Source organism: Grampus griseus (genome assembly GCF_964374135.1).
Source record: "Grampus griseus genome assembly, chromosome: 19".
Lineage (NCBI taxonomy): Eukaryota > Metazoa > Chordata > Mammalia > Artiodactyla > Delphinidae > Grampus > Grampus griseus.
This window is the reverse complement of record NC_139013.1, coordinates 10,648,766-10,720,854: the sequence shown is the minus strand read 5'-3', so window position 1 is coordinate 10,720,854 and position 72,089 is coordinate 10,648,766. Positions and strand designations below refer to the sequence as shown.

Sequence of the window (72,089 nt, the reverse complement as noted above, 5' to 3'; positions counted from 1 at the left end):
GCAATGTCTGGCACCTAATACAAAAATTATCAGGCATGCAAAATAGTAGGAAAATATAACCCTTCCTAGGAGAAAAATCAAGAAAAAGAAACAGAGCAAGGAGTGACACAGATAATAGAATTAGTAGACAAGGATATTTAGAGAGCTATTATAAATATACTCTGTATTTTCAAGTAGCTATTTTCTAGTCATCTCTTACTTTTCTGTAGCTTTATCCTTTGTCAGAATCCACATATAAGAGGTCATGGGGAAAATTTCCCCCAAATTCTTACATGTTCAAACTTTTGCACTTTAATGACAAACCATCCAGGCCTGAATCTTCCAATTTGTGGGAAGGCTCTTGATGACTGATGCAGTTTCTTTAGTGCTTGTGAGAGTTTTCATATTTTCAATTTTTTTCTTGAGTGTTTGTTTTGTAGACTAAAATTTTTTAATAATTTATTTCATTCGATTTTTCAGTTTTTGGCATAATGTTTATCAAAATTAGCATCATATTTTCAAGGTTTCAGGATTTGTAATGAGGCCCCCTTTTTTCTTACATAGATTCACGTTGAGAGAGTTGCACCAATTTTATTAATTCTTTGAAATAACCAAATTTATAGTTTTGACTTGCTCTTTTATATGTTCAGTTTTTATTTCATTAATTTCTGTTCTTTCCTTTATTATTTTCTTTCTTCCACTTTCTTTAAGTCTGTTGTGCTCTTCCTAACTTACCAAATGGATGGTTAGCTTATTAATTGTCAGCATTTCTTCTGGAAATAAAAGATCCATTGGGAGAGTAAATTTAAAATCCAAACAGATAAGAGCCATTAAAGGAGTGGTGAATTAGCCCTGAAGATCTACCACCGCTTTTCCCCTAGAGAAACTCACTGATTCTGAGCACAGTGATAAAAAAGAGGTAGTTGAGTATTACCAAACTGAAAACCAGCACTGACCCAGCTTAATATCTGCTATTCTATCAGACCCAGAGAGGAAAATGTTAAGTTCTCTCTGGCGGAAGATACCACTATCTAGAATCTCTTCAGTTCTTTTGTACACAATGTCCAGCACACGATCACTATTACTAGTAACTTGGAGAGGCATTACCATATGACAAATAACAAGAGGAAAAAACAGAAACAATAGAAGTAGACCCACAGATGATACCAAACAATGAAGGCATACAAGAATTCCAAAATAACTACTGATGGAAGAGTTTAAAAAACAGATGAGGGACTTCCCTGATGGTCCAATGGTAAAGAATCCACCTTCCAATGCAGAGGATGTGGATTCGATACCTGGTTGCGGAACTAAGACCCCACATGCCGCGGGGCAACTAATCCTGCACACCACAACTACTGAGCTCATGTGCCTCAAAGAGAGAGCCCAGGTGCCACAAACTACAGAGCCCATGCGCCCTGGAGCCCATGTGACACAACTAGAGAAGAGAAAACTTGCACACCACAACTAGAGAGAAGCCCGCATGCCACAACGAAGAGCCTGCACGCAACTAAGACCCGATGCAGCCAACATAAGAAAAATAAAATAAATTAAATTTAAAAAAAAACAGGGACTTCTCTGGTGGTCCAGTGGTTAAGAATCTGCCTTCCAATGCAGAGGACATGGGTTTGATCCCTGGTCAGGGATCTAAGATCCCACATGCCGAGGGGCAACTAAGCCCACATGCTGCAACTACTGAGCCTGCTCACTCTGGAGCCCACACACCACAACTAGGGTGAAGCCTGCTCGCCTCAATGAAGAGCCCGCATGCTGCAATGAAAGATCCCACATGCTGAAACTAAGACCTGACACAGGCAAAAATAAATAAATGAGAATAAATAATTAAAACATAAAAAATAGTAATAAAAAGACAGTAAATAAAAGAATTGCAACAGGTAACTGGAAGTTATAAAAGACAATCAAAGTGAATTTCTAGAGAGAGAAGTTCTCAAAAGATCTAACGTAGGTATAACTGGAGAGAACGGTCAAGTATTGTCCAAAAACTGAACAAAGGCACTTCTGAGTAGAATCTATCAAATTACTGAAAGCCAACATTCTCACTGCTATAACAGAAAATACTCAAAAAGATAATGATCTTGACTCATTCTACCACTGTAAAAATTACAAAGTCTCATCTGTAATAAAGAGAAAACCAGGACTCTATGTTACCTGTTCTCCATGTAGGTGGATTGGCAATTAAAATAGAATATTTATTGACATTATGAAAATACACACAATTTGACATTTGTTTTCTTTGCCAGTAGTTATGCAGAAAATTCCCAGAATTCAATCCTTTGGTCATTTAGAAAAAGCAACTGCAGGATGGATCAGAAGGAGGTAGGAAGGTAAATGAAGGACAGAGAAGATTTAGGTGCTGTCATGCTGCGAAGCAACTAAGCCCATGCGCCACAACTACTGAGCCTGCACTCTAGAGCCTGTGAGCCACAACTACTGAGCCCGCGTGCCACAACTACTGAAGCCCGTGCACCTAGAGCTCATGCTCCACAAGAGAAGCCACCACAATGAGAAGCCTGCGTACTGCAACGAAGAGTAGCCCCTGCTCGCCACAACTAGAAAAAGCCCACATGCAGCAACGAAGACCCAATGCAGCCATAAATAAATAAATAAAATTTTAAAAAAGATTTAGGTGCTGAATGAAGGTGCTTATTTCAATCTAACAAAGCCCAAAATAGTCCTTTGAGAATATGGAAATTTCGCTAGTTTCTTAGCACAGAGCATAAAATATACAGTAGAAAAAGTGGATATTCCAGATAGCAGATTCTACATTACTTCAGGCAGATGTCCTTACCCAGTGATATCAAGTTAGTATAATTCTCCAACATCACATCTCTGTACAAGTTCCTCTGATCTGAGTTTAGGCATTCCCACTCTTCCTGAGAGAAGTCTATGGCAACATCACTGAATGTCAGTGGCACCTGAAATGATAAATTCATGTATTATTTGTAAAAGTAGAAAAAAAATTTCAAGATGGAATATTGAGTTGCAGTAGGGGATGATATATAAAAACAAGTAGGCTGAAGTTAAAGATCATGACATGGGTAGATCAGAATAAATAATAAATAAATTAGCATATCTGAAGTAGATTCCCTACCCAATCTTGAAGAATCCTGTTGGAGCACAAAACATTTAATTTTAATTTTCAAAATTTTCTTTAACCTCTTCCCCACAGTTCAGTATTATCCACCAGATGTGGTTCTCATCTTCCCTTTCTACAATCCCTTACTGAACTTCTGGTTCTTGAGTTAGAACACACTAATGTAGAATGATCCAGAACAACACTGAGTGACTCAAGCCAAGCAATCTCTCTTCCCCTACAAAATGGGCCTCAGAACCCTATTCACTTCTCAGTGATTCCTTAGCCAGAACCCCTCCTCTCTGTAGGCAGGCACCAATCCCATTTCAACCCAAACCTAAAAGCTTTTCAAAGCTGAGATCTCATCTAACACTGAGACTGAGACCATTCGAAACCAAATTCTCCCTTATCTACCTGGAAAACTATGGAGAAAGTTCTCCCTCTTCTGGTCAAAGAGGACCACCATTTCTATACAATGAAACTACAAACCTAACAAGGGAAGCTAAAATACTTCCTTCAAGGTACTTCACCCCTTTACTGCTCCAACACTGCTCTCGAGAGAAGACTGAACATATAGAAGAGGAATAACTCATTTGATGAAAAACTGAAAAATCAGTTTGAAAAAAGGGAGCAAATAGGGAGGACACCATCCTTCTCTGTAAAGGCAGCAACTGTGAAACAGGCTGAGATACAGCTTTCCTAGGAAGGAGGTTTTGGGATAAAGAATGAAAATATTATCTGAATTAAAATTGTAATATTTCAGGAAGGAGAGACATCCACTTACCCGGCCCATGGTTTTAGAACTGCCAATCATCCTCAGAAGCTGAGTCCAGAGAAGCCAGAGCTGAGGGAGGAAAAAGAAGCCTTGAAACCCAATGTAGCTCAGAACTCCCAAAATTAAGGTAAGAGAGCCTCTCTTTTTTCTTCGTTATTCCTGTTTCTCGCCATCCTTGCCCACTCTCTGCCCTCCCAAACACATAAACACATGTCAGGGGATATGAGACAGAGTCCAGACAAACTCAAACCCTTTCCTGTGTCTGGGAAACAAGCCTCACAAGCGTGGATACAGAGCAGAGGCTCTCTTGAACCAAAGCCAGATCCAGACACGCCCCTCTGGCCTATTTCTCATTCTGATCATGCCAGATGTACCCAGCTTGGGTTGTCCAGTCACACTAAGCGGATCCTCCCCAATTCAGCCCTACCTTCCAGGGTTCAGACCAGGCCATACAACACAAACTTCAACAACCTTCATGTCCTCAAGGTGGACCTGGACTCTGCCAGACAAAAGGCAGAAAACAGGGACTTCCCTGGTGGCGCAGTGGTTAAGAATCCACCTGCCAGTGCAGGGGACATGGATTTGAGCCCTGGTTTGGGAAGATCCCACATGCCGTGGAGTAACTAAGCCCGTGAGCCACAACTACTGAGCCTGTGTTCTAGAGCCCTCGAGCCACAACTACTGAGCCCACGTGCCACGACTACTGAAGCCCATGTGCCTAAAGCCCGTGCTCTACAACAAGAGAAGCCACCGCAATGAAGAGTAGCCCCCACTCGGTGCAACTAGAGAAAGCCTGCGCGCAGCAAAGAAGACCCAATGCAGCCAAAAATAAAAAGAAATAAATTTTTTAAAAAGGCAGAAAAGAGTAGGGACCAACTTGGAAAACTTGACCACCATAAAACTGTCTGCCCACGTGAAGCCAGAACTTGACTCCAAGGTCCTCTGGGCTGACCAACCTGGATTTCCCTATCAGGATCCACTTTGCTTGCTGGCATGAATCACTGCCACCCAGTACTCACAGAGAGATGTGAATTCATACTCACTAAAGCCATACAGTAATACATAGATATTTGTAACCTTCTATGTGATAGCTGCGCTATACACATTAACATTTAATCCTGAAATGTGCTTATTAACTCAATTCAACAGATGAGGAAATAAAAGCTCAAAGAAGTAAAGGTATTTTCCCATATCACAAACTATAAGTAGAAGTGGTGTTTTCAATCACATTTCTATAATTATAAAGTCAACTTTTTTTTGAACTGTTGTCTCTGACACCCAGATTTTTTGTTTCATTATATGAAACCTGAACATAAATAATTAAGACAGCACCTGTCAAAAGATTTACTAAAGAGATGTTTTAAAGCAACAAAGATAGTACAATTTTACAGGTATTCAACTGTCAGATTTTAAAAGTTGATGATACACCACATATTAGTAAGGCTGTAGGGAAAAGAGCATTCTCATGCTGTCCTATAAACCTGTGAAAACCTAGTGCAATTGAGACATGTACGAAAAATTGTGCATAAGAAGAATTTAACGATGAAAGGCCGTTTCTGAGACTTCACCTAAAGGAAATAACTGTAAGATGTGCCTAGAGATGTATAAAGGAATATGATGATAGACACTAGTTAAAATGAAAAAAAAAAACGCTGGAGAAAAATCTAAATGTACTTAGATGGGTAGTTAATTCAATAAAGTGTATTCATTCATATAATGGAAAATGAAATAGATACTGAAAATGATTGCGCAGATCACTGGTTCTCAATAGGGGGTGATCCTGCCCCCCAGGGCACATTTGGCAATGTCTGGAGACATATTTGTTTGTCAAAATGTGTGGAGGGGTGCTACTGTAACTAGTGGGTGGAGATCAGGGACGGTGCTGACCATCCTACAAGGCATAGGAAAGCCCCCCACCACAGCTAAGAATTATCTGGTCAAAAATATCAACAGTGCTAAGGTTGAGAAACCCTGACATAGACTTATTAAAGGAAGATAACGTAATCCAGAGTCTCTATAATATATTATCAACAATGCCAGTATATGATAAAACTTACGAAAAATGCAAAGAAACAGGAATGTTACTGATAATCAAGAGAAAAATCTCAATAGAAATAAACCCAAAGATGATCCAGACAATGGAGCTAGTAGAAAAGGACTTGAAGATATTATGATTAACATGCTAAAGAAAATAGAGGAAAAGATGGACAAAATGGAATGCAAAACGGAGTATATCAATAGAGATTTAGTAGAATCATAAAAAAGAGACCCACATGAACATTTTATAGTTATAAAAATATAATATCAAAAATTTTAAATGTATTGGATGGATTTAACAGCAGAAAATGGTATTAATTAACATAAAGTCAAATTAACAATAATCTTATGCAGAGAGGAAAAGAAAGAACAGAGCTGAATGTAAGAGAAGTACAAGAAACAGACAAAATGTGGAATTGAACACCTAAAAGAAATAGAACGGAAAATTGATTTGAAGAAATAATGGACAAAATCATTCCAAATCTCATGAAATACCTTGATACATAAATCAAAAAGCTCAGCAAACCTAACCGGATAAAATAAGGAAATTCTTACCCAGGCATATCATAGCCAAATTGTTGAAAAACAAAATTGAAAAACATATCTTGAAAGTATGTAGTTTAAAAAAGACATCAGTTATAAATAAACAACAACAAAAACAGTTCTTATCTCAACAGAAACTTTAGCGGCCTGAAAAATGGAATCGTATCTTCAAAGTGCTGAAAGAAAAACCCCTGACAACTCTGAATCTTATGCCTGGAGAATATATCTTTCAGAAATGAAGGTAAAATAAAGATTTTTTTGAACAGAAGCTGAGAGAATTTCTGATCAACAGACCCACAATACAAGAAATAGTAAAGGACAGCAGTCAGGCTAAAGGAAAATAATCCTAGATGGAAGCATGAATGTGCCAAAAAGCAATGAACAGCTGTGGACAAGTAAATATATGACTGATATGACTAAACAAATGGACTGTTTAAAGGAACCAAAACTAGAATGCTTTGTGAAGATTGTATTACTGGAAGAAGGAATGACAATATCAGCATAAATGGATTTAAACTATTGAAATGTTCTTATGTTATTTGATATGTGGTTAAAAAACCCTACTTTTTTTTTTTTTTTTCTCAGCTGTGCCATGCAGCATGCAGGATCTTAGCTCCCTAATCAGGGATCGAACCCATGCCCCCTGCATTTCGAGTGGAGAGTCTTAACCACTGGACCGCCAGGGAAGTCCCCTAAAAACCATATTTTAAAGAAGACTGTATTAAAGATGCACCCTATATGGGGAAATATGTATACATATAGCTGATTCACTTTGTTATACAGCAGAAACTAACACAACATTGTAAAGCGATTACATTCCAATAAAGATGTTAAAAAAAAAGATGCATCCTATAATAGCTCAGGTAACTACTAAAAGAATTATACAGAGATGCACAACTAAAATTGCTAATAGAGGAGATTAAATGGAATAATGAAAACTACCTGATTAATTCAAAAGAAGGCAGGAAAGGAGGAATAAAGAAATGAAGAATAAATGGGATAAACAGAAAACATATAGCAAGATGGCATATTTAAACCAAACTATATCAGTAACTGTAATAAAATGTGAATGGACTAAACATTGCAATTAAAAACTAAGATTTTCAGATTAAATTAAAAACAGGATCAATTACACTGCTTATAAGAAACATACTTTAAAGACACAGATATGTTAAAAGTAAGAGTGGAAAAGTATATTAGACAGTAATTAGAAGCACACTGGTATATTAACAACAGATAAATAGACTTAAATGCAAGAAGTATTATAAGTAATAAAGAGATATTTCCTACAATTCAACAAGAATATAACAGTTATCCTACATTCCTTATACTCCTAATAAGATAGCTTCAAAAGCAAAAGTCAACAGAATTAAAGGACAAGTTTATAATTAACTTTAGAGATTTTTTATACCCTCCATTGGTAACTGATAACAGGAAGAGAAAAAAAAATCAACAAGGCCATAGCAGGTTGAACAGGAATAACCAAAATGACCCAATTGAACATTATACTCCCAAAATACAGACTACACATTCTTTGCATATTTTTCAGAATATTCTGGGCCATAAAATAAGTATCTATAAACTTCAAAGGATTAATATCAAAGAATGTATATTTTGGAACTCAAAAACAGGTATTTCTCAAATGTTTCCAAATATAAAAATTCACTTGAAATAAGTACAGGTCAAAGAATAAATCATAATGGAAACTAGAACATATTTGGAGCTAAATGATAATAAAAGTATGGCATAACAGAGCTTGTGAGATGCAGTCAAACCAATGTTTACAATGATATTTTTAGTTTTAAATATATATTTTTTGTTTTTGTTTTGTTTTTACAAATGCTGCAGATAAATGCCATTCATTATCTAATCACCACTGGTAAATACTAGGTGTACTAAAGACATTGACATAGTAAATCAATTAGTAGTGAAATTATTATGAAAATCCTTTGTCAAATTACTACAATGCCAAATAAACCCATAATTTATTTTCTCCCAGTAGATAGCATGAGCATTTATAATGATTGCCCACTTATTATTTTCCTTTCTTATTACTCTTTGATCCCCTTCACCCAAACATAAATTTATGTTTTATAAAAGTAGTATGGTTAAAAATCAATGATCTACCTTTGGAAGCTAGAAAAGGGAAAGCAAATTAAGCCTACAGAAAGTAAAACATACTAAAATGAGTGGCATAAAAAACCCAGATCTATAACAGAGAAAAACCAATAAAGCCAAAAGTTATTTCATTGAAGAGATAAGATTAATAAACCTCTAGCTATACTGTTCAAGGAAAAAATTGCCAATATCAGGACTATAAAAGGAGATATCACTACATATATTATAGACATTATTAAATTGATAACAGAATTTTATGAACAACTCTACGACAATAAACTTGAAAATGTAGAAGAAATTTTAAAATTTCTTGAAAACAATTCAATGAAACTGATATAAAAAATGGAAAATCTGAATATTGTTATATTTATTAAAGAAATTAAATCTATATTAATTAAGGACCTTCCCATAAAATGTCAGGCCCAGAGGCTTCAGTGGCAAATTCTCCAAACAGTTAAGGAATTAAAAATGCCAGTCAAACTCAATATCTTCTAGAAAACAAATAAAAATGGACCATGTCTTGAGGCCCTCATAATTGTGATATCAAAACCTGACAATGACATTACAAGAAAAGAAAACTACAATATATCTCTATCATGAACACAGATGCAAGTATGTTAAATAAAATATTAGCAAGGAGAGGCCAGTGATATATATGTCCAAGAGATTTATTCTCAAAATGCAAAGTCACTTTATTTTTAAGAAGCAATCAATATAATCTTCAAACTTTAAATAATAAAGGAGAAAAACCATTCAATCATTTCATTACATGCAGAAAAACCATTTGATAATATTCAACATCAGTTCATGATAAAAATTCTCAGCCAACTAGGAATAGAACTTCTTTAATTTGATAAAGGGGATCTACAGAATAAAACTGAGAGGTAAAATATGGACTAATGTCTTGAGTTCAGGAATAAGGCAAGGATCTCCACTTTTACCACTTCCATTTAACTTTGTATTTGAAGACCTATCCAATACCATAAGAGAAAAAAGTGAAATGAAAGGTATGAAGATTGGAAGGAAGGAGGTAAATCCATATTTATTTGCAGATAACATGATTTTGTACATAGAAAAAAATTTTCAATCCTACAGACTATTAGAATACATGAATTTATTAGAAAGTTTGTTGAATAAAAGGTCACAGTATAAAACAAACAATTATAGTAAAGCAAAGCTATTGAAAAATGAGATTTTAAAAATCCCAACAGTTCATAAAAAACATGAAAAATATAAAACACTTTGGAATGAATCTAACAAAAGAGGTGCAAGACTTTTAGACTGAAAACAACAAAACATTAAGGAAAGAAGTTAAAGAAGAATTAAATAAATGGAAACATATTTCATGTTCATGAATTGGAGGAATCTATTTTAAGATGACCACTTCTCTCTAAATTGATCTACTGATTCAATGCATCTCTAAACAATATCAGCAGCTTTTTTTTAGAACATTAAGAAAATCATTCTAAAATTATATGGAAATGCTAAGAATCCAGAACAGTCAGGGCAATTTTGAAGAACAAAGTTGTCGAATGTACATTACCAGATATCAAGACATAATATAAAGCTACTGTAATTAAAACAGCAGGACTGACACAGGATTGACAAACAGACCAACAGAATAGACAGTCCAGAAAGAGCCCTGTACATATATAGTCACATTTTTTTAACAATAAAAGTCTGACTTAGAGCAGAAAAGATAGTCTTTTCAACAAATGATGCCTGAGCAATTGGCAATCTGTGTGGAAAGAATGGTTTTGACCCTGATCCCACCACATATACAGATGTAAATTCAAGATGGATCATAGGCCTAAATGTGAAAGCTAAAGCAATAAATTTTCTGTAAGAAGAAACAGGAAAATATCTTCATGATCTTGGGGTAGGCAAAATTTTCTCTTTTTTTTGGTTTAATTTTTATTTCCACTTACTTTAGACTTAGAGAAAAGTTGCAAGAGTAGTACAGTTTCCTATATACCGCTCAAACTAATTTGAACATCTTACATAGGACAATGGTCAAAACCAGGACATTAACATTGGTACAGTACTACAAATGGCATATCTTATTCAAATATCACCAGTTTTTCCCACTAATGTCATTTTTCTTTTCCAGGATTCTATACATGATCCCACACTGCATTGAGCTGTTATTTCTCCTCAGTCTCTTCCAATCTCCACAGTCTTTCTTATGGTAATAGCTTTCAACTACTACCATAACAAATTACCACAAATTTAGCTTAAAACAACACACATTTATTATCTCACAGTTTCTGTGAACTTGGAGTCTGGACAGTTTCGATAGATGGTCTCCTCATGCTGGTCTTATAAGCTGCAAACAAGGTATCAGCTGGGCTGTGTTCTCATTCAGAGGCTCAAGTGGGGAAGAATCCACTTTCAATTTCATTCAGATTGTTGGCAGAATTCATACGCTTGCGGCTGGATGACTGAGGGCCTCAACTTTTTGCTGGCTGTCAGCTGGAGAATGACCTCAGGTCCTAGAGGCTGCCTGCAGTTTCTTGCAAGGGCTTGTCCAACACTGCCTTACTTCATCAAGCCCACGAGCAGAGTCTCTAGCTCCAGTATGCTATGATGGAGTCTTTTTTTGTTTTGTTTTTGGTTTTTTTTGGCCGTGCCTCGCAGCACGTGGGATCTTAGTTCCATGACCAGGGATCAAACCCACGTCCCCTGCAGTGTAAGTGCAGAGTCTTAACCACTGGACCACCAGGAAAGTCCCTATGATGGAGTCTTATGTGACATAATGTAACCATAGTAGCGACACCCCTTTACTTTTGCCGTATAAAGTAACCTAATCACAGGACTGACATCCCCTCATCAATTTTCTATTGGTTAGAAACAAGTCACAGGTCCTGCTTGCACTCCAATGGAGGGGGATTATACAATGGCATAGACACCAGCAGGCAGGAATCATGGCGGTCACCCTAAAGTCTGTCTATCACACCTAATTCATGACCTCTTCACTTCGGAGGAGTACAAATCATTTAAGTTATCAAACGTCCCTCCACTTGGTTTGTCTGATGTTTCACAATTGGAATGAGGCTCTGTATTTTTGGCAGTACCACAGTGATGCTCTGTCCTTCTCATTGTATGACATGAAAGGGCTCATGATGTCAATACTTTATCACTGATGATGTTAACCTTGATCACTTGGTGAAACTGCTTTCTGATGGGTTTCCCCACTAGAAAAGTACTACCTTTCCCTCTGTTGTTAATAAATATCGTGGGTGATGGGGAATCCTCTGACACTATGCAAACCCTTTTTCTCTTCAAACTTTCACCCTCTAGTTTTAGCATCTACCAGTGGATCTCGTCTGAAACAACGATTACTGTGGTGTTTGCCTAATGGCCATTTTCCATGTCCCTCTTTCCTTCTACACTTAACAACTGGAATTCTACCATAAGGAAGATCTGTCCCTTCTTCCCCAGGAAAAGATGTTTTAAACAGAACAAAAATGCGATAACCATAAAAGAAAAAGATTGTTAAATGAGCTCAGTTAAAATTAAGAATATCTCTTCATTATAAGATATCATTAAGAAAGTGAATAAGAAGTTACAGGCTAATAGGAGATATTCCCTTTCTCTGTCTGTCTGTCTCTCTCTCTCTCTACACACACACACACATACACACACACACACACACACATACACACAGGTTTATATACACACACAAAGGACTTGTATTCAAAATATATCTAAAATTCCTACAACTCAATAGGAAAAGGAACAAAAGCCAGGCTAAAAAATGGACAAAAGATTTGAATAAACAGTTCATCAGAGTATGTCAAAATGGGCAGTATCATATGAAAAGATGCTCACATTATTTATCAAAAAAATACAAATTAAAATCACAATGAGATACTCCTACACATGCAACAGAATGGTTAAATTTAAAATGATTGACGATATCAAGTATTGGCCAGTTTGAGAAGTAACTAGACCTTGCATACATTGCAGTCGGAGTGTAAATTAAGTTAACCACTTCCACCCCCAGGTATATTCCCAGGAAAAACAAGAACATGTGTCCACAAAAAGACTTGTCCAAGAATTTTCATAGAAGGTTTATTCATAATAGTCAAATACTGGAAACAACTCATCATCATAAGAATGAATAAACAAATTGTGGTAAGGTCATACAATGGAATACTACACAACACTTGGGTTGGGGTAACCTACTGATTCACAAAACAACACGTATGAATCTCAAAAGTTCAGTTTTGGACAAAAAGCAGCAGAGACAAGAGATTTCATTTATATGAAGTTCAAGAACAGGCAAATCTCATCTTGAGTGATAGAAGTCAGTATAATGTTTACTTCTTGTGGGGGAGGGTTCGTTCTAACTGGGACAGGACATAAGCACATCTTCCAGGAGGGGATAGAAATGCTCTATTTCTTGATTTGGGTGGTGTTTTCAAATGTAAAGATTCATTAAGCTATATGCACAGCTAAGATATGTATACTTTATTATATATATTTCCATGAAAAAATGATAGAGACCTTTATTTGATGATAATGGGTAAAACCATTATATTTCAAAATGTTACCCTGTTATGACAAGTAAAATAACATGTATGAATATATGCATGTGCATTGAGGGATGGATAAAAAAATTTGGAGTAAAATGTTTACCGTAGTCTCTTCATTTTGAGCTTTTCTGTACTTTCTGAATTACTGTATGAGAATGTATTACTTCTATAATAAAAATTATAATAGAGCTAATCACTCTCTTTGAGATTGGAGGGTGAAATAAAAGATGAATATGGTGATATTTGGGGTATGATGATGAGGGCTTTTTTTCCTCCAAGGGCTTAAAGTCTCTGAGTTGATTGTCTCATACTGGAATATCAAGGTTCTGTGTCATCAGTCATGAACTTTGATATTCCATAGTTTTCCCTTTTCTGGATTCCCCTGACTCACCTGGACAAATCCTCTTGTCACTACACTCTCCACCTACTAGGCCTGGACTCCTTGTTCCAATTCAGGAATTACACCTGGCTTGGAAACAGAAAAACCTGCACATAAAAGAAATAGAACTTAGGCATGCTGCAGCTCTCAACAAATCCAGACACAGTCCTGTGGTGTAGGGGCAGGGAAGTCCCACATAAGAAAGGCCAAAGGAAAGCCATTCAAGGAACCAGGATGATGGTGCCTCAAGGAAAATAGAGTAGAACAGTCACTTAAATCTCAAATCCCTCAGAAATTCAAACACTTCAACCTCCCTAGAGGGTCACATTAAGGGAAGAAAAAAGCCCCAGAGATCACATTTTGAATTTAAAGATTTGATCATAAAGACTCTGCTTCTATGATTTTTCAGTATCACATCCTTATACAAGTTCTTCTGAGACAGTACAGTTATCACTAGAGACTGTTGCCACATTCCCAAACGTCACTACCCCTGAAGTTACAAAGCCCTAAGTTCCCATATGGCCTGAGAAATTGGAAGAAGTGAAGTTGATCAAGATATAGAATTGGTACAGCATGGAGAGCAGGCGTGTTCAGCATTCTAAACTCAGCAACAGCTGATGTGTCCATGTAATGAAATATTAAAGTCATTAAATGCTAAGTTTGAGAAACTGTTAAGGGAATGAAAATATTCAAAATATCATGTCAGTATAAAAATTAGGTTACAAAGACCAAAAGCTCAATTAAAAAGTGGGCAAAGAATCTGAACTGACGTTTCTCCAAAGAAGACATACAAATGGCCAGTAAGTATGTGAAAAGACCCTCAATATCATAAGTCAACAGGGAAATGCAAATCAAAACCACAAGACCCACTTCATACCCACTAGGATGGCTATAATAAAAAGGAAAGATAATAACAGGCATTGGTGAAAATGTGGAGAAATTGGAACCCTCACATGTGGCTGTTGGGAATGTAAAATGGTACAGACATTTTGGTAAACAATCTGACAGTTCCTCAAACGAGTTACCATATGACCTGGCAATTCCACTCCTAAATGTATACCTAAGAGAAACAAAAATATATGTCTACCCAAAAACCTGTACACAAATGCTCCTGTCAGCATTATTCATAATAGCTAAGAAGCAGAAACAACTCAAATGTCCATCAACTGATGAATGGATAAATAAAACATGGTATATCCATACAATGGAATGTTATTCAGCCTTAAAAAAGAAGAGGGCTTCCCTGGTGGCGCAGTGGTTGAGAGTTCGCCTGCTGATGCAGGGGACACAGATTCGTGCTCCGGTCCAGGAAGATCCCACATACCGCGGAGCGGCTGGGCCCATGAGCCATGGCCGCTGAGCTGGCGCATCCCGCAACAGGAGAGGCCACAACAGTGAGAGGCCAGCGTACCACAAAAAAAAAAAGAAGAAACTTCCGACACATGCTACAACATGGATGAATCTATGTGAATCACAGTGAAAACATTATGGTAATTCAAAGAAGCTGGTCACAGAAGACCACATATTGTGTGATTCTAGTTCTACAAAATGTCCAGAGGGGCAAATTAATAGAGACAGAAGGTAGGTAAGTGGTTCACCATGGCTGGGGCAGTTGCAGGAAATGGGGAGTGACTGCTGATGGGAATAGGGTTTCTCTTTAGGGTGATGAAAATGTTCTAAAGTTGACTGTGGTGATGGTTTCACAAGCCTGTGAATATATTAAATGTATAAAATTGTACACTTCAAGTAGCTGAATGGTGTGGTATGTGAATTGCATCTCAATAACATTGTTAAAAAATCAGGTTACAAATGCACAAAATCATACAAATAGAAAATACGATTATATTTATAAAAATATATGTACTTATCAATACATATAGAAAAAGTGACAGAAATCAATAAATAGAAAAATATATATAAATGTATGTACCTATTTATTAACATTGCTTATTTGTGTGTCATAGCCTTGGTTTTCTTCCTTTTCCTAAATGTATATTTCAGAAAATTTTAAACAATAGCCATTCCTTAATTTCACACACATACACACACAGATATGTTTTTTATCTTTTAAAGGAGCAACCTCTTCTCCAGAGAGGTGGAAAAAAATCTAACCTCTTCCTCCCCCCTTTAATATCCCTGAACCTGAAGATAAAGCCTAGTACACTCTATAACAAAGGTTCTCAAAATTTTATCTCTGGGAACTTATCAGAAATGCAGATTCTCAGCTCCATCCCAGACCCACTGAATTAGAAATTCTGAGGCTGGGGCCCAGCAAACTGTATTTGAACAAGCCCTGCAGGTGATTCTGATGCAGCTTACATTTGAGAACGAATGCTGTTCTAAAAACAGTTCCTGTGTTTTTACTGAAAAGTTTTACTTCATTTCCATCAGTTCCCAGTACTTGAACCAACCCTAATTTGTTTGTCTATAGAAATGTATGTCTGTGTAAACTGGAGGCTATGATGTTTTGTATACATTAATGGTAGTCTCAATGCTGCTTCCAATTATATATTCCTGATTGATAGATTTATTTTGCTTCTGAACCTGTCCTCCTAGCTAAGATGTCCTGCATACAGTTGTCGCATTTACTGTCACTATGCATTTAACATCACTAGAATAAAAACGCTAAGGTGTAAAATCCATTTTTCTTCACAGAGTTCTCATAATTTGATCATATTCTGGCAGTGCTGCTATAAACAAAATGATGTCTCTTCCTATCAACTCCTGAGGCAGGTCACCTGAATTTCTCCAGTGGCATTTCAGATCCTCTATCTTACTTATTCCTATCCTGATTTCTTTTTTTTTTAAATTTTATTTATTTTTTATACAGCAGGTTCTTATTAGTTATCTGTTTTATACATATTAGTGTATATATGTCAATCCCAATCTCTCAATTCATCCCACCCCCCTTTCCCCCCTTGATGTCCATACATTTGTTCTCTACATCTGTGTCTCCATTTCTGCCTTGCAAACCGGTTCATCTGTACCATTTTTCTTGATTCCACATATATGCATTAACATATGATACTTGTTTTTCCTCTTTCTGACTTACTTCACTCTGTATGACAGTCTCTAGGTCCACTGATTTCATTTTTTTACTGGATAACAAGTCATTTGAGGATAGCAACTATATCTTCTTGTCATTGTGTTCCAATGAATACAAGCATAAATATCTGGTATTTGACTCAAATTTCAAAACCAGAAATTTATCCTTTGGTATGACTATAATAGAACATAAAGATCTATGCATAATGATGTTCATTATAGACTAATTTAATTTTTAGTCAAAAATAGAAATATAATAGCTAACAGTAGGCCACAGGTTAAATAAATTATGGAGAGAAGGGCTTGGGGACCCTGACGGGGTGATTCCTCTGCATGGCCATATGATTTACAGATATGTCAGTACCAGGCAGGACATTTCAGCTGAAGGAAAAGAAGGATTACATGCCTTTAAAGTTAAAGTGTGTTTTATGAATAATGAGGAAACACCAACTCACCTGAACTTAAACTTCTAGTTGTGTAACAAAAATTCTTTCCTCTCTCAGTATCCTTTTTTTCCGAGACAGGCTGCACTGGGAACAGAGAAGGCAATCATGAGACATCAGGATTTTCTTGGAGAGCACATTCACTTACAAAATACCCTCCCTCCATGACCATACCCCTTTACCCAGTCCACCACAAACAACCAAATGGGAGTAGGAAGGAGACTGGGACAGCGTTGACCTTTCCCAGTGTGAGAGAGGCCCCGTCACTGATGTCTAGGGTGGAATCTGTCTAATTCACAGCAGGTTCCTGGGGCCAGAGTTTTGGAAATGCTGTGGTTGTGAAACATAGCTGGCCCCTCGGAACTTTCTAAGGGGACCCTCCCAGGAGGGTATCCTACTCCTGGGACCTTATCAGGTCTTCCCAGAAGCCTGTCTTGGGGCCGCATCCAGCTTCAGAAAATCTCATCTCATGATCAATTGCTGGGATCCTCCATTCTTCCATTCTAAAGCTCAGAATCTGGCTTCCCTCCTTTATCTGCGCCTGACCCCAAGTGGCTGTGAGAGGAGAGGGCTGAGGAATCAGCGAAGTCTAGAGCCAAGAGTTCCAGTGACAACCCACATGGCCACACAACTCTCGCTCATCCATAAGCCACGCAGTTAAATAAGCACAATCGCCCAGTTAAATAATGACACACAAACGCACACATTGTCACGGAGACACGTCTACACCTACACACACACACACACACACACACACACACACACACACACACACAAATATCTCAACAGGCATACAAATCTTCTCTGCTGCTCACGCAGACACGAGCCTGAGACTCGAGGCCCGAGAAGATGCGTCCGCGCCCGGAGCGTCCTTGCCTTGAGCGCCTGTCACCCCCACCGCGGGTCCCAGTCCAGCTGCAGTGAGAGACTATGGAAGCTTCCACCCATTCTTATCTTTGGATACGATCTACTCACCACGTAGGGACCACAGCTGCTCGGCCACCGGAAGAGGACGCAGGGACCGAGGCTGATGCGAGCCCGGCGGCTTCTGGGAAATGCAGTCCACCCGGAACTGTCCTGGCGCCGGGAGTGCGCGGTGTTCCGAGTGCGCAGGCGCAGGCGTGTGGCGGCACGCGGCGGAGGTTGACCCGACCTCGGGAGGACTGTGCCTTCAGGTAGACCTGCGTACGTGGAAAAGGCGAGTGGAATATGAGCCCAGACTGTAGCAGTCCGAGCAGGCGCTTGGGGACTTAAGAGCCTCAAACCTGCGTGCAGCAGGAGGAGGAGGAGTCGGTGGTGGGCTCTTGGGTACGGTGGTTACCTACGTGTGAGTTGTGAGGACAGGACTTTAGTCTTTCACCTTACGCCCAGGTAGCATCATCACCTGGAGTAGCGCCAGGAGCACAGCTGGCATTAAGTATGCATTTGTTTTAAAGAAAGAACGCCTGGGTGTGTGTAGGTGTGTTCGCGTTTTCATGCTGTACGATGTTGTGGGACCCATTGTGTGTCTGTAACCATGTATGGGATTGTTTCTGTTTGGTTTGTTTCGTAGAGTGTGGATGTGAAAATGGTTTGTGTTTCAGATTTTGAGATATTATAAAACTTGTTAAGCACACTTCCTCCCCGCTCCTCCATCCCCACCCCGAAATTCCTCCTGCCCAGTAACTTGCCTTTCTTTCCATAAAAGGCCGAGTCTGGCTGACTTTTGCCGAAGACACATACTAGCAGGGCTGACTCATCCATTAGACACAGAAGGCAAAATGCCTAGGGCCCACAATACTTTTAGGGGCCTACAAAAATGTCTTTTAAAATCAGAAGTAAACATTAATTTTTGGTCAAAGAAAATGTTTAATTCAAAGAAACTCCATTTATTATTATTACTATACCTAAACAATCGTAAAATACTATTATTTTTATTTTCTGTTTTTTTGGAAGAAGGGGCCAACAAAGGTCATAATGCAGCCCTGCACCTTAGCCAAATCAAATCAGATTTCAATCCAGCCTTCTTCCTCTCTCAACTCCCCAGTGGGACTTGTGAAAACAGCACTGTACCCGCTGACCTTAGGTGAAACTGCGGTGAACTCTGACCTTCCCTCATGTGAGCCCTCCATGGCCCCAGTGGAGAGTGGAACATTTCTTTTCTCAACTCTCTGGGCAGCTTGAAAGGAAGTTTGAACGTATTTTAATCTCCTAATAAAACTTTATTTCCCAGACTCTTCTAAAATAAACATTAAAAAGTTTGAGTACTTTTGTGACTATGTGTGGAATTATATAATATGATGCACTATTTGAGGCCTGTGAGATTATGACTTTAGTTATGAGATTGTATGTTTTTATCTGTGAGTATGACTTAAAATTTACTTGACTTTTTTGCTTTTCTTACGTGTGCATTCTGTGGATATTGTGAATGTGGATCATGTGAACAGGCTTACTGAGTGAGAAACTACATGGCTCCGAGATGGATATGTGGGATTTTGATTATATGAATATAGAACCCTGTGATATTATGACTGTATATGTTTGTGAGTGACTAGGCCGCCTTACTCTTCTCAACAATGAAAGAGAAATGTTGCACCTTTTTGCGGCAATAACTTTAAGAATTGGGTAAAAGGATTTGCTATTTATTTGGCAAATCATTTGGATATTTTATGTTCAGTCAGACAGATTTTTTAAGAAGAATCCAAATCAATATATCTTTTCAAATAAGACAGAATTCAGAGTCCTATGCTGTATATGCAAACGGTTGCCACTTTTGTGTCCATGTTAGACTACCAGGGGTAAGCTTTCATTCTTCTGTGCTGTGAAGGAATTTTTAGTGGATAAGTTTGGAAAGCCCTGGACTAAAAACCGAATTATTTACACTTGGAGAGTCAGAGAAGAAGGACCAGGGAGTCATGACCTGAATTCTATGTCAAGCAACATTGTTACTTCGTTTTCTGAAGAGAAAACTGTGACTCAGAGAAGACACACTTAAGACCATTCAATTTGTCCACCAGAGAGCTACTTGCCAAACTTCAAATTATAGGTAATTAATACATTGTTTTATCAATATATATATTCCAATGAAATACAAAATTATAGTACTATTTCCTATGTAAGACCTTATTGCTGTTAAAATATGGCAACTATGAATGGGAGAGTCATTGTCAGTGATAATAGTTATATCTTTGGTGTTCCCATTCTTCACATTGATTATTTATTTATTTTAAAAATAAATTTATTTATTTTATTTTATTTTTAGCTGTGTTGGGTCTTTGTTGCTGCGCGCAAGCTTTTCTCTGGTTGCGGCAAGTGGGGGCTACTCTTCATTGCAGTGTGCAGGCTTCTCATTGTGGTGGCTTCTCTTGTTGTGGAGCACAGGGTCTAGGTGCACAGGCTTCAGTAGTTGTGGCACACAGGCTCAGTAGTTGTGACTCGCAGGCTCTAGAGTGCAGGCTCAGTAGTTGTGGCGCACAGGCTTAGTTGCTCCGTGGCATGTGGGATCTTCCCGGACCAGGGCTCGAACCCGTGTCTCCTGCATTGGCAGGCTGATTCTTAACCACTGTGCCACCAGGGGAGCCCCTCATTGATTTTTTAAAATTATATTTCCTTCCACTTTTAATAAAATACTAAATACTTCAGTATGCATCTCCTAAAAATAAGGGTATATGTACTTCTAAATAAATTCCTAATGGAATTCCAGGACAGAGGTTATATACATTTTTTAGAATCCTTCCACAAGAGAACTTTGCAAGAACAGTTAAGTAATATAAGCAGAGAAATGGAGACCCTAGGAAAGATTCCAGAGGAAATGCTAGACACTCATGTTCATAGCCACATTATTCACAGTAGCCAAAAACTGGAAGCAACCCAAGTGTTCATTGATGGATGAACAGGAAAACAAAATGGGACATATACATATGATGGATTATATTATTTAGCCTTAAAAAGATGAGATTCTGACACATGCTATAACTTGGATGAATCTATAGGACATTATACTAAGTGAAACAAGCCCATCACAAAAAGATGAATACTGTATGATTCCACTTATATGAGGTACCTAGAGTAGTCACATATATAGAGACACAAAGTAGAGTGGTAGTTTCCAGGTCTGTGAGAAGGAGGAATGAGAAGTTATTATTTAATGGACATATTCTCAGTTTTGCAACATAAAACGGGTTCTGGAGATGGATGGTGGTGATTGTTGCATAACAGTGTGAACGTACATAACACTACTGAACTGTACACTTAAAAATGGTAAAATTAGGGCTTTCCTGGTGGCATGGTGGTTGAGAATCCGCCTGCCAATTCAGGGGACATGGGTTCAAGCCCCGGTCCGGGAAGATCCCCCATGCCGCGGAGCAACTAAGCCTGTGCGCCACAACTACTGAGCTTGCGCTCTAGAGCCTGCGTGCCTGGAGCCCATGCTCCACAACAAGAGGAGCCACCGCAGTAAGAAGCCCGTGCACCACAACAAAGAGTAGCCCCCACTCACTGCAACTAGAGAAAAGCCTGCGTGCAGGAATGAAGACCCAACACAGCCAAAAATAAATAAATAAATTTATTTTAAAAAATAAATAGAAAATAAAAATGGTAAATTTTGTGCAATGTGTATTTTACCACAACTTAGAAAAATAATAATAAAACCAGAAATGCCTGAAATGAAAAACACTGTGACAGAAATGAAGAATGCTTTTGATGGGATCACCAGTAGACTGGACATGGCCAGGGAAAGAATCAATGAGCTTCAAGATAAGTCAGTAGTAACTTTCTAAACTGGAATGTAAAGAAAAAGAATGAAAAACAGGTAAGTGGAACAGAATATTTTAAAAAAACGAGGATAAATATAAAAGGTGTAACATATGTAAATGAGAACACAGGGAGAAGAGACAGAGAAAGGAGAAAAAATATTGAATTAATAGTGGTTAGGAATTTTCCACAATTAATGATAGACACAAAACCACAGATCCAGAAAGCTTAGGATAAATACCAAAAACGACACATAAGCATACCATGTTCAAGCTTCAGAAAACCAAAGACAAGGATAAAATCTTGGAAAAGAAGCTAGAGGGTGGGGATAGCAACTGACCTATGGAGATACAAAGATAAAAATTAAATCTGACTTCAGAAAACATGCAAGAAGAAAATGAAGTATTTAAAGTGTTGAAGGAGGAAATTCCCTGGTGGTCCAGTGGTTAAGACTCTGCACTCCCAATGCAGGGGGCCTGGGTTCAATCTCTGGTGAGGGAACTAAGATCTCACAGGCCACATGGTGTGGCCAAAATAAATAAAATAAGGTGTTGAAGGAAAAAAACTACCAACCTAGAATCCTATATCCAGTGAAATTATCCTTCAAAAGTTAAAGAGAAATAAAGACTTCCTCAGACAAGCAAAAACTGAGGGACTTTGTTGCCAGTAAATCTGCCTTCAAGAAATGTTAAAAGAAGTTGTTTATAGAGAAATAGAATGATATAGGTCAGAAATTCAGATCTACATGAAGAAAAGAAGATCACTAGTAAAGGAATAAATGAAGACAAAATAAAATCTTTTATTTTTTCTTATTATTGATCTAATTTATATATAAAAATTATATTTATTCAAAGTAATAATAACAATAATGTAATTATGGCATACCAATAAGTGAAATGAATGACAGCATTGTTATAAGGGATGAGAAGGAGGAATTGGGAATACTCTATTATAAAGTAGCTATACTGCCTGCCATTAAGTATAATATTCAGGCTTCTGGATACAAATGTTCAGCAATATTCATAATAGCCAAAGTGGAGACAACCCAAATATGCATCAACTGATGTGGTATATCCACACAATGGAATATTATTCAATACCAAAAGAGAAATGAAGTATTGATACATGCTGTAACATGGACAAACCTTGAAAAAATTATGCTAATTGAAAGAAGCCAATCACAGAAAAATCACATATTATGTGATTCCATTTATATGAAACCTCTAGAATGTGTAAATCTATAGAGATAGTACATAGGTTACTGGTTGCTTGGGCCAGGAATAGTGGTTGGGGGGTGGGGTGGGAAGATAGCTAATGAGTTTGGGACTTTGAGGGGGATGAAAATGTTCTAAAGTTAGATTGTGGTGATGGATGCACAGTTCTGTAAATATATTAAAAACTATTGTACACTTTAAATGGGTGAATTGTATGGTATGTTAATAGTATTACAATCAAGCTGTTTTAAAATGAAATTTATTAAATAGAAAAACAGAGGGAATCAATGAAAACAAAACCTGGTTCTTTCATAAGATCAATACAGTTGACAAACTTATCATCAGACTAAAAAGGAAAAATAGGAGAAGACACAAATTACCAGTATCAAGAATGATAGGGACTTCCTTGGTGGTGCAGTGGTTAAGACTCCGCCTGCCAGTGCAGAGGACACAGGTTCGAGCCCTGGTCTGGGAAGATCCCACATGCCGAGGAGCAACTAAGCCTGTGCGCCACAACTACTGAGCCTGTGCTCTAGAGCCCACGTGTCACAACTACTGAGCTGGTGCCCCACAACTACTGAAGCCTGCATGCCTAGAGCCTGTGCTCCACAATAAGAGAAGCCACTGCAATGAGAAGCCCACGCACCACGATGAAGATTAGCCCTGCTTGCCTCAAATAGAGAAAGCCTGCACACAGCAACAAAGACCTGACACAGCCAAAAATATATAAAATAAATGAATATATTTTTAAAATGGAGTTATTACAATAGAGAGTTCACCAAATAATATGCAAATGGCTAATAGACACATAAAAGGTGGTCATTAAGCACCAGAAAAATACAAATTAAAATTGCAATGAGATACCCTTACACACCCACCAGAATGGCTAAAGTTATAAAGACTGACAACACCAAATGTTGTCTGGAGCACTTATAAATCTCATATGTTTTTGGTGGAGTGTCAAATGTTGCAATTATTTTGGAAAAGGGTCTGGCATGTTCTTATGAAACTAACCCTGTTAACATTTACCATGCAGACATACCCTTACCAAGCAATTCAAGTCAAATATTTGTTTAAGTGAAAAGTAAACATATGTTCTCCCAAAGATCTGTACAAGATCGCTCAATCACTGCTTTATTTCTAATAGCCCAAACCTGGAAACAGCACAGCTATCCATCCTAAGAGAATGGATAAACAAACTGGTTTATTCATTCAATGGGCTGCTATTCATCAGTAAATAGGAATGAACTCCGAGTATATATACAACAACATGGATGAATCTAAGATATATTGAGTGAAAGATACATTAATCAAAAGAGTATATGCACTTTGATTCAATTTCTATGATGTTCTAAAACAGGCAGAAGTAATCTGTGGTGGAAAATGAGAGCAGTAGTTGCTTCCTGTGGAGTTGGAGTGAGGATTGATTAGAAGGGCATGAGGGAACTTTGTGGGCTGGTAGTAATGTTCTATATCCTGATAGAGATTTGGCTTATACCAATGAATGCATTAGTCAGAAATTAGTAAATGTTTACTTTAGATTTGTGCATTTCATTGTATGTAAGTTTTACCTCAAAAGAAAATTATTATAAGTAAATATTGAATTCTGGTTAATAATATGAATGTGGACATACACGACATACTCAGAATAGTCAAATACATTGATACAGAAGTAGAACAGCAGTTACCAGAGGTTAGGAGAGGGAAAATGGAAAGTTATTGTTTAATGGGTACAGTTTCAGTATGGGATGATGAAAAAGTTGGAGATGGGTAGTCGTTGTGGTTACACAACAGTGTGAATATACTTAACACTACTGAATGGTACACTTAAAAAATAGTAAATTTTATGTTACGTAAATTTTATCACAATTAAAAAGGAAAAATATAACTGATGTGGTTACATTAATATCAGACAATCTTAGACTTTAGAACAAGGAAAATCACTAGGGATAAAGTGAGATATTACACAATTATAGAGGACCTATTCACTTAGAAGACATATCAGTCCTAAATGTGTATGCACCTAGCAACAGAGCTCCAAGATACATGAAGCAAAAATTGAAAGGAGAAATAAACACACAATCAGAAATTGAAAGTAAAAAACACTGTTTATACTAGCACTAAAATTATGAAATATTCCTAAATAATTTATGTAGCTACTCTGCGCTTAAGGAGGTGGACAATAACTCCCCATTTCCTCAGTGTGGGCTATGTGTAGTAACTTTTTTCCAAAAAGCACAATATGGAAAGGGGGAAAAAGAGAAATTTTATGATAGAGAAACCTGACAAACCCTACCTCATCTAGATGGTCAAGGTGAACATCAACAGTGATACATCCTGTTGATTGTACATCCTTGATATGATGTGATAAAGAGGCACTTTACCTCTGTGAAAGGCTGAGAGAAAAAAGCTGCAAACCAAGGATACTCTGACAATGTTATCTTTCAGAAATGAAGGAGAAATACAGCACACTTTCGAACAACTGCTGGATCAAAGAAGAAATTAAAAAGGAAATCAAAAAATATCTTGAAATGAATGAAAATGGAAACACAATATGCCAAAACCTAAAGGGATGCTGCAAACGCAATTCAATGAGGGAAGTTATTAGTAATAAACACCTATATTAAGAAAATAAAAAGATCTCAAGTAAATAACTGAACTTTACACCAGGATAAACTAGAAAAAGAAGAACAAATTAAGCCCAAAGTTAGCAAAAGGAAGGAAAAAACAAAGAGCAGAAATAAATGAAATAGAGACTAGAAAAAAACAATAGAAAAGATCAATGGAGCTAAGAGCTGTTTTTAAAAGATAAATAAAATTGATTAACTTTTGCTAGATGAAGAAAAAAGAAGTACTCAAATAAAATCAGAAATGAAAGAGGAGACCTTACAACTGATACCACAGAAATATATAGAATCATAAATGACTAGTATGAATAATTACATGCGAACAAATTGGATAATCCAGAAGAAAAGGATAGATTTCTAGAAACATACAACCTACAAAGACCAAGTCAGAAAGGAATAGAAAATCTAATTAGACTGCTAACAAGTAAGGAGGTTGAATCAGTAGTCAAAAACCTCCCAACACAGAAAAGCCCAGGACCAGATGGTTTCACTAGTGAATGCTACCAAACATTGATGAAGAATGAACACCAGTATTTCTCAAACTCTTCCAAAACTTAAAAAGGAAGGATCACTCCCAAACTCATTTTACAAGCCTAGAAATGCCCTGATACCAAAGCCAGATAAGGACACTACAAGAAAAGAAAACCACAGGCCAATATCCTTGATGAACATAGATGCAAAAATTCTCAACAAAATATCAGCAAACTGAATTCAATGTCATATTAAAAGGATCATACACTATGACCAAGTGGGATTTATCCCTGGGATACAAGGATGGTTGAACATACACAATGTGGGGACTTCCCTGGTGGTCCAGTGGGTAGTGCTCCCAATGCAGGGGGCCTGAGTTCAATCTCTGGTCAGGGAACTAGATCCCGCATGCATGCTGCAAGTAAGAAGTCTGCATACCACAACGAAGATCCCGTGTGCCACAACTAAGACCCGGCACAACCAAAATAAATAAATATATTTTTAAAATATGCAATGTGGGGCTTCCTTGGTGGTGCAGTGGTTAAGAATCCGCCTGCCAATGCAGGGGACACGGGTTTGAGCCCTGGTCTGGGAAGATCCCACATGCCGTGGAGCAACTAAGCCCGTGCACCACAACTACTGAGCCTGCGCTCTAGAGCCTGCGTGCCACAACTACTGAAGCCCGCATGCCTAGAGCCTGTGCTCCACAACAAGAGAAGCCATTGCAATGAGAAGCCTGTGCACTGCAACGGAGAGTAGCCCCCGCTCGCCGCAACTAGAGAAAGCCTGTGCCCAGCAACAAAGACCCAACACAGCCCAAAATAAATAAAATAAATAAATTTATTAAAAAATTAAGAATTTAAAAAAATGCAATGTGTACCACATTACATCACATTAACAGTATGAAAGATAAAAATCATAGGACCATCTAAAGAGATGCAGAAAAAGCATTTGACAATACAACATCCTTTCATGATAAAAACTCTCAACAAATTGGTATAGATGGAACATATCTCAACATAATAGAAGCCATATACATCATTCCCAGAGCTAACATCATACTCAATGGTGAAAGGTTGAAAGCTTTTCCTCTAACAACAGGAACAAAACAAGGGTGCCCTCTCTCACCACTCCTATTCAATATAGTACTGGAAGTCTCAGCAGAACAATCAGAAAATATAAAGAAGTTAAAAGGCATCCAAATCAGAGAGGAAGAAATAAAATTGCCTTTGTTTGCAGATGATATGCTTTTATATATATAGAAAATCCTAAAGACTACACCCCAAAACTGTTAGAACTGATCAACGAATTCTGTAAAGTTGAACAATACAAAATTAATGTGCAAAAATCAGTTGCTTTTTTATACAGTAACAACAAAGTGTCTAAAAAAGAAAAAAATAATTACATTCACAATATCATCAAAACAATAAAATACTTAGGAATAAATTTAAATAAGGAGATGAAAGACTTGTATACTGAAAATGATAAGACTTTGATGGAAGAAATTGAAGACACAGATAAACAGAAAAATATCCTGTGTACTTGGGCCAGAAGAATTAATATCGTTAGAATGTCCCTACTACCCAAAGCCATCTATAGATTCAGTGCAATCCCTATCAAAATTCCAATGGTATATTTCACAGAAATAGAAAAAAGAATTCTAAAACTTTCTGTGGAACCACAAAAGACCCCTAATAGCCAAAGCTATCAGAGGAAAAAAAGAGCAAAGTGAGAATCATCACACTTCCTAATTTCAAACTATACTACAAAGATATAGTAAGTAAAACAGTGTGGTCCTGACATAAAATTAGACACATAGACCAATGGAACAGAATCAAGAGCCCAGAAATAAGACCCTGCATATATAGTCAACTAATACTTGACAAGGGAGTCAAGAACACTCAGTAGGAAAAGTATAGCCTCTTCAAAAAATGGATAACCACATGCAGAAAAATGAAATTTGACCTCTGCCTTAAACCACTCACAAAAGTTATCTTGAAATGGATTAAAGACTTAAATGTAAGACCTGATGCCATAAAACTTCTAAAAGAAAACACAGGGAAAAATTATTTGACATTGGACCAAGCAATTATTTTTTGGATATGACACAAAAAGCACAAGCAACAAAAGCAAAAATCAACAAGTGGGACTACATCAAACTGAAAAGCTTTTGTACAGGAAAAGAAATAATTTTAAAAATGAAAAGGCAACTTATGGAATGGGAGAAAATATTTTCAAAGCATATATCAGATAAGGGGTTAACATCCAGAATATGTAAAGAACTCATACAACTCAATAGCCAAAAAACCCAAACAGTCCATTTTTTTTTTAAAGGGCATAAGAATTAAATAGACATTTTTCCAGAGAAGAAATACAAATGGCTAACAGGTACATAAAAGATGCTCAACATCACTAATCAGCATGGAAATACAAATCAAAATCTCAATAAGATATGACCTCACACCTGTTAGAATGACTGTCATCAAGAAGGCAAGAGATAACAAGTGTTGGTGAAGATGTGGAGATAAGGGAACACTTGTACACCGTTGGTGGGAATGTAAATTGGTGTATCCATTATGGAAAACAATATAGAGTTTCCTCGAAAAATTAAAAATAGAATTACCATATGATACAACAGTTCTACTTCTGGGTATATATTCAAAGTAAATGAAAATAGGAATTTGAAGAGGTATATGCACTCCCATGTTTATTTCAGCATTATTCACAGTATGGAAACAACCTGAGTGTTTGTCAACAGATGACTGGATAAGGAAGTTGTAGCATATATACAATGGAATTTATTCAGCCATGAGAAAGAAAGAAACGCTGATATTTGCAACAACGTAGGTGGACTTTGAGGGGATTATGCTAAGTGAGATTAATTCAGACAGAGATACTGTATGATATCATTTATATGTGGAATCTTAAGGCGAACTCATAAATACAGAGAGTAGAATGATGGATATTAAACGTTAGGGGTTGGGGAAATGGGATACGTTGTGTAACGGTACAAATTTGGAACTAGGGGATAACTCCTGGAGAGCTAGTGGACAGCATAGTGATTATAGTCAATACTATTGTATTATAAACTTCAAAGTTGCTAAGGGACTAGATCCTAATTGTTCTGGCCACAAAAAAGACATGAAAATTAGGTGAGGCGATAGACGTGTTAGCTAACACTAAGATGGTAATCATATTGCAATAAATAAATGTATCAAATCAACATGTTGTATACCTTAAACTTATACAATGTTTTATATCAATTATATTTCCGTTAAAAAGGAATACGAATTACATGGTGTGATTTCTTAATTGGAACTCAAAGAATAACTTTTTCGAAATATTATGTAGGGTGGTATTAAATACTGTAATATTTTCTCCAATTACCTAACTATGCAAGAAACCAAAGCAAAGGAAAAGCGGAGAATTTTGCTGCTTCTCATGTCCCATTGGTTGCACCTCCTTTTCATGGGTTCTTGGTCAAAGGTGACTCCAGGTCCAGGTAGTAGATTGTTCATTATAGCTCAGCCCGTCCCTTTTACGATCTCTATTTTTACATCACGCATAGCACGCCTTTATAATTATTTTCCATTTACTTTTCCATTTATATTTCCAATTTCTGTCAGGGAACAATGAGAAAAAGAAAACGCAAGCCAAGTTCTACAAGCGCCCCAAGACTCCACCTGCTGATTCAAAATAAAATTGCAGACAGGCGGGAAGCTCAGCCCTACAGAGGATTCTGGGACGTGTAGTCTCGACGCTTCCTGTGATTGGGGCACTTCCGCTCCAGGAAAGCGCGGATGTGTTAATCGCGCCGCTGGGGAAATAGAAGAGTACAATCCAGTGCTGTGCGTGTTTGGAGGCATTTCGGATACCGGAGGGCGAGAATACGAAGCCGCCACTTTCGTGGATTCTGGGAAACTGGATTCAGGCCGTCGATGTTGGAGTCGGCACTTTCGCCCCGGGGGGCGGGGCAGCGGCTCTTGTTCCTTTCGGGGATGCTGGGAAATTAGTCCAGGAGCTCCGCGTAGTCGGAGGTATTTCCGCTTCAGGAGGTTGTGATTGCGGCCTTCGGTTCTCTCTGGGAGGTGAGTGATCTTTAGGAGCCTGCGATTTCTTTTAACTTTTCTGAGCTGGTCCTGGGATCAGCCGGGCTCGGTCCTCGGTCACAGGGCAGAAGAGCCTTGACCTGCGGCAGAGGGCGGGGTGGAGGGGCGGGGGCGGCCGCTTGCCTTCCCCTAGCCCGATTCTCTGCGTTTGCGGCGGTTCGCAAGTCCTCGGATTGTAGGCGGACAGAAATCGGCAGTTTGTCTCCCGGGCTCCTTGCCGTCCAACCCGCCTCCCCCCAGTACCTTCCTTCCACACGCTCTGTTACTTCCTAGCGACATAAGGTTGGATGAGAATTTAATCTTTCTGTGCCTCGGTTTCCTTTTCTGTAAAAAGGGATATTACGAGTACCTGCCTTATACCAGATAAATGTTTGGGACAGATCAGGCGTGTGGCAAGGTGTCGGCTGTTAATGATATGATAATCAGAAAAGCATCGCTTTCGGTGGAAGCTCCTCGAAGTGCCACTGGCAATTCTTTCTGATCCCTGCCGGAAAGGAGGCTGTGCCTGGACGACTTCTGACCCGTTTTTAAAGAAAAAGTGGGTCACCCACAGATACCCGCTGTAGTTTTCCCAGGACCACAAAATCGTTGTGTCTCCCAGCCTCCTTTCCTTCTCCTGCCCTGGTATATGAAAAGGGGGGCTGTAGAAAAGAGAGGAGTGAGCCCAGGGCTTCTGGTAGCAGAGCCCCACCGTGGCAGGACTTATAGCATCTTCCTTTTCTTTTCCAGTGGTAGAAGGTATTTTATTCATTAGTAAATATTTGTGCTACAAAAGCGTTCAGTTACTGTTAAATAATTATGAAAATATGTAGATCGTGTACAGGGCATGAGTGGTAATCAAAATAGTTAAACATTGAGTCCTAAGTCTCATCCTAAGGGCTTTATAAAAATTAGTGCATTTAACCTTCACAAGGCCCTATGAAGTGAATACTTTTATTACCTCTATTTTACAGATGAGGAAATGGAGATAGAGAGAGCATAAGTTACTTAAGAGCAGTGGGATTTGAGTCTAGGGCTTGCGTTCCTTATATCTTTGGATATCCTTGGTCCCCTAGTTTAAAATCCCAAAATTGGAATTAGGAAACAAAATAGAAAAACAGTCTATCGAAATATTCAACCATAGGAAACTGGCTGCAGAGGAGGCATTTGGCATCAAGTTGTGGAGGTAGGTTGGATTTTATTGTAGAGGATTTGAAAGCAGGGTTAGTGAGTTTGGGTGTCTTTATAAGAATTTGAGGGCTTCCCTGGTGGTGCAATGGTTACGAATCCGCCTACCAATGCAGAGGACACAGGTTTGAGCCCTGGTCCGGGAGGATCCCACATGCTGTGGAGCAACTAAGCCCATGCGCCACGACTACTGAGCCTGCACTCTGGAGCCCGCGAGCCACAACTACTGAGCCCACGTGCCTAGAGCCCATGCTGTGCAACAGGAGAAGCCACCACAATGAGAAGCCCGCACACCGCAATGAAGAGTAACCCCAGCTCGCCGCAACTAGAGAAAGCCCACGCGCAGCAACAAAGACCCAACGCAGCCGAAAATAAAATAAATAATAAAAGTAAATACACTAAAAAAAAATTGAAAGCATTCTCATTTAATCTTATTTTAAATATTCATAGTTTATATTCCAATTATAGAAGAAGTGCACATTCATTGTAGAGAATTCAGAAAATGTAGAGATATGATGTAATGAAAAACATTAAGAATTACCAATATAGATGTATATGTTATAACGTTTAGGATATGTATGACATATATAGGACATAGACGTATAGGATATAGATGATTATTAACATTTCAGTGCATTTCTGTTTGTCAGTTTTTCAGTGTGTATTTATGTTATACAAAATTGTTACCAGATTATTCATATACTTAACTTTTTTTTTTTGTAAATTTATTTTATTTATTTATTTTTGGCTGTGTTGGGTCTTCCTTGCTGTGCACAGGCTTTCTCTAATTGTGGTTCGCGGACTTCCCATTGTGGTGGTTTCTCTTACTGTGGAGCATGGGCTCTAGGTGCACGGGCTTCAGTAGTTGTGGCACACGGTCTCAGTAGTTGTGGCTTGTGGGCTCTAGAGCGCAGACTCAGTAGTTGTGGCTCATGAGCTTAGTTTCTCCACAACATGTGTGATCTTCGCGGACCAGGGCTTGAACCCGTGTCCCCTGCATTGGCAGGCAGATTCTTAACCACTGTGCCACCAGGGAAGCCCCATATCCTTAACTCTTAATTCTGGAAATTTCCAGACAACCCAAAGTATAATGTCAATATAATGAATTCCTGTGTAACAGTCACCCTGCTTCAGTCCTTACTAATCTTGCTGCATCTCCCTCTCCCCATGCACACATTTTTCCCATTGAGTATTTTAAAGCAAACCCAGATGCTGAGTTAGTAGGACTTAAAAATTAATTATTATAAGTTGTTTATATACGAAAACCAAGGGAAGGGAGATTGTATTAGTTTGCTAAGGCTGCTGGAATAAAGTATTACAGCCTGAGTGGCTTAAACAATAGAAATTAATTTTCTTACAGTTCTGGAGCTGGGAGTCCAAGATCAAGGTATCAGCAGGTTTCGTTTCTTCTGAGACCTCTCTCCTTGGCTTGTAGATGGCCTCCTTCTTGCTGTGTCCTCCCGGTCTTTCCTTTGTGTGTGTGTGCGTGCCCCTGCTGTCCCTGTTTGTGTCCAAATTTCCTCTTAGAAGGACACCAGTCAGATTGATTTAGGGCCCACCGGAATGACCTCATTTTAACTTAGTCACCTCTTTAAATGCCCATCTCCAAATACAATTACATTCTGAGGTCCTGGAGATTAGGAGTTTAACGTATGAGTTTGGGGCTGGGGGGGGGGTCACAATTCAGCCCATAACAGGTATTAACAGCAACTCTAAGATTTTCACACATGGCAACTAGAAGAATGTTATATTTATATGAGAAAGTTAGAGTTGCAGTTATGGAAGGAAAATGATGAATTTCCTTTGCTCCTTTGGAGTTGCACTTGCCACAGAGCATGTAACTCTCAGTTTCATCTCTCTCTCTTGTTAGGCTACAGGGTCCTCTGATTCATGGATCTGGTCATATTCTTCTCGGAGTGCCCAGCGCGGGGTCGGCAGAGAGGAGTTGTTCAGTAAGTGTGATTCATGCAGCTGCCCAAAAGGGCTACAGCCTGTGATTAGAGAACAGAAATAAAATGACAGTCTATAACCACATGCTTGTGTGATACCTCACTTACTTCTGGGGAGATGTAGAATCCACCAACTTTTTCGGAGCATTCAAAAGTTAATGTATGATCATGCCTAGTATCGTCATGCACTAAAAGAAATTTCCTAGAAAAAAAATGAATTCTTTTAAAAAATTGAACTATAGTCGATTTACAGTGTCATGTTAGTTTCAGGTGTACAGCACAGTGATTCAGTTATACATGTGTGTATATATACATTTAAAAAGAATCCATCCTTTTATTTTTTCTTTTTTTAATTGAAGTATAGTTGATATACAATGTTGTGTTAGTTTCTGGTGTACAGCAAGGTTAATCAGTTATACATATATGTATATATTCTTTTTCATATTCTTTTCCATTATAGGTTATTACTAGAAACTGAGTATAGTCCCCTGAGCTGTACAGTAGGTCCTTGTTGGTGATATATTTTATACATAGTAGCATGAATATATTTATCCCAAACTCCTAATTTCCCCCCCCTTCCCCTTTGGTAACCATAAGTTTGTTTTCCAATCGATGTTTATGTTCAATTTTTTTGTTTAATATGCAGGGAATCAGCAAGCCACCTCCACAGATTCTGATTTAATTAGTTTTAGATAAGGTCTGAGCTTTTTTAAAAAAATAAATTTATTTATTTATTAATTAATTAATTTATTTTTGGCTGTGTTGGGTCTTCGTTGCTGCGCGTGGGCTTTCTCTAGTTGTGGCAAGCGGGGGCTACTCTTCATTGCAGTGCGTGGGCTTCTCATTGCGGTGGCTTCTCGTGTTGTGCAGCACGAGCTTTAGGCATGCAGGCTCAGTAGTTGTGGCTCACGGGCTCTAGAGTGCAGGCTTAGTAGTTGTGGCACACGGGCTTAGTTGCTCCTCAGCATGTGGGATCTTCCTGGACCGGGGTACAGGGCTCGAACCCGTGTACCCTGTATTGGCAGGCAGATTCTTAACCTCTGCTCCACCAGGGAAGTCCCAAGAGGGCTGTTTTTGACTGATGCTACTCAAATTTTGATCCAGGGACCAACAGTATCATCACCTGGCATCTTAGTAGAAATGTAGATTCTTCGTCCCCATCCTTGATCTCCTGATTTAGAATTTCTGGGGGTGAGACAGAGGACCCTCTATCTTGGCAGGGTCCCCGCCCGGTTGATTCATGGAACATTAAAATTTGAGACACACTGGTAGTGAGAACTGACTCAGGACTTTTTAACAAAAATATTTTCTGTTTCCCTCCGGCTAAATTACTCGTCCTTCAGATATCAGATACCTGCATGGTTCTGTCTGCCTTAGTTCCGGTCTCTGCTCAAAGGTGAGAGAAGCCTTCCATGACAAAAACTTATTCTGTACCAGCCCCTCCTTCCATCTCTTCCTACACCTTTACCCTGCCTTATTCTTCTTAAAAGCATCTCTCACTATCAGTGTGTTACTGCCCTGGTACCCCATTATGCTATCAGCTCCATGAGATCAAGGTCTTTGCCTGCTTTGTTCACTGCTGTATCTCTCACATCTAGGCTCCTTGGCTGGCACAGAGCAGGCTCTCAGTAATTATGTTTTGAATGAATGATTCGGGAGATAAATCACGAGGCCCTGATCTACATGGTGCGTCTTTCAGTTCTTCGTTCCAGCAGTCATTCTGTGAATCTTTGTTGAGTTCCTGGCAAGCGCCTGCAGCAGTGTCCTAACTGTTGGGGACACAGCAAGAAACAAAACTCCCTGCGGGACAGATGTGATGAATATAAATGAGCAAAATACCTAGTAGGATGTTAAAGAGGGATACGTGCTAAAGAGAAAAGAATTAAGCAGGGATGGGGGGGGTCAGAAGTGTTGGGATGTCATTAGGAGATTGAAATTCTCTGTAGGGAGGAACTGTCTGAGGAGGTGACATTCAAATAAAGAAGGACGTGATTCTTGGTGTGGCCCTGGTAACAGTCTCTCTGGCCCCAGCCCCTTCCCCCTCAGATCTCCCATTTGCTGGGAGAGTGATCTGTTTCCAACACCAAAGGAATCTTCTGACTCTCCCTTCCTTTGCTGCTTTCCTGCTGACTTGCCGATAAACTGGGACGCCCGTCACTATGGTTTGAATCCTGCCTTCCTGCCAGCTTTTTCTGCCTCTTGTTTGTGTTCACTTACAGTCGTAACATTTGTTCTCTTGAGGTTTTTCAGAGATTCTGCTTCTCTCTGGCTAATAGAACTCAGTCATCCTCCAGGACTCAGATCAAGCCACATTGACGTAGAACCTGCTCCAAACAAGTGTGGACCCCAAGGCCCATAACTTGTGCTTCTAAAGTACCCAGTTCACTACTCTGGTACTTAGCAATGTGCAGGGTGATTGCTGGTTTCCTAATCACTAGACTGTGAACTTGAGTAGTCGTATCTTTTAGTCTGATTTCCATAAATGTTCATTGAATTAATACACTCATTTTTTAATGAAGAGTTAACAAGTTATCCTGTCTAGTGCTAATCATGCAGGCAATTAAATAGTTGTCATTCTCAGTGTTTTGATGGACACACTCTGTGGATTTTGTAACAGGAGTCTCTTTAGACATTGACTTTGAAGGGTGAGAAGCACCTTCCTAAGATAATATTAAAAATCCAGAGGCCCTTTTCCTTCCAAAGATGACCTTGATCTTGCAAATATTGTGGAAGACCTAGAAGAAAAACTTGGAAATAAAACCCCCGCTCTCCCAATCCTCCCAAGTGGGAGCAGCCTCAGAATTTTGCCTCTCAAAGAGACCTTTGACCAACTAGTCTAGTCTTTTTATGTGCCTCTGCTGGAATGAACCTGTATGGGGGGGCTCATGTGTCAGGACACTGACATTGACACTGACTGCTAAGTGATCACTGTTACAGGCACTGCTTTAGGTGCTTGGGATGTAAAGCTGAGTTACTATTAATCCCAAAACAGACAGTGATTTACTGATTATCCCCTTTCCACAGAGGTGGTGGAAAGATCTCCCTGTAAAGCACTTCTTACTGAGCAGAAGTCACTGGACAAATATAGAGTCAGAACAAGGTGAATTACAAATCCTGAAAGGATATCTCTTCTAAGATTGGAAAGTTTTACACTGCCCCTTTCCATACAGGGTTCTTCTATCTGGAGTAGGACTAGCTAATAATAATAAACTAATAAGTAATTAATGAACCAATAATTAACTAATACTGATCTCTTAAGCTGGATATCTTACTCTCAGTTTGCACACTCCCCAGAATCAGAATCATACTCTGACAGCTACGAGAACTTGTATTAGGGCCACTGCGTGTGGTTGGGCAGGTCGTTCACTGCACCAGGGCTCTCGATTGAAGGCGTAAGTGGCGTCTGGAATCCTGCCCACGTCTGCTCATCAAGCCGTGTGCGGTTGCAGCCACCCCAAGGAAGAGCTTCCTTGACTATTTCATGTAAAGCAGCCCTAGTGAATGTTTAAGCTGCCAGATACTGTTCCACATGTTTTATGGAGAGTCACTTAGACTGACTAACCTTCCTATGTATTATTATAATTATATTACTGTATTATACATAATTATATTATATGAATATATTATCTATATATCTATATAATATATAATTATAATATATTGTATTATAATTATAATAATTATTGTTACTATTATAACCATCCCTAATTTATAGATCAGACCTTGGGTCTAAGTAGTAACAAGTTGGAGGTGCCAGGATTCAAATACTGGGGGTCTGATTCCAGAGCCTCCACCCTTCCCAACCCTGTTCTCCTCTCCTTCAAGCAGATCATCTGGCTTCAGAGTTCTCTCCCTGTTTCTATGTCAGTCTTTTATCCCTAGCTCTCAAGCTCTCATTTCTCTTTGCATGAGACCTCAGACTCCCATCTGTTTATTTTTTTCTTTAGAAGCAGCAGAGAGACAAGATCTAGAAGACTGGCTTCTTTGTGAGAGCTGGATTCAGGTTCCGCCCCTGCCCCTTGACCTCACCAAGCCTCGGCTTCCTCATCTGTTACGTGGGAACAACAGTCATCATCATCATCATTTATTGAGAACTTGGTAAAATGCCAGGTACAATGCCAAGGGCATTTAGCTCATTCATCCACCACAGTAACCCTAGGACTGACATTCTTTTTTTTTTTCTCTCCTTGTTATAGGTGAGGAGAGGCACGGAGGTGGAGGTGATCAGACTGGAGTCACACGGCTAGTACACCCCTAGCTTCTTCACAGGTATGTGGGAGGTACCTTAGTGGAACAATGCGTGCCAAGTGCTTCTCAAGGTCCCTAACACGTACTTAGTGCTTATGTAATGTTAAACATTGCCGTTTTTGTTGTTTTCATCACTACTATGATTAGCTTGTTCATTTAAGTGGCATGTTGACTAACTTACTGTTAAATCACAGGATTCTATTCATTTTTCTTCATCTCCATGATAATAGTGTTTTTAAGGCCCTGCTGTTAACAAAGTCAAATTGTCAAGGTCTGGGGCTACCCTGGTGGCACAGTGGTTGAGAGTCCACCTGCCAATGCAGGAGACACGGGTTCGTGCCCCGGTCCAGGAAGATCCCATCCGCGGCTGGGCCCGTGAGCCATGGCCGCTGAGCCTGCGCGTACGGAGCCTGTGCTCCGCAACGGGAGAGGCCACAACAGTGAGAGACCCGCGTACCGCAAAAAAAAAAAAAAATTGTCAAGGTCTTACATCTTTGAAAAAGCTGTCATCCACAATATCAGTTTCATAGAGAAAGTAGAATAGTGGTTACTCGGGACCGAGAGGAAGGGGAATGGAGAGTTAGTGTTTAATAGGTACAGAGTTTCAGTTTGGGATGGTGAAAAAGATGTGGAGATGGTTAGTGGTGATGATTCACAACAATATGAACGCACCTAACGAACTCTACACCTAAAAAATGGTTGAAATGGAAAATTTTATGTGATGTGTATTTTACACAGAAAAAAAAAATCAATGTAATCTTAAATATTACTGCAAAGGCATCAAATTAAATATGAAAAACCAAGAGAGAATAACAGATATTGCAGAGGTTAAATGTGATTTTCATACAACAAAGCAACAGCCTTTTAAGGCTCCATTAAAGCTATTGGTGAGGACAGGTTTTATGTTACTGAATATTACCTGCTTTCTGCTGCTACTGAGAAATAAGGTGCCCTGAAAGTGTTCTTTGAACTTTCTGCCTACTTATTTAATTCTTACAACAATCCTATGAGATAGCCGTTGATAATCCCTCTATTTTTACAGATGGAAGAGTTGAAGCACAGAGATACTAATAATTTGTCTAAGATTTCACAGCTAATATGTCACAGTTTCATGAACCCAGACATTTGGCCCCAGAAATTACTCTCTTAACCTGGGTGCTTTACTCTCAATTTCCGCCCTCCCCAGAATCAGAATCATACCCTGAGAGCTACAGGAACTTGTATGAGGGCCTGTGTGTGGTTGGGTGGCTCGTTCACTGCCCAGGGGCTCTTGGCTGAAGGGGTGAGTAGCATCTGGAGTCCAGCCCAGGCTTTGCTCATCAGGCCACCCTGAGGAAGCGGCACTGTTGCTGCTTCACAGTAAGCAGCCATATGGGTCAGTGACACCCTTGGCCAGACTCTGACGGCTTTTTTCTCCTTCCCCCATTGTGCCTGCCCAAGACTCAGCGCTTCCCCAGAAGGAGGAGGACAAAATGACCAAGCTCAAGGTGAGTTGGGCTTGCCCTTCTAGGTGTTAACTTGTCACCTCATTTCTCAGTGATAAGACGCATCCTATTTCCCTTTCTTGGGAAGGATTAAAGAGAACAGTAGGCATTTGGAAAACTCTTCCCAAGAAGAGGGCCGAATGATCCCTACTTTTTATTTTTGTTTGATTTATTTTTGTTGTTTTATCACCTTTTATAATTTCACAAATAAGAGTAGAACAGAAAAAGTCAGTTGCAACTAAAAAAATCTCTCACGTTATTACTGTTTCCCTTACAAAACAACTGCCTTCATTTTCCCATGTTCTTTTCCTCATATGCGTTCATAACTGTATATTTGTAATTCCTGTAGCATAAACTTCTCAAATTATACCTTTTCTAATTGATATTATATATCCCACATCTTTAATGGCAACATCATATTCCCTTGAATTTGTGTGCATTGTGTGTGTGTGGTGGGGTGTGTGTGTCTCATAACTTTTCCCCATTCATGGACATTTAGGTAGTTCAGAATGTTTACCATTTTAAAGAACACTGAAGGGGCTTCCCTGTTGGCACAGTGGTAAAGAATCCACCTGCCAGTGCAGGGGACACGGGTTCGATCCCTGGTCTGGGAAGATCCCACATGCCGCGGAGCAACTAAGCCCATGCACCGCAACTACTGAGCCTGTGCTCTAGAACCCGTGAGCCTCAACTGCTGAGCCTGCATACGACAACTACTGAACCCCGTGTGCCTAGAGTCTGTGCTCCGCAATAAGAAGCCATCGCAGTGAGAAGTCCGTGCACCGCAACAAAGAGTAGTCCCTGCTCGCCGCAACTAGAGAAAGCCTGCACGCAGCAAAGAAGACCCGACACAGCCAAAAATAAATAAATAAAAATAAAATTTAAAAACAAAACAAAACACTGTAATAACAGTTTTCCTAACACCAATTTCCTCAAAAGGGAATTTGGAAGAATTTGCTATTCTTTGGTCTTAATGTTCTAGGTACTCTAAATTGACAAAGTACATTTGCTATGCAGTACCTCGGGTATTTTGTATGTAGAATATTCCAGAATGGCAGAGTGCACCAGGATCTAACTAACGCTTCACACAGAGAAAATATTATTAGATATTTTCATGTAAGAAAGCTAGATTGTTTCTTACCCATGTCTGAATCATATCATGTGCATGTTTTATTTATTGATTTATACTTTTTATTCACATATTAATGAATTTTTTCAAAGTACTAATGTACTTAATTTTAAAAGTACAAAAAGACCTGTACAGAGACTTTTCATTTCTTAACTCCATTTAGTCTCAGACCAGCCTTATGAGGCCGAACTTGGTCTCCTCTGAATTTTAATGACAAAGAAACAGGATTGTAGAATTTCAGAAAACTGCTCAAGTTCACATAGGAAACCAAAGATCCAACTGATCCAAAAAAGACTCCTAGGATTTTTACTTGGATAAAGAGAGTGAGACAAGGGAAAAGAATTCTCCACCTGGGACTTAGCCTATTCTGTGGGGTGCCTAGTTGTCCTGGTGGGTGGAAGACTCCATAGATGATACTGTCCCTACCATAGATCATTCTTGGTGGCCCCTTCTTCTCCATGACCTCTGTTGCTCATATAAGGCACTGGATGTGCAGGGCTCTGGCACTGAACACAGTCTTTGTACGAAAAATTAAAACAATGCTGTATACGAGTGATTCTTAATTACCCTCAGGTAACATCTGGAAACATTTTTAGTGTCACAACTTGGGAGTGCTACTGATATCTAGTGTGTAGAAGCCAGGGATGCTGCTAAACATCCTACAGTGAACTCAGCAGCCCCCTGCCCCACCCCCAACAAAGAGTCATCTGTCCTCAAATGTCAGGAGTGCCAAGGATGAGAAAGCATGCTGTACCCAAAGCTGTACAAGAACAATAGAAGAATGTGGGTAAAAATATTTATAATACACACCCTAAAAAAAAAAGCTTAAAATCTCTAATAGGAATTTTACAGAATCCTAAGATAAAACCCCAATTGGAGTATGAGCAAAGAACATTAACAGGCAAGGTTCTGAAGAAAAAAATGAAGATAGCTAGTAAATATGTGAAAATATGATGAGCTTATTAATTATCAACTAAGTACAGATAATCCAAATAAGTTGTTTTTTACTGATAAAATTGCCTAGGATTTAAAAATATGGTTATATTCAATGTATATGGTTTAGAGAATCAGGGATACTTATATACTCTTGGAGGAGGATAAAATAGGGGAAAAGTTGAAAAGAAAATCTGCTGTTGTACATAATTATTTTGAAGCTGCCTATTCTTTGACATTGCAGTTTTCACTCTTTGGAAATCCTAAGAAAATAATTGGATGGGAAGCAAAAATCTATGTAAAAATTTATTCTTCTCCGCATTTATTGTGAAAAGAAGAAAATCCAAAACATAAATGAGTTATGGGGAATGTTTATGTTACGGCAAAATTGACTCTGGTCTCTCAGAATCTGGAACCACTTTGTACACATCGTCCCCACTTTCCTCAGTGCCGCCCTTTCACCAGGGGACCTGCATTGCAAGGTTCAGATGGAGTGTGTTTGATGTCTTAGGAGGCGGTGACCTTCAAGGACGTGGCTGTGGTCTTCACGGAGGAGGAGCTGGGGCTGCTGGACTCTGCCCAGAAGAAGCTGTACCAGGAAGTGATGCTGGAGAACTTCCAGAACCTGGTCTCAGTGGGTGAGGAAGGGCACTCTGGGACTGAACATCGCATCAGCCCCTGTGGTATTTATTTACGTGTCCTTGAATGGGCAGGGCTTTGGAGCTCTTGAACTGGTTTCCGGTTTTCTAATCAGCATGAGACTCAGAGATGGCGTTTTCTAGTCTTTCTCCCCAGGCCAAAGTGTGTTTGTAAATGAACTGTTAATTGACCATGTGACTGCTGTATGTTTTCTGGCTTTTCAAATTGTGGTCGTCTCCAATTAGTAGGTCATGACACTCTTTAGGGAATCTAAATAAAATAGGGTAGAAGATACCAGAGCCCTTGGCAATAACTGCATGTTGCAGTAAAAACTGTGGCCCATTGCCAAGAATAGTGTGAGAAATGGTGAAAAGGGTGCGATGAAAATAATGGTTTCCCATAATTTATGCTTATGGCTACCTATCCTCGGTTTTTGCATAAAATGTATTTCCTCCCATGGGTCATAATTAAAAGTTTGGAAAACACTGATTTTGATGTCCTGAAGACAGTGCAGTGGGAGCCACAATTTCTCTTAATTTGGGCATCTAACATATTGATTTTAAATGTTTTTCCTTGCCTTTTTTGCAGGGCATCAATCATTCACACCAGATGTAATATCCCAGTTAAAGAGAGAAGAAAAGCTTTGGATGATAAAGATAGCAACCCAGAGCCGTCACTCCTTGGGTGAGAGCCGTGTGACCCTGAGTCTGTCCTGCTTCTTGTTGCCTCCACAGCTGTGACTCTGGTCCAAGTCAGCACCTAGACTGTGGATCACTGCCTCAGTCTTTGTAATGCTCTCTCTTCTGCTTTGCTCATTCACAGTTAAGTCTCCACTCAGAGTGACTCTTTTAAATTCAAATCTTGTCATTTCTCTGCTCAGAACCTCTTGTAGCTTCTTACTGATTCAGAATAAAATCCCATCATTGAAAGTGGCTTATGATATCCCATATGCCCACCAGTTTTTGCCGTGATTTTTTTTTTTTTTTTTTTTTTTGGCCACACCATGTGGCTTGTGAGATCTTAGTTCCTTGATCAGGGCTCGAGCCTGGGCCCTTGGCAGTGAGAGTGTGGTGTCATAACCACTGGACCGCCAGGGAATTCCTTGATTTTGTGATCATCACGATTTCTCATCAGCAACATCCACATAGGTTAGCCCTGCATCTAGTGAAGCCTTTCAGCTTCCCAACAACATGGCTGTTTCCACTTTCTTTCCTGTTATGGGTAACTTACTTGAAAAACCTCTTTTACTTTTGTAACATGGCTCTAACTCTCACAGAGATGTCAAACTGGGATTTATTTATCCATTCAACATGTACTTATTGAACACTGACTGTATCAGACAGGGTTCTGGGAGTGGTGATAAACCAGTGAATAATACAAAATGCTTGTCCTCATGGGTATTGCATTGAAGTGGGAGATGGCATAAAATGAAAAAGATCAAGGATGTATGTAGTATGTCAGATAGGAATATGTGCTGTGTAAAAACAAAACAGGGTAAGGCAAATGGAGATTGCCAGGTGCGTAGAATGGATAGGGAGAATTTACTATATGATATTGTATGGTAAAAGATGCCTCACAGGGGCTTCCCTGGTGGCACAGTGGTTGAGAGTCTGCCTGCCGATGCAGGGGACACAGGTTCGTGCCCCGGTCCGGGAGGATCCCACGTGCCGCGGAGCGGCTGGGCCCGTGAGCCATGGCCGCTGAGCCTGCGCGTCCGGAGCCTGTGCTCCACAACAGGAGAGGCCACAACAGTGAGAGGCCCGCGTATCGCAAAAAAAAAAAAAAAAAAAAAAAGAGGCCTCACAGATAAGGTGTTATTTGAAAAGACACCTGAAAAGAAATTAGTAGCAAGCTATATGGCTGATCGGTGGAACAGAGTTCCAAGGAGAACGTAACTCTTCTGGTCCAATGTTGATTTCGAGACTCTGTATTATGCCCTATTTATTTCCTCCTCGCAAGTTTTTGCTGTATTGTAAAAGATAAACTTCTAATTTTTCACTTTTTTTTTTTACCCCTGGTGGTTGTAGGAACTTTACTGTTATGAGGTTTTAGACTAATGTATGTTATTACAGTAACATACTAATTCCAAAACTTGGCTTTGATTTTTTTTCCAGCTAACCCTTTCAGTGTTGTGAAGAACTGGCTCTGTGGCCAGGGAAAGTAAAGTTTACAGCCCATTTGTAAGGATATTTCCCAGGAGGAGGCAAAGAACCACTCTCTGCTTATATTCTGAACTTTAGGGCCTTAGGTGATAAGGTATTTCTCCCAGACATGTATCTTTCCAACTTATTTATTGCCTCAAAGTCTCCTTCCATTGGAGTAAACTTCCATTAAAATAAAGCAGAGGTTTTTCAACATTGCCTGGGGACATCCTCTGATAATCTGTCTAAGGGTCTTACTAGACATTTTGAGCATTTTGGTCAGATGTGCATGCAGTAGGCAGAATTATGTGGAAGCTGTTATTAGCCACCTGCTACAGCAAAGAAGATAAGGGTGTGAGTAAGGTACAGCTTTGTCTTTGTAAACATTCCCTAGGAGGTATTTTTCTTGCTCTGTAGCCATCATATTTCTAATTTATATCTCACCTATGAAACTTACTATGATTCTAAATGGATTCCACTAATGTGTAATGAATGACAGCCTGGTGGGCCACCTCTTGGTGTCTGGAGGCATGTAAATCAGAGAACATGATACATGATGTTAAAGAAAAACAGAAGCTTTTCGAGGTTCAGTAAAGCCTTATGGTGTGGGCCTAAGTTTATAACCTTGACATCTCTGAGCAAAGCATTCACATACCCCATCTCTAAATTCTATTTATCCATTTAGGAGACAAGAATCTAAATGGCATGGAGACTCTTCGGGAAGTTGGATTAAGGTATCTGCCACATGAAGAGCTTTTCTGCTCACAAATATGGCAACAGGTTACAAAGGAATTAACCAGGTGTCAAGATTCCATGGGAAATATTCAAGGAACTGGCTCTCAGATGGAAAAACAAGGTGGCACACTCAGTAAAGATGAGGAGTTTGGTAAAGACTTCAATCAGACTTCACATCTTCAAGTTCACCACAGAGACCACGCTGCAGAAAAACCCTACAAAGGGGTGGAGTGTGAGAAAGGTTTCATACGGGACTCTCACCTTCAAATGAACCAGACAGCCCACGTAGGAGAGAAGCCCTACAAGTGTGAAAAATGTGAAAACGCCTTCCGTCGGCTTTCAAGTCTTCAAGCCCATCAGAGAGTCCACAGTAGAACAAGATTGAACAAATATGATATGTCGTGTAAGAGTTTCAGTCAGAGGTCATATCTTCGTCATCATCAGAGGGTCCCCACTGGAGAGGATCCACACAGATTTGAGGAGTGTGGGAGGAACGTCGGGAAAAGCTCACATTGTCAAGCTCCTCCCATAGCCCACACATTGGAGAAACCCTATAAATGTGAGGAGTGTGGACTGGGCTTCAGTCAGCGCTCCTATCTTCACATCCATCAGAGAGCCCACACAGGAAAGAAACCTTATAAATGTGAAGAGTGTGGGAAGGGCTTCAGTTGGCGTTCACGCCTACAGGCTCATCAGCGAATCCACACTGGGGAGAAACCCTACAAATGTGAGGCATGTGGCAAGGGCTTTAGTTACAGCTCACACCTGAACATCCACTGTAGGATCCACACAGGCGAGAAACCCTTTAAGTGTGAGGAGTGTGGGAAAGGCTTCAGTGTGGGTTCCCACCTCCAAGCCCATCAGATAAGCCACACGGGAGAGAAACCATACAAATGTGAGGAATGTGGCAAGGGCTTCTGTCGGGCCTCAAACCTTCTGGACCATCAGAGAGGCCATAGTGGTGAGAAACCATATCAGTGCGATGCATGTGGAAAGGGCTTTAGTCGTAGCTCAGATTTTAACATTCATTTTAGAGTCCATACAGGAGAAAAACCCTATAAATGCGAGGAGTGTGGGAAAGGTTTCAGTCAGGCCTCAAATCTTCTGGCCCATCAAAGAGGCCACACTGGAGAAAAACCATACAAATGTGGTACATGTGGGAAGGGCTTCAGCCGGAGTTCAGATCTTAACGTTCATTGTCGAATCCACACGGGAGAGAAACCCTATAAATGTGAGAAGTGCGGGAAGGCCTTCAGTCAGTTCTCAAGCCTTCAAGTGCATCAAAGAGTCCATACCGGAGAGAAACCATACCAGTGTGCAGAGTGTGGGAAAGGCTTCAGTGTGGGCTCACAGCTTCAGGCCCATCAGAGGTGTCACACTGGAGAGAAACCCTACCAGTGTGAGGAGTGTGGGAAGGGCTTCTGTCGGGCCTCAAATTTTCTGGCTCACCGTGGAGTCCACACAGGAGAGAAGCCATACCGATGTGATGTGTGCAGTAAGCGCTTCAGACAGAGATCATACCTTCAAGCCCACCAGAGGGTCCACACTGGAGAGAAACCATATAAGTGTGAGGAATGTGGTAAGGTCTTCAGTTGGAGCTCATACCTTCAAGCCCATCAGAGAGTCCACACAGGGGAAAAACCATACAAATGTGAGGAGTGTGGGAAAGGCTTCAGTTGGAGCTCAAGTCTTATAATTCATCAGCGAGTCCATGCTGGGGATGAGGGTGACAAGGACTGTCCCTCATCAGAGAATACGTACAGCAAAGAAGCTCTATAAAATTACATGGTTTAATACCTCAAATGGGTGCTGAAATAGTCCTGCCATAGAAGACAAAACACCTGTTTGATAAGAGTATTTCTGCCAGAGCTCGACACGTCTGTGTGGTTGGGCAACCACACGGCAGAGAAGCCTCATAAGCGTGGAGACATAAGAACTTCATTCAGAGCCTTGACATTTAGCAGGTATGACAGAGAAGAGAGGCTTAAGAGGGATGAGTCTGAGCTGAAGGTAACCAAAAGTACTAAGATGGAAATGCCCAAATCTCTTCCACCAGAATAGAAGCTCTCGGAGGGCTGGGACTTTGTTGACGGCCAAGTCCACTCTGCCTCTTCAGCGCCGAACACACTGCAGGTGTCCAGTAATGTTAAATGAGTAAAAGGGAGAACAGTCACTTTTGAAATTTTCTTTCAGTTCCTCTCTAAAAATTTCTATAAAATTGTAGAAGGAGGAATTCTCCAAGGCTTGGAGGATTAAATAAGACACTTGGGCTCATTTCCCCAACCCTGCAGGTCCTGTGAACTAGTGCTTATCAAGCTCAAGGTTGTAACCCATTAGTGGGTCCAGAAGTCAGTTCACCAGGTTGTGGCCAGCACTTTTCTATGCTAACAGTTCTTTTTGGAGATGTGATTCACATGCAGCCACATGCATAAATAAGTTTACATCTTCATGAATTTTGACAAATGTATCTACTTGTGTAATCATCACCGAGATCAATATATACCATATTTCTATTAAACCAGAGTGTTGCCTTGTGTACTATTCTTGTCATTCCCACCTCCAGGGGCAAAAAGTATTATGATTTTTATACCGTGTATTAATTAGGCCTGTCTGTTCTTGAGCTTCCTGTGTGTTTGGTATGTACTCTTTATGTCTGGATTCTTTTCATCAAATATATGATCATCCTAGGTTCACAGAAGGCAATTGACAGAACTCAGTATCCATGATAAAAATTCTTCAGTGAGATAAAAGGCATCTATGAAGATCCTATATGCTCATGTTCTTCTTTTATTATTAAGGAATAATTTATATACAGTAAAATCGACTGGTGGATCATTCTGTGTTTTGGCAAATGCTTACTATCATATTACATCATCACAATCAAGACATTTAACAGTTCCACCAGCCCCGGCTTTCTACTCTTTTTTTTTCATAACTTTATTTTATTTATTTATTTTTCACTGTATTGGGTCTTCATTGCGTTGCGCAGGCTTCTCATTGCAGTGGTGTCTCTTGTTGCAGAGCATAGGTTCTAGTCGCGCGGGCTTCAGTAGCTGTGGCTTGCGGGCTCACTAGTTGTGGCTCGTGGGCTCTAAGAGTTCACATACCACAACTAAGGAGCTGGCGAGCTACAACTAAGGAGCACTCAAGCAGCAACTAAGGAGCCCACATGCCACAACTATGAAGCCGGCGAGCTGCCAGTAAGGAGCCTGCGAGCTGCAACTAAGACCCGACACAACCAAATAAATAAATAAATAATTTTTAAAAACTCTGTTGGGGAAAGATAGAAGGTTTGGCAGAGAGCTTTATTGTAGCCTATAGAATAGCCTTTTGGGGGGGGGGTCATGGGTCCTCACTTCTCAATGGGTCTCATTCTATTACCTGCCTTAGAACTGAGTGCCAATCTGGCACACACTGTGCCAGAATCTTTTCAGTTCTCCTCTTAGATTAGGTGAGTGGAGAGGTGTCATTAATTGGGAAAGGGAGTTCTGTCTGGGTATTTTAGAGAGACTAGAAAGAGGAGGGGATGGGTCCCTTAATTGCATTTTGACAGACTGTCTTGGGACCTACAGGTTGAAAGTTCAGGGTAAATAAGGCAGTGTGTAAAAGAGCCATTTGGAAGCCACTATCCATTTTGTAATTTTAATAGGGCATCCTTCAGTAGATCATTGTTTATCTGTAGATGATAAGACAAATGAAAGTTGCAAGTGTTGCTTTCTTGTAAGGTCTGTGCCTGAACTGAATGAGCACTAAAGTGTGTATCCTGATCAGAGTCCATGATATCTGGGGGCCCAGAGGAAACCAAGTTCTAATGAGGGCTATAGTGGTGAGGTTAGCACCCTGGAAAGGATAAGCCAAGAGTAGACCTGTTTACGTATCAGTCATTGTGAGGACAAAATGGTTTGTGTCAGCACATTGGCACAATGGCCCAATAAAATCAATTTGATGGTGAGAGAAGGGTCATTCACCCTTTGGTATAGACCTTCATGGGCTGTGCCACCAATAATCATGTTGGGAGGGTAGGGTTTGGGTTAGGGCCAGTGACATGGAGATGCCATGAATTGTGGCCCCAAATATAAGCATCTGGGGCCCAAGATGAGGGTAATACTTGAGCTTATTTGAGAAATGGGAGCAAATTGGACAGACGACATTTAAATGAGCCACCTCTGGGAGTCAGGGTAGGAGCTGAGATGGGAAATTTTCATTGTAATACATGAGGTCTGAGAGGTAATATATTGCCAATGTGGAAGGCCCTGTCGTAGGGGATAAGCCTGAATGTGAAATCTATTTCGAGCCCATCAACTGAATCAAACAGTCTAGGAGTCAGTAAAAATATGAAAAAAATGACATAATTTTTTGATGGTGTCCTCCAGTGTCAAAGTGACTACAATTAGCTCTGTGAATTTTCTCATCCTTTATTCAGGATGTCCCAGTCGTGGGATGGAAAGTGGTATCTCTCCATTGGGCTCCATCACGAACGATGTGGTGCTGCTAACTGAAATAAATGGACTCCCTTTCCACTGGGACTTGGTTTATCCCAAGAGGCCCCACGGATGGCCAATGGGGCCAGGAGGGGGCAATCCCTCCTGGCTTTGTGGACTTGGGCAAAGGACAGAGGGTGGGAAAAGCCACATTCGCCTGTAGTTTGGATATGCCTGAGGGTTCAAGCCGTATCCTGTAGATACCATTTCCTTTTAATAAGGAGGCTTCACTGCCTGTTCCAAGCCTGTGGGGTGTTGTTTCCATAACCTATGGTAAAATAGGCAGTTGCACTTAAGGGTCATGGGCTCAGGGCCTATGATGGCTTTTTTCTCAAGTAGGGCCCAATCAGCACTAAGATTTGTCTTTTAAGAGAAATCTATCTCAGCTGCTGAGGGTAGTTTGTATCCGAAACACATGGGGAGTTGCTGGCTATCATGTGTGGACTAAAGACTCCAAGGGGCACAAGACAGTTGCTAGGACTTCCACCATCCCACCAAGGGGTCACCAGGCAGATGTGGCATCGCTTGTTGGATGGTCTTTTTACATGGGCCTGCTGTTGGGGTGGCCCCCATTCAAATTGAAATGATTTTTTCCGTGACTTTTGTCAATAGATTTTTTTTTTTTTTTTTGCAGTACGCGGGCCTCTCACTGTTGTGGCCTCTCCCGTTGCGGAGCACAGGCTCCGGACGCGCAGGCTCAGCGGCCACGGCTCACGGGCCCAGCCGCTCCGCGGCATGTGGGATCTTCCCAGACCGGGGCATGAACCGGTGTCCCCTGCATTGGCAGGCGGACTCTCAACCACTGCGCCACCAGGGAAGCCCTGTCAATAGATTTTAAAAAGACTATTGTAAATGAATTGTTGCAACCAAATGTTGCAGGCCATGGCCTGACAGTGCGCTGCCAGAATGGAGCTCACTGATTTTGGGTGACTCAGACTCATGTAGGAGACACAATAAAGAATCAATCAAATTACTCTACCTCTCTTGGGCCCATGAAGGTTGTAATACAGTTTTTCTGTTTTGTTTTGTTTTTGCCACGCCGCATGGCTTGCGGGATCTCTGTTCCTCGACCAGGGATTGAACCCCAGCCACAGCAGTGAAAGGACAGAATTCTAACCACTAGCCCACCAAGGAACTCCTTGTAATACAGTTTTAAATTAAAATATTTTATCAACAGTTCTGCTATGTAGATCTCCAAATGCGCAGCTATTTGAGCTTTCATCTTGTGCATTCTTCAGAGGATCTGAAGTTCACCAATGGAGTTTGAACTAAACTTTCCAATGATATTATCTAGGTTTGCTGTTCTAACAGAGACAAAACGAACAGCAGTTTAAACAACATACAATAGTTTTCGCTCACGGATTCAGGTTAAGGTAACACTAGCCCCAGTACGAAACCACCTTACTGCCCAGGAACTCGGCAATATGAACTTTGTCCCCAAGGGATTTGTGTGAACTGTAGTCCAACAGCTCCGAAGTGGCTGAAGTACTTCCGGCGGAAGAGGGTGGGAACTCGGGCTGTGTTCTCCTCTGGCTTTCTGGGAAGTGTAGTTTACAAGTTCCGTAGAGACTCAGACGCTTCCGCACAGGCGCCGCTGGGACAGGGGAATTGTGGGAAGTGTATCCCCAGCGCAGCCTGGGGGCGGGGTTTCAGGCCCTGCAGCTCTGGGCGGTCAGGTAGTCTCCCTCTCTTCCCTCGCGCTGGTGAGTTGCTTCCTCGTTTTGCGACCCGTGGGAATTTCCCTGGGAACCTGTCCAACCCAGCCATCAATTTGGGGGAAAGAGCTGCTTCAGAGAGCTATGGTTTGAGGGCTGGGGCGTGGGCGGTTGTTCCTTTGGGCGGAGTCCTCTGCGTTTGGTGCGGCGGATGGGATCGTTCCTGGCCTGGTTGGAGGGGCACTAGGGCTCTCGCCTTGAGGACCCATCCCCTAGGCCGTGCACCTAATACCCTGCTCTGTCATTTCCCGCAGTAGAACATTGGATGAATTACTTAAATTTCTGTCTCTGATGGTTTCTTGTAAAATTGGGATGACATTACTACTCTTAAAAAACAAAATTCAGGGAATATTCCGAAGGTCCAGTGGTTAGGACTCCGAGCTTTCACTGCCGAGGGCCGGGTTCAATCCCTGGTGGGCGAGGTAAGCTCCCACAAGCCACATGGCGGGGCCAAAAACAAAACAAAAAAGGCAAAATCAAACAAAATTCAGCTGTGTAAATTTGAAGATTTAATTGGCTTTATGCAACAGTTGGTGAATTGAGCAGCATCCCATCTAGTAAATATAAGGGTTGTACAAAATGGAAAGTTTTTTTTGTTTTGTTTTAGGCAGAAAAGTAGGGCAAAGGAATTATTAGTAAAAGAAAAGAAAGGATTATTTTTAGGTCAAGATCTCTTTTTGTGGGGAATGGAATGGCAAGGGCTTTATCGTGAAGATTGCCTCTTCTCTGGGGGATGGAAATGGGCTTTGTAATAGATTACCTCGTTAGTGCTGGCCAGAAAATACCAGCCTGGTTGATTAGCATTATATTTCTATGTAAGGTGGAAACTGCAGTTAAGTCTTGGTTTGCTGTCATGGGGCGGGGTGTAGCAAATGACTCCATTTTGGGCCTTTTTTTTTTTTTTTTAGCCGCCTCCGGGCATGCGGGATCTTAGTTCCCCCCAGCAGACATCAAACCCTTGCCCCCTGCACTGGAAGCACGGAGTCTTAACCACTGGACCACCAGGGAAGTACCGGGCCTGTTCTTTCTTTTTTAACACTACCTTCCTAATACGGTGGTTTGAGAATTAAATGGGATGGTATGAATAAAAGTCTTGATGGAGAAAATGTTCACATATCGAGGTATGGGGCAGTCATTTTAGCTTATACATGGTTCGGCCTGAACTTTGTGTGAGCAAAAGCAGCCTGACTCATGGCCTGTCACACACACACAGCACATCTGCTTTAACCATTGAGGTAAAGACTATCCATCTCAAAGATAAGGATAAATAACTCCCTTCCTGTGGCATCTTCCTGCATCTCTCCTCTACCTGAGTATCTTTCCCAGAACAACATAAAACCGTGTTCATTGCAGCTTCCTATATAATGGCAAATCTAGTACTCATCAGGGATTGTGCCAAAATGCTTATTTAATTCATCCAGGAACACAGCAGTGGTTTGATAAATCGGGTTTATTCATTGCGGTGAGAGATTACACCCACCTTGGGGAACCATGAGGTGCCACGACGGTAAGAGGGTGTCAGGAAAAAAATCTATTACAGGATTTGGGCTTCATTTAAGTGTTTTGGGAGAGGGCCTAAGACGCAGGGTTCACTCCGGATTGGATGCTGCCAGAAAGCAGAAGCAATTTTAAGATTTAGTATCTCAATAAATGTTATATTTGGGGAGAGCAGACTAGAACAAAGATAAAGCTCTAAGTGGTAAAGAAATAGCATCACTCTTTTAGCCAAGAGGAGGATGTTTGTCATTGTGTGGGTGGCACAGTGACCTTGTTTTTGTCTGTCTAAAAATTACGAAGGGGTCTTCTTTTGTCTCACTTTACCGTGGTCTCAGAGAAACCTCATTTGAGGATGGTAGTCTGTGATTTATGTCCCAAAGGAGAATACTATTGGCCTGTGAGTGCCATGTCAGCTTTCAGATGTCAGGAGTATTTTGTTTTTAATTCTCATTACATTCAACACACCATTATACAGCCATCTTTTGGAAGGAGTTAGATTTTCAGTGGCTGACATTAGAAAATGACTAGCTTATACTGAGTTTAGAAAAATAGATACAGAACACAAGATTTCATTTTAAAAAACAAAGATGTATGTTGATAGGCATATGTGTTGACATGTTTACAGAGAGAAAAAAAATCTGGTTATCTTCAAGGGGAAGGAATCTAGGTGCATCCCCCTCTCCCCCATTTTGCTTTATACAATTTTTAATTGGCTTCCAATAACATATGTTTTTATTTTTATTTTTTTTAATATATTTTATTTATCTTTGGCTGCGTTGGGTCTTTGTTGCTGTGCGCGGGCTTTCTCTAGTTGCAACGAGCGGGGGCTACTCTTCATTTTGGTGCACAAGCTCCTCATTGCGGTGGCTTCTCTTGTCGTGGAGCACAGGCTCTAGGCGCATCGGCTTCAGTAGTTGTGGCGCACCGGCTTAGTTGCTCCGTAGCATGTGGGATCTTCCGGGACCAGGGCTCGGACCTGTGTCCCCTGCACTGGCAGGCGGATTCTTACCCAGTGCGCCACCACGGAAGTCCCAACATATGTGTTTTTAAATTGCTCACTATAATAAAGATATTTTAACCAGAAAATATAAAGGAAAAAACTCAGTACAAAACATCCTCCATCAATAGAATCCTCCCCAGTGCTCTAGCATTTTGGCTTTGGGAGTCAGAATGACTCCAATGCCAAGCTCTTCAGCCTTCATTATGCTTGCTTTGAGATAGCAGACAGTTTCTTAACGTCTCTGAAATTTGGTGTTTTCACCTCCAAAGAGGGATCATAACTTCAATGAAAAGTGTAAATGAGGGAAGAGCACTTTTCCATGAGGACAAGCTTCCACTTTGGCCCTCTCAAGTTATTTTTCCTGAAAAACCAGTGGTACCACCGGTCTGGTACCTTCTTCGATCCTCCTGGTCCCTCCCAAATCATTCTACCTCGCCTATTCTTTGATCTCTCAGTTTTAGCCTCATATTGTCAGATTATATTCAAATCAAACTACTTTCAATCACCTAGTGTTCCCTAAACAGTCATCCCCCCTTAACTTCTTTCTTTTTTATTTAAAAAAAAATTTTGGTTGCGCCCTGCGGCATGCGGGATCTTAGTTCCCAACCAGGGATCAAACCCTTGTCAAGGCCCTGGAGTGGGAACGTCCAGTCCTAGCCACTGGACGGCCAAGGAAGTCCCCCACCCTATTAATTTCTTGAAGATTGCATCTCCTCACTTGTTCCCTTTCCAACAATACTCCTGCCATAATTGGAGGCATTTCGACTTCAGAAAGTCGTGTCTATGGAACATTTTCGCTGGAGGACTCAGGGAAACGTAATGCAGACTCTCAGTGTAGGAAGCCGCCTTACCACCCCGGAAGTTGGGACTTGGCGGAATCTTTTCTCTCTGGCATTTTGGGAACCGTAGTCAAGGAGCTTCCCGTAGTCTTCCTGGAAAGTGAGCCTCTGGACTGTTTTCTTCGGCATTCTGGGAGATGTAGTCCAGGCACTGTGTAGTCGCTCGCACTTCCGCTCAGGGAGGCGGATCTGACGAATTCTGGGAAGTGTAGTCCAGAAAGCCCGGTGGACTCGTAGGCACTTCCGTTCCCGGAGTGGGCGGGTTGCCGGTGTATTTTCTGTGGGCCCGTGCGTCTGTTCCGCGTCTCGCTGGCCCTTGCGAGCTTCCTGTGTCTCCGCTTGGGACGCGCAACCACCTGGCAATCGATTTAGGGGAAAAGAATCCTCGGCGGAGAATGCAGGTGCGGAGGGGCGAGGGCGGCCATGTACGTGCCCCTCGGCGGAGCCTCTGTGCGTTTGGGGCGTTCTCGAAACCCCAAGAGGCGACTGGCTACGCTCGCGTATCCCCTGGATTGGGAATTTCCGCGGCTCTCACCTCGCCCAGTCCGCCTCCCTACACCTTCCACGCGCGCTTCCACTTCCTCGCGTGGGGAGTTAATCTCCCTGTGCCTCCCGTTGCTTTTCTTTAAAATGTTAGGACCTTCCTAGAAGAATTGTTTTGGGAATTGAAAAAGGTGGTACAAATAGAAATCTTAAGTTCCTGGCACGTAGTGAATGATCTCTCCTTAGTGTTAATTTCTCGAGGAGCGGTCAGGTCCCCGGGTTAGGGTCAGAAATCCAGCTTCAATGACACTTGCCCTTCTCTCTGTCTCTGCGTGACGCTGGATAATCCCGGACCCCTTCTGACTCTTTTGGAGGGGAAGGTTCCGGATTGCTCGGGATTGCTTCTAGATTGCTCGGAGGGAGGGGAAGCTTTAACTTTTATGGGGACGGGGACTCAATCGTGGCACTTCATAGCATTCTTTCTTTCTCCAGCGTGATTTCTCAAAAAGGACCACACGGAGGTAGAGGGAGTGACCCTGAGCTACATGATAGCAAAGCTCCACGTGAGTGGGACTTGACAGTTTTGTTTTACAATGATCTTCACATCAGTCAGAGAATGTGTAGGATGTGTAATTGGACATGAGTATTGATAGTAATTAATCCTTAACTGTTAACTTAAGTGATGAGGGCTTTACACAAATAAATACATTATGTCACACCATGGCTCCGTGAAGAAATATTGCTCTTTTCCTGTTTTGAAAAATGAGATTGAGACCCAGGGAGCTGAAAGTTATTTGCCCATAGTCACCCACCAAGTAAGAGGCTGAGGTGGGGTTGGAATTCAGGCAGTCTGAGTCCAGAGCTTGAGTTCATAATCTTTTGGATGTAATTCTCCTTAAGCTTTAGGAACTAGGTGGAATCAAGCAGTTTAGTCAGAACTTGATTGTGAGGGACCTTAACATCAAATAAAATGGGCTTGGACTTTTCTATGAGTTTTTCAAAATATCATCAACTATTTTGTTTCACTTGTTACAAATAATATTATTCTCATAGAACTGTATCATTGTGGAACATTCAGAAATTAAAGAAATTTGAGAGAAAAAAATTGTTTAATTACTTATTAATTCAGGGTGTAAAGATAGCAACAGTTAAGCTTCTAATGCATTTCTGTTTAGTGATTCTTTTTGTGTATTTGTTTATAAACATTTTACAGATTATTTTATCCTACCTTTCTCAGTGATTTTCCCCTTATGTGTTTTAAGTATGGAGATTTCCAAACACTGACAAGAAAGAATAAACTAATGAACTTCCATGTAATTGAATGATCAGTCTTACTATTTTCATTATTATTGTTATTCCTGTGACTGTTTCCTGATTTTTAAGAAAGTTTTATTTTTATATAATTTTAAACCTATAGCAAAGTTGCAAAAGTAGTATAAGGAACTCTCCTATACTTGTTACCTAAATTCACCAATTGTTTACATTTTGCCTATCTACTCTGTTCCTCCATCAGGAATGTACCTATATTCAGTGACAGCTCGTCTTAGCTTTCTGCATGAAGGAAGCCCACATACCATGAGTAATCAGGGGGTGTCTTGGTAAGAGGGATTTAGGAAAGGCTGACTATAGGATTTTAGCATCACATACTTGGTAATATTAGACTATTATACTAAATATATTTTTTAATTAATTAATTAATTTATTTATTTTTGGCTGCGTGGGGTCTTTGTTGCTGCACATGGGCTTTCTTTAGTTGCATCAAGCGGGGGCTACTCTTTGTTGCAGTGCGCGGGCTTCTCACTGCGGTGGCTTCTCTTGTTGCAGAGCATGGGCTCTAGGCACGCGGCTTCAGTAGTTGCAGCACGTGGGTTCAGTAGTTGTAGCTCGCAGGCTCTAGAGTGCAGGCTCAGTAGTTGTGGCACACGGGCTAAGTTGCTCCGTGGCATATGGGATCTTCCCGGACCAGGGCTCAAACCCGTGTCCCCTGCGTTGGCAGGCGGATTCTTAAACCACTGCGCCACCAGGGAAGCCCCTATACTAGATATTATACTAGAGAATAGTGTTTATATATTAGATATCTATTAAGTTATTTCTAATCATAGTTAATAGGTAACAGTAGATAATGCCAGGTAGCATATTAGGTAACATACTGTTATATAATCCACGTCCTGTATTTTGTTCTGTTTTTCATTGGAAGTCTTCATAACTGGTTTTCCCCTCAGTTTAAAGTCCAATTTTATACCCAGCTCACAGATACAGAGAACAGATTGGTGGTTGCCAGAGACAGGGTGTGGCGGGGGTGGGTGAAATGGATGAAAGTGGTTAAAAGGTTCAAACTTGCAAGTTTGAATAGAGTAAATAAATCATGGAAATATAATGTACACCATTATGACTCTAGTTAATAATACTGTATTGCTCATTTGAAAGTTTCTAGAAGAGTAGATCCTAAAATTTCTCATCACACACAATACATAAATTTGTAATTATGTATGGTGATGTATGTTGACTAGATTTATTGTGGTAATTATTTCACAACATATACAAAACTAGAATGATTATGTCGTACACCTGAAATTAATATTATAACCCAATTATACCTCAACTTAAAAAGCAATAATAAAGCTCATGCACTTGATCGTTAAAAAAAAATTCCAATTTTATGCCTTGCCTTAAGGTGTATATTTGTTTATAAACATTTTACAAAATTTTTTTCATACTTTTCATAATGTTCTTCTTTGACATGGAATGATTCCACAGCCTTTGTCTTTTTTGTTCTTGATGCTTTTAGGGAGTATAGAGGCAAGTTATTTTGGAGGACCATTTGAGGTTCATCTGATATATTTCATGTTTAGCTTCAGATTACGCATTGTTGGCAGGGATTCCACAGAAGTGGTGAAGTGTCCTCGTCACTGCAACATAACAGGAGCCAAAGGATATCAGTTTGTCCCTATATTGGTAAACTCAACTTTGTTTACTAGGCTAAGGTAATGTCTGTCAGATTTCTCCATTGTAAAGTTACTCTTGTTTTTTGGAATTAATAAAGTTTTATTATGGGGAGATACATATATTAGTGGGCATTCTACTATAAAGAGAAGCTTCTTCTCTCCCACTTATTTATTTATTCATTTAAATGTAAATATTAGTATGGACTCAGGATCCATAAATTAGTATTCTAAATGACATGTAGATTAATAAACGTTTATTTTTACCAGCTTGAGGTATATTGTACATATCATAGAATTCACCCACTTGAGATGTACAAATCAATGATTTTTTAGTAACTTTGCTGAGTGGTGCAACCATTGTCATAATAATTTGGAACATTTTCATTTCCCCAGTTGGATTCCTTAGTTAACCCCCATTCTCTCCCCAGATACCCAGGCTACCACTAACCTACTTTCTGTCTCCATAGATTTGCCTATTCTGGACATTTCATATAAATGGAATCATACAATACAATATGTAGACTTTTGTGTCAGTCTTCTTTTGCTTTCCCACACATTTGCAAGGGTTCATCCATGTTGTAGCATAATCAAGACTTCATTCCTTTTCATTGGTGCATAATATTCCATTGTATGGATATGCCACAATTTGTCTGTTCTTTCATGCATAGGCCAATATTTTGGGTGTTTCCAAATTTAGGTTATTATGAATAATGCTGCTGTGAACATTCATATGCTCATTCACAAGAAGCATCTGCATGGGTGAGCGGCGACCCAGGTCACTCTTTCATGTCTTTTTTCTGCCTTCCCAGACACTCTGCCAGGTGCAGTTCTGACCTCCCAGGATCTGTGTAACTCAGGACTGTGCCCATCCCCAGACACAGGAGGAAACATGACCATGTTCAAGGTGAGTAGGGCCTGCCTTTCTCACTTTTAAAGTTCCATCTCATTACTCAGACTGTTGCACGTTTGTCTTGGGATGACTCAAGCAGAACAAGAGACATGGGAGGGCCTGTTCTTCTCCCAGCTCTTAAGTTGTCCCTTTTGAGTGTTCATTGCATTTGTTTTTATTGTTTATTTTGTGTTATTATTATTTATTTTATAGAGTAGAAAAATGACTAGAAATGAACAACTCTCTCACTTCACTACTTCCCTCCTGACAAACTGTTTTTATTTTCTCTTACTCTTTTTCTCATGTGCATTCATAACTCTTTTGTATTTATGATGTACATTTAATTTTAAATTGTAACTTCTTTCCTTTAATACTAGATAACGTTCATTTTTTTAATGGATACAACATATTTGTCATTGAACTGATGTACGTTTTTATTTTATTTTTTTGGTACCCTTTTATTTATAACTGCTTCCCACCTGTAGCCATTTAGATGGTTTAGGAATTTGACTGTTCTAAGCCACCCTGCAATGACAGCTTTCCTACATTAAAACTTCCCCCCCCAAAATCAGTTCTGAAAACAGTCTCAGTTTTTTCTCCTTACTGTACCATGAGCTCAGTATAGAAAGAGTGCATTTGATATGTGTCATGTTGGCTGTTTTCTAGGTAGAATATCCAAATACAAGCATGGCGCAGCCCTAACTTGCTTTGCACAAACATATTTGGAGGTTTTCACACAGGAAGAGCTGGATTCTGACTTCCCCAGGCCTGAGTCATGGCTTGTGTATATTTTATTTACTGGTCCTTTTTTGTTCTTTTATGTATTAACCAGTTTGACTAAAGTAGTATGTAACCTTAGCTTAAAATGTCCAGTGATACTAGATTTGCCAGTAACTTGACTTCTGTTTCTGCATTTACTCTTTAGAGCAGCTGCGTGAGGAGATTTTGTCTCATTTTCTTTTCAAACACTTGAAATATGAGACACCTGCTCACGTTGACACAGGAAACCAAGGGTCTGGAATGCTAAGCAGTCTGCTTAAGTGAAAGATAAACAAGAAGAAAGAAAGAGTTCATTTGAGACCTGTGTCTTGTAGTGTTGTTGTCTGGAGGGCCTTTTGAGTGATGATTTCCACAGTCAGTAGGTGGCGCTGCTCCTCCCCGACCCCTTTCTTGGGTTGCGTCTCTTCTCTTTCTGCATCTCTCCTCTACCTGAGTACCGCCGCAGGTACTCTGAGATGCTCAGCGCTCCAGGCACACAAAGTTAGCACAGTCGTTGTATAAAATCTTTAAATTCCTCTGTGGCAAAAGATACCTTACATGGTATTACCAGAAAAAATAGCAACCTGGGGCAAAAGTATTTACCAAACGGATTCCAAAAAAAGACAAAATCCAGAATAAAGAATCTTATACATAGGACAAAGGAAAAAATATAGCGGAATATGAATGAGGACATGAACAGGTATGTTAAAGAGGACAGATACAGATGGTTAATAAACATCTGGAAAGGTATTAGTATTAATTTATAATCAGATAAGTGGGAATACTAAAGCAAATTGTTCTTCCAAATCAGATTACAAAAACCGTGGGAAACTTTATAACTTGCTCTTGGCCAATATATGGAGATTCAGGGTACTTGTACTCTCTTCAAAGATTAGGGAAGTAGGAAAAGAAATTGGGAAGAAAACCTGCCATTATATAATTTTAATATATAATTAAAAATATAATTTTAAATATGCCTATTTTGACATTTTAATTTTCTTTTGCAATTATTTGTTTATTTTTGGCCACGTTGGGTCTTCGTTGCTGCGTGCAAGCTTTCTCTAGTTGTGGTGAGTGGGGGCTACTCTTCATTGCGGTGCGCGGGCTTCTCATTGCAGTGGCTTCTCTTGCTGCGGAGCACAGGCTCTAGGCACACGGGCTTCAGTAGTTGTGGCTCACGGGCTCTAGAGCGCAGGCTCAGTAGTTGTGGCACACGGGCTTTGTTGCTTCATGGCATGTGGCATCTTCCCGGACCAGGGATCGAACTTGTGTCCCCTGCATTGGCAGGTAGACTCTTAACCACTGCACCACCAGGGAAGTCCTGCAAGTATTTTTAAATAATGAGGGAAATAAGGTCTATAAAAATGATGTTCTTTGCAGGATGGATTATAAAGAGAAAAATATGTAAAATTAAATATGCTTTATTTAGAACAGGTAAATGTAGATAATCAGTTCTCTGGAATAATACGCAGCCACGAAATGGGATGAAATAGGTGTTATAATATGAAGGAATAATAAAAGTAATAGCAAATGTTTATCAGGCACTTACTCTGTGCCACATACTCTTCCAAATGCCATAGATATTCCCTTGTTTAATCCTTGAAAGAACTCTGTCACGTAAGGACCATTATACAGAGAGGAAGCTCAGGCACATAGGCAAGCTTGTCCCAAGTCACGCAGCTAGTAAGGGTTAAGGGCCATGCAGACCTTTGGGAATCATGCCAAGTCATTTTGGATCCAGAGCGTGACACTGAATGTTGCAATTAAGAGATGTAGTGTGTGCAAGATGGGAACCCATGTCTCTAGGAAGATCCTGGAACCAAGACTCTTCAGTCTGTGGAACTCAGAGAATAGAAATATTGCTACCAGAGCCCTTTACCAAGCAAGAAGTCCTTCAATAGGGAAATCTGGCTTCTAGCAGCATGAGTAGCTTATATGCACTCTAATTCAAGTCTAGCCAGTCAGCTTCCAAGTTTGAAATTCCCCTGACCCCTTAAATTTTGCCCCAGACCCTGGATCGAGGAAACAGACTTGAGAGCCTTGCTTCCTGTCTCCTTGTTGGTTGACCTCGCCATAAAGCTTTTTCTCAAAAAAAAAAAAGTGTACCTTGAGGTTACATAGGGTGAACTACATCGATGTCCCACACAGGTTACCAAAAGCTTGTTAGCTTGGCAGACAATAAAGAAAAGTGGTAGCTTTTCTATCACAACAGGGTTCGTGTGTGTGAGAGGAAGAAGGCCATTGCTGTCAAATATGTTTGGACTAAATTGCAAAATTCTTCTCGGGACAGTTGGCAATATTCAACAAAAAGTAAAATGCATGTAGTCCAGGACATATATTTAGGGTTTTGGGAGGCTTACTGGTAAGTAGACCCAATGAGGGCGCAAAATAAATACAAGGACGGTTGTCACTGCCACACTTTCAGTGAGGCTGAGGAAAATCAGTGTGTGACATTGGCAGGATGAAAGGAGAAGGTCTGGGAAGTCTACAGATTTGACTGAAGTCCCTCAGAATCTGGGCTCACTTCCCTCCCATCCTCTCCACCTTTTCAGCACTGTCCTTTTTCTGTCTTTCTTTTTTGTTTTTAAAATATTTATTTATTTATTTGGTTGCATTGGGTCTTAGTTGTGGCAGGCAGGCTCCTTAGCTGTGGCTCACTGGCTCCTTAGTTGTGGCATGCGAACTCATAGTTATGGCATGCATGTGGGATCTAGTTCCCGGGCCAGGGATTGAACCCAGGCCCCCTGCATTGGGAGCGTGGAGTCTTAACCACTGTGCTAACAGGGAAGCCCCAACTGTCCCTTTTCAAGTGGCCATTGGTTGTAAGATTGAGGCTACATGTGTTTGGTGTCGTAGGAGGCGGTGACCTTCAAGGATGTGGCTGTGACCTTCACGGAGGAAGAGCTGGGGCTGCTGGACTCCACCCAGAGGAAGCTGTACCAGGAAGTGATGCTGGAGAACTTCCGGAACCTGGTCTCAGTAGGTGAGGACAGGCACCCTCTCTAACCTAATGTCAGCTCCCCGGTTTGGCTTTGTGTCCTTAGGTGTTGAAGGCTTTGGGGGTCTTGAAACGGTCACCTGCATTTGGAGACCTCACTTTTGTACCAACAATTTTTTAACGAAATCAAATAAGGTAGAAAAATACTTGTTGGGAAGAATGGAATATGTTGCAGCAAAAACTCTTGCCAATTGCGTGAGTGATGTAAGAACTGATGGGAGGAGATTTAATGAAGACAGACATTGGCAATAAATCGGTTTCTGTAATATTTATTACACATATGTGTCTGGGTCTTGAAATACTGGTATTTCTTCAAATAGGTCATGTTTTTTGTTTTTTTTTTTGAATACACTGGTTTTGATTCATTGATCAACATTTAATTCAGGAGTCTAAATTTCCAGTAAATTGTACCTTTAGTGTGTTCATTTTAAGTATGTGACTCTGCATGTTCACAGGGTGTCACCCCTTCAAACATGATATATTCCACTTAGAAAAGGAAAAAAGCTTTGGGTGGTGAAGGCAGCAACCCAAAGAGAAGGGACATCAGCTAAGAACCAGGCAGATAAGAGTCCTTGGGGAGGCTCTTCTATGTGTTTTTACTTTTCTCCAATCCTTTGCTGTCATCTGGTCCAAACTGCCAGACCCCTTCTTTCACACGCCTTTGTACTGGTTGCCCTGCTCCTACCCTTCCCCTCCTATAGTCTGTTCTCCCCGTCACAGCCAAAAGTGATGCTTAGGAAAGATTGCCATTCCTCTATTCCAAACCTTTTATGGCTTATTTTTCTCAAAGTTAAAACCTCTTCAAGTGGCTTCTGGAGTCCTCCAGGGTCCACTCATGGGCCCCTGCTGCCTCTCCAATTCCTCTCCTCTGCCCTCCTCTCTCGCTCCATCCCTCCCACCCCTGCCGGCCTCCGCAGTGTTCTCAGACCTGCCCGGGACGCTGTATTGCCCGTGGCTGCCCTAATAAATCACCACAAACTTCATGGCTTAACACAACGCATGTTGATCATCTTACACTTCCAGAGGTCAGAGCTGTACCGTGGTTCTCACGGGGCTGAAATCAAGGTGTTGGCACCATTGCGTTTCTCCTTGGGGGCTCTAGGGGAGAACCTGCCTTTCCAGCTGCTAGTGGTCACCCAAATCTCTTAGCCTGTGGCCGCCTGCCTCCATCTTCACAGCCAGTGACATCGCTTCTCTCTGCCCCTTGCTGTGTATTTGCACGCCCCTCTCCCGCTCTTCTTCTGCATCCCACTTCCTCTTTGAAGGGCCCTTTTGACTGCATTGAGACCCCACGCCCACCCCATAGTAGAGGATCATCTTCCCTTTTAAAGTCAGCGGATCAGCAACTTCAACCCCATCTGCAACCTTAATTCCCCTCTGCCACATAACCTAACATATCTTAGGTTCCAAAAATCAGGACGTGAGTTCCTTGGGGGAGAGTTACTCTGCCCACTGCCGGGACTTCTGCCTCTTAGCCCTCACCTTGCTCTCTCTCTTCCTTTTACCTCAGATCCTCCTGTTCCTCCCTTACTGCCTTCAGGTCTCCGCTCCGTTCTAACAGCACGCGAAAGGCCTCCTCTGACCACCCTGTCTAAAATCCCATCCTCCCTGTACTCTGCTTGTTCTGCCTTTTATTGGGTCTCACAGACTTTGGTTTGCTTGCTTATCACTTCTCTCTCTGCACTGAAGTGTGATCCACAGGAGTGAGGAGTTTTGTCTGTCCTGTTTAGTGCTCTGTCCTCAGTACCCAGAGCATCCTGGTATGTGGCAGGTGTCTGTAAATATTTGTTGACTTAGTGAGCGTGTTGATGGATGGAACAGGAGACCCCCGTGTCTCCGAGGGTCATGGAGATAACTGTTAGTCATGTGCAAACCAGAGTGAATGAAGGAGGTTGCAGAACATTTTTGTCTTTTGATGAATGTCTATCCGATTACTTTTATTTTTTTTCTTATTCATTTTTTAATTTCATTTTTATTTATTTTATTTTTCCAATTACTTTCTGTTTCAATTACTTTCTTTTTTAATTGAAGTATAGTTGATTTACAGTGTTGTACTAATTTCTTTTTTTACAAATTTATGTCTTTTATTTATTTATTTTTGGCTGAGTTGGGTCTTCGTTGCTGCACATGGGCTTTCTCTAGTTGCGGCGAACGGGGGCTACTCTTTGTTGCAGTGCGCAGGTTTCTCATTGCCGTGGCTTCTCTTGTTGAGGAGCACAGGCTCTAGGCTCGTGAGCTTCAGTAGTTGTGGCATGTGGGCTCAGCATCTGTAGCTCACGGGCTCTAGAGCGCAGGCTCAGTAGTTGTGGCGCACGGGCTTAGTTGCTCCACGGCATGTGGGATCTTCCCGGACCAGGGCTCAAACCCATGTCCCCTGCAATGGCAGGCGGATTCTTAACCACTACACCACCAGGGAAGTCCCCCACATTCTGTTTTCAAAGAGATAGTCCAAAAGATTCAGAAGGAACTAGTGATGGGCCCTCTTGCTTTCTTTTCACCCCAAGGGATTTTTGCCACCTTTGATTTTCTTTATTAACAGCATGCTTGGTGTACCCTGGTCTCTGGGACAGCTTTTCAGCTTTCCAGCAAAACTGAGTTCTCTGTCCCTTTGATATTTCAAATAACTTACTTGGAAAAGATGTTTTCCTTGTAGGACTTGGCTTAAGCTCTCATAAAAAAGTCAAAGCGAGATTCATTTATTCATTCAACATGCATTTGTAGGGTACTCACTGTACTCCAGGCATGATTCTGGACAGTGATTATAAAGTAGGAATGTGTAAAAATGTGTTCCATGTACAAAGTGTGAAATGCTTCCCACTTTGATGCATTGCAGTGGGAAAGAGACATATTAAACAACAAATGATTTAGTGAGTCATGTGGGGAAAAGTGCTGTGTAGAACATAAACAGATTCAAGGAGGATGGACCTTGCCACAGGTAGACTGAGTGAGGGCAGGATTGGTTATTTTACATTAGGTGGTAAAGAGGCCTCGGTGGTGGGTTGACATTGAACAGAGGCCTAAAAGACATGAGAAGTCACCCAGGTGTCTGTCTGAGAAGACTTCCTGGCAGAATTTAACTCCCGTTTTAGGATTAGCTTTCAGAGTTTATACTGTGACCTCACCTTTTCCCTTTCTCAATATCTGTCTCTGAGTAAAAGATTACCTTCCACTTTTTTACTTTTTTTCTTAGAGGTCTGAATTAATATCAGGTTTAGGACAGTGTATGTTATCTGTTCAACTTGGTTTCCTTTTTGTCCTAATGGAGAAAACCTGCCAGTAGGAGCTGAAGTTCTGTCCTCTGCTTTCACTGTGTTTTAGTCGGTGTGTGATTATATATTTGCTGCCAAACCTGCAAGTCATTCTAAGCATTCCAATCACCTCAACGCTAAAGTAACTTTCCAATAAAGTGACCCAAGGCAGAGTTGTAGAGAGGCTGTTTATCATATGCCTACTGGATCAAAGAGAAGGCACCTTAAATGGAGGGGAGTGAATTTCTCCTTTGAAACTTGTCAATTTCTTCACAAGTATTTTCTTCCTTCTTCTTCTCCTTCTTCTTCTTTTTTTTTGTATATGAGTATTCCCTGGTGCTCCAGGGGTTAGGACTCTGTGCTTTCACTGCTGAGGGCCTGGGTTCGATCCCTGGTTGGAGAACTGAGATCCCACAGCAAAAAAAAAAAAAAAGCCTGTTTTGTTTTGTTTTGTTTTCAGAGCAGTTTTAGGCTCACAGCAAAATTGAGAGGTAGGTGCAGAGATATCTCATATATCCCTTGCCCTCCCGACACTCACAGGCTTTAGCATCATTGACATGTCCTACCAGATACAACTGATGAGCCTACACTGACACATCGTTATCATCCAGAGACTATACTTTACATTAGGGTTAATTCTTGGTGTTGTACATTTTATGGATTTGGACAAATGTATAACGCCATGTAGCCACCATTATTAATATCATACAGAGTATTTCCACTGCCTAAAAATCTTCTCTGCTTTGCTTATTCATCCCTCCTTCCCCCTAACCCTTGGCAGCCACTGACCTTTTTACTGTCTCCATACTTTTGCCTTTTCCAGAACATCAAATAGTTGGAACCATACAGTATGTAGGCTTTTCAGATTGGCTTCTTTCTTTCTTCTTTTTTAATAATATGCATTTACGTTTCCTCCACTTCTTTTCCTGGCTTGATAGCACACTTCATCTTAGCACTGAATAATATTCCGCAGTGTGGAGGTACCACAATTTATTTATCCATTCACCTACCGAAGGACATCTTGGTTGCTTCCAAATTTTGTTTATGGAAAAGTTATTGCTTTTCCTTAAAGTTCTAGTTGATTCATATTTTGTTATCTATATAACTTTTTTATCTACATCATTTATTAACTATATAGTTTACTATCCAAGATTCTAGGCCGCCTTTGAAATTCAGTAGAAATGGCCATAGGTGAACAATTTGAATCTAGTTATCAATTTTTTAAGTTAAGGTTTTGATGTCTAACTTGCGCCTCACATAGGAAATTTGCACCAGTGGGTTTTGTTATGCTTAGTGGATAGGAGCCAGCTGGACCACCTCTTGGTTTCCTTTGGCACGCAAACCAGAGCCCATGACATACAATGGAAGAGGCGAACTGAACATTCTCTGGATTCATTCAAGTCTCACACTGTCTCCTAAATGTGAAATCTTGACAGCACTGAGCAGAGCCTTCAGTTGTCCACATCTCTGAACTTTATGTCTTTGCAGAAGGAAAGATCCAAAGTGAGATGGAGACTGTTTCAGAAGCAGGACCACATGAAGAGCTTTCCTCCTGGCAGATCTGGCAACACATTGCAAGTGACTTCACCAGGTGTCAAGACTCCATGATAAAAAGTTCTGAATTCCACCAACATGGTGACTCATCTGGCCAGGTTGGGGCAGGATTCTCTGAAACTCACACAGGCCAGAAACCTTATCAGTGTAATGAATGTACAAGATCCTTCAGTGATGTCTCCAACTTTGATCTTCATCAACAAATACACCCAGGAGAGAAGTCTCATACATGTGGTGAGTGTGGAAAAAGCTTCTGTTACAGCTCAGCACTTCGCATTCATCAGAGAGTTCACTCGGGAGAGAAGCGCTATAAGTGTGATGAGTGTGGCAAGGAGTTCAGTCAGAGCTCACAGCTGCAAGCTCATCAGAAAGTCCACACTGTAGAGAAGCCATTCAGATGTGAGCAGTGTGGGAAAGGCTTCAGTCGTAGGTCAACACTTACTGTTCATTGTAAATTACATATGGGAGAGAAACCTTATAATTGTGACCAATGTGGAAGGGCCTTCATTCATGCTTCACATCTTCAGGAACATCAGAGAATCCACACTGGGGAGAAACCGTTCAAATGTGATATATGTGGTAAGAACTTCCGCCGTAGATCAGCCCTTAACAGTCATTGTATGGTCCACACTGGAGAGAAGCCATACAAATGTGATGAGTGTGGGAAGTGTTTCACTTGTAGCTCAAATCTTCATATCCATCAGAGGGTCCACACAGGAGAGAAACCTTATAAATGTGAGGAGTGCGGTAAGTGCTTCATTCAGCCTTCACAATTTCAGGCCCATCGGAGAATCCACACGGGAGAGAAACCGTATGTCTGTAAAGTGTGTGGTAAGGGCTTCATTTACAGTTCAAGTTTTCAAGCCCATCAGGGAGTCCACACAGGAGAGAAACCATACAGATGCAGTGAGTGTGGGAAGCACTTCAGGATGAAAATCCATTATCAAGTTCATCTGGTCATCCACACAGGAGAGAAACCCTATAAATGTGAGGTATGTGGGAAAGGCTTCCGTCAGAGTTCATATCTTAAAATCCATCAGAAGGCCCACAGCATAGAGAAACCTTACAAGTGTGAGGAGTGTGGGCAGGGCTTCAATCAGAGTTCACGACTTCAGATCCACCAGCTGATCCATACTGGTGAGAAACCATACAAATGTGAAGAGTGTGGGAAGGGATTTAGTCGTAGAGCAGATCTTAAAATTCACTGCAGAATCCACACCGGAGAGAAACCATATAATTGTGAGGAATGTGGGAAGGTTTTTAGTCAGGCATCTCATCTTCTGACCCATCAGAGAGTCCACAGTGGAGAAAAACCATTCAAATGTGAAGAGTGTGGGAAGAGCTTCAGTCGGAGTTCACACCTTCAAGCCCATCAAAAAGTCCACACTGGAGAAAAGCCATACAAATGTGAGGAGTGTGGGAAGGGCTTCAAGTGGAGCCTGAACCTCGACATGCATCAGAGGGTCCACACAGGAGAGAAACCATATAAGTGTGGGGAGTGTGGGAAGCACTTCAGTCAGGCCTCAAGTCTTCAGCTTCATCAGAGTGTCCACACTGGAGAGAAGCCGTACAGGTGTGATGTGTGTGGTAAAGTCTTTAGTCGGTCTTCACAGCTTCAGTATCACAGGCGAGTTCATACAGGGGAGAAACCTTACCAGTGTGAGACCTGTGGTAAAAGCTTCAGTTGGCGCTCCAATCTTGTAAGTCATCACAAAATGCATACTGGGGATACATTTTATGAAAGCAGCGAGAGTGGTAAGAACATCAAGGAACTGTCAGAGGAAAGAAGTTCTACAAAATGATGTTTTCAAAAAAGTGCAACGTGAATTCTTGCAAGCGTCAGGTCTCATAGGAGAGAAAGTATTTTAGGTTAGTTGGTGTTGAAGCAGTAGCTAAACAGATCCTAGTGTTCACCAGACCACACAGCAGAGATCCCTTCTGAGTGGTGCAGTAAGGGCTGCATTCAGAACTTTGACATTTATCAGATGTCACTTAGGAGATAGCACTTAGAAAGGAAAAGAGTTTGGTCTGGCCTTTAATAAAAGTGTAAGGATTAGCTAGTCAAAATTGATGTCCATGAGAATGTGCGTTCCATGAGGGCAGGGACTTGGCTGCTCAATCTACACAACCTTAACATTGACTAGCGCTTTTAGGTGTGCTCAGTACTTGTGTTTTAAATAAACCAAAAGGGGGAAATGTATAATATATGAAAGTTGTATTCAGAGGAGGAAACCTGCAAAATAAAATTAATTCAGGACGTGACCATTTGTTGAAATACTGAAAACCACTGCAGAAAACCAATCTTCAATATATATATATTTTTTTAATTTATTTTTGGTTGCGTTGGGTCTTCATTGCTGCACACAGGCTTTCTCTATTTGCAGTGAGCAGGGGCTACTCTTCATTGTGGTGCGTGGCTTCTCATTGCGGTGGCTTCTCGTGTTGTGGAGCACGGGCTCTAGGCATGCAGGCTTCAGTAGTTGTGGCATGTGGCTGAGTTGCTCTGCGGCATGTGGGATCTTCCTGGACCAGGGCTCAAACCCATGTCCCCTGCATTGGCAGGCAGATTCTTAACCACTGCACCACCAGGGAAGCCCCCCAATCTTCAATATTAATATGCTATTAGCCTATCGCAACTGGCTCCTTGCCTCCTGCAGCCTCTGTTCTCAAGTTGGGTGTTTTTTTGAGGCCCCGTCTAGTTTTCCAAGGACTGTGTTCAGTAGAAATTGAACTATCTTGTGATTTTTTTTTCTGACGGTACAGACTGAGAAAACATGATTAACTTTACAACAACAGTAACTGCATAGTATACAATTGATTTTTTTGTCTGTCAATGTTAAGGTAGGGTTTACTGTAACACTTTAAAAGTGTCACAAAGATTGTTTGTCCCTAGAAAAAAATTTTTTAGTTGACCTTACTGATTTCTAAGTCTCTGCATTTTCATCCAGACTTTGAAATGTTTGCCTTCTAATTATTGTAGCATTTTTTCTATCAAAACTTCTCAGGTAGGGGCCATGCCATATTCTTCCCCCACATCCATGAGGCAAATACCCAGAAAACTTGTAGGAATTTGATAAAATTATCAAATGTATTATTGAGACAAGACTAACATTTATGTGCTTTTCCCTACTGGTAGCAGTAAAGCACGGTTTCAGGAAAGGAGTATATATCAGAATATATTAGATTGTACATCCCTTTGATCTAGAAATCATATAATTGGAAGTTATTGATTATGAGATTAAAATATCAAAAAATGAGCACCACCTCAATGATGTCACTGAATTTTTTAATGGAAATTAGTGTACAGCTGTAAGAATTTGAGTTTTGATATATTCCTATATTAATCTGTAGCCATTAAAATGATGACAGGGACTTTCCTGGTGGTGCAGTGGCTAAGAATTCGCCTGGCAATGCAGGGGACAGGGGTTCGAGCCCTGGTCCAGGAAGATCCCACATGCTGTGGAGCAACTAAGCCCGTGCGCCACAACTACTGGGGCTTTGTGCCACAACTACTGAAGCCTATGTGCTTAGAGCCTGTGCTCCGCAACAAGAGAAGCCACTGCAATGAGAGGCCCGCGCACCGCAACGAGGAGTAGCCCACACTCACTGCAACTAGGGAAAGCCCGCACACAGCAACGAAGACCCCACGCAGCCAAAAATAAATAATTTTATTTAAAAAAAGAAAATTATGACAGATACCATAATGGCAGGAGATACACAATATGGGCTTTGAGAGATCACAGATTGTAGCCTTCATAGTATAATCAACCATAAATCTTTGTTAGTGTTTGTATATGTGTGCGTGTGCGCACATGTATGTGTACATGCATAAGATCATGTGTAAAGGGATACTCTTCCAGAGTGGTTTTCCTAGGCAAGGAGCATTTTGTGGTATTTTTCTGTTTTATAACTTCATGTTATATTTTTTTCATTGAATAGTGAATATTGCCAAAGCAGGAAATTATTACAATAGAGTTTGAAAAAGTACTAACTAATTATCCCTTGCAGTTAAGACCTCATAATATGATTGTTCTATATTGTCATAAGGCATATAAGATCAGAATTACGGTATGAACTCTGGAAGCCAATTTCAAAAGCAAAACAATTCTCAGATTATTTTGCATACACAGAAAAATTGATGCGTTTCAACAATTGAAGCTTTATTATTTATGCTGTGCTTTAACTACAGATCCGTAATAGGGAGAGGGAAAATCCTGGAGCTAGAAACAAAAGTAGATATACCTACATTGTGGAGGTTAAAAAAAAAAAAAAGTTTCTCTTGTTGAAAAGATGTGCATGAGGAGAGAACTGAGCATAATAGCAGAGGACCCTCAGCATGTGGAACCAGTAATGACAAAGCAGGTTTGGATGCCATTCCATACTCAGACCAATGGTGGTATTTTTAGTATAGTTGGATAAAGGGCTTTATTTAGCAAGTTACACTTGACCCTTGAACAATATGGGTTTGAACTGGGCAGGTCCACTTATATGCAGGGGTTTTTTGTTTTGTTTGTTTGCGGTACGCGGGCCTCTCACTGTTGTGGCCTCTCCCGTTGCGGAGCACAGGCTCCGTACGCGCAGGCTCAGCGGCCATGGCTCACGGGCCCAGCCGCTCCGCGGCATGTGGGATCTTCCCGGACCGGGACACGAACCCGTGTCCCCTGCATCGGCAGGCGGACTCTCAACCACTGCGCCACCAGGGAAGCCCAGCAGGGTTTTTTTAAAAATAGTAATTACTACAGTACTACATGATCTGTGGTTGGTTGAACCCATGGTTGCAGAATTGCAGATACAGAGGAACCACGCATATGGAAGTCTGACCATAAGTTATTTATATAGATCTGTCTATCCATCCATCCATCCGTCCATCCATCTATAGAGAGAGAGGGAGTGAGTGCACGTGCTAGGTATTTACAGAAGTAGATATGGAAGTGTGAGGATATACAAACACACACGTGTGTGTGGTGTATATAAGCATATATATCCACGTTTCTATTTCAGGGCTGGAGCAAGGAAAGTATAGAATGATCTTGGAGAAAATTTGCTGTGCCAGAAAGTAGGAAAGAGTGGTGGGACATGTAAAAAGATCCAGCTTGAAGAGACTCACACTGGGTAAATCTGAGCAATTTGAACATAAAATAAATAATTATCAT

At 40.6% G+C, this 72,089-nt stretch overlaps 2 protein-coding genes across 4 annotated transcripts; both read left to right on the top strand.

Moving 5' to 3' along the window:
• Positions 1 to 29,964: 29,964 nt before the first annotated feature.
• Positions 29,965 to 47,347, top strand: LOC309836528 (uncharacterized protein). Of its 3 annotated transcripts, XM_082676619.1 has the most exons (8): positions 29,965 to 30,082; positions 33,141 to 33,222; positions 37,167 to 37,329; positions 37,416 to 37,488; positions 38,908 to 38,954; positions 41,525 to 41,651; positions 42,241 to 42,336; positions 44,479 to 47,347. In XM_082676619.1, the coding sequence occupies exons 5-8, from the start codon at positions 38,940 to 38,942 to the stop codon at positions 46,305 to 46,307; spliced, it is 2,067 nt and encodes a 688-aa protein (XP_082532745.1). In that variant the 5' UTR covers positions 29,965 to 30,082; positions 33,141 to 33,222; positions 37,167 to 37,329; positions 37,416 to 37,488; positions 38,908 to 38,939; the 3' UTR covers positions 46,308 to 47,347. The 3 variants fall into 3 exon arrangements, 2 of the variants coding, with proteins under 2 accessions (XP_082532745.1, XP_082532746.1); XM_082676620.1 differs by lacking the exons at positions 29,965 to 30,082; positions 33,141 to 33,222 and adding an exon at positions 34,576 to 34,615; XR_014298164.1 differs by lacking the exons at positions 41,525 to 41,651; positions 42,241 to 42,336; positions 44,479 to 47,347 and adding an exon at positions 39,509 to 39,800.
• Positions 47,348 to 50,686: 3,339 nt separating this feature from the next.
• Positions 50,687 to 68,738, top strand: LOC309836687 (uncharacterized protein; the record flags this gene model as incomplete). Its single annotated transcript, XM_082676787.1, has 4 exons — positions 50,687 to 50,712; positions 58,298 to 58,392; positions 61,993 to 62,119; positions 66,871 to 68,738. The coding sequence occupies exons 2-4, from the start codon at positions 58,378 to 58,380 to the stop codon at positions 68,736 to 68,738; spliced, it is 2,010 nt and encodes a 669-aa protein (XP_082532913.1). The 5' UTR covers positions 50,687 to 50,712; positions 58,298 to 58,377.
• Between the last annotated feature and the right edge of the window lie 3,351 nt (positions 68,739 to 72,089).

Excerpts from the sequence above, each read along its gene's own strand:
- LOC309836528 (XM_082676619.1), top strand. Across the intron at positions 41,652-42,240 it reads CCAGAACCTGGTCTCAGTGG|GGCATCAATCATTCACACCA; the intron begins GTGAGGAAGGGC and ends CCTTTTTTGCAG. Across the intron at positions 42,337-44,478 it reads CCAGAGCCGTCACTCCTTGG|GAGACAAGAATCTAAATGGC; the intron begins GTGAGAGCCGTG and ends TTATCCATTTAG.